The sequence below is a fragment of the Telmatherina bonti genome, assembly GCF_933228915.1.
Source record: "Telmatherina bonti genome assembly, chromosome: 19".
NCBI lineage: Eukaryota > Metazoa > Chordata > Actinopteri > Atheriniformes > Telmatherinidae > Telmatherina > Telmatherina bonti.
Window position 1 is genome coordinate 15,427,837 of NC_136617.1, and position 64,595 is coordinate 15,492,431.

The following is a 64,595-nucleotide window of genomic DNA, read 5'->3' on the forward strand; positions in this document are numbered from 1 at the left end:
TGTTTTATTTTTCGTAAGCACATGGGGCAAATTAATGTGAAGAAATCTTCTAAACGCTGTGTTGGGCATGGAGTCCACAGCTGCTGCTTCTATTCTGTCTGACACACACAGCAGTCAGAGAGGCAGCTGGGCAGATCTATGAGCAGTATAAATTCATGTTTTTCAAAATATTCATCACTGGCCAATTTCTAGAATGTCGTTTTAAAAAGACAGAACTTCCAAAAAATCCTTGTCAATATTACTGCTGTTTTATTATGGTTGCTTTGCAACCAGGTTGGACCTTTATTCTTGACAACACAGATTGAAGAAGGTGTTGGGAACTTTCTTGATATATTGCTCCATACTGATATGACAGCATTACTGTATGACTAGTTCATAATCTCAAAAGAGTAAACTGACTAGAATCTTTTTCAGCTCCACACAATGAAATAAAATGATTTAGATAAATATCTTCAAGCAGACGTAGATGTTCTATCCACAGATCTGCACTGAAAAAGCGAAAAAATAACATAAAAACTCTGTAGATATTCACATTAAGTCTATTAATAATGCGATTAGACAAAAACTGACCGCCGTAATGTGATGCTTATTAATGCAACGTTGCAACTTTAACTGGGAACTAATTTAATACTTGAATAAATGAGTGATGCATAATTCCAGCTTTTCCGGTATTTTCCCCAAACTAGAGAATTTGAATCATTTATTTACGTGACTGCACTTCATTTCTGCTTTGAGTTCTGTATTGCTGATGGTTTGATGTGAAAACAGAAATCATGTCATTAAATGCAGCACCTTCCAATGCAGACAGAGCTTGTGTCATTGTCATGTTTCTAAATGACATGTAGCCGACCTGATTCGTTCTTCACTGACAAAAGGCTTTGATGAGCCCACTGGCACAAGATTTTCATGCTTTACAAAATTTGGAGTGGAGCTGGTTTTCGATTCCCAGTCCTATCCAGCACATCGCATAGGTGCTCTGTTAGACTCAGATCTGCTGACTGTGGAGGCCTGTAGACTAGAATGAATTCGTTGTTTTGTTCAAGATATCAGTAAGAGAGGATTTGAGCTTTACGACATGATGCATTATCCTACTAGAAGTAGCCACTGAGAAGATGGAACACTCTAGTCATAAAGACACGGACAGTCAGATGTACTAAGAAAATATTCTTCACACTATGATACCATCAGCAGATGGATCCATGCTTTCGTGTCATTTACACCAAATTCTGACTCAACCAGCTGAATGTTGCAGTTGAAATAAAGAATAGTCAGTTTTTCCCTCCTGCTACTGTTCAGGTTTCATGGCCCTGTAAGAGTTGTGGCTTTAGTTTGCCTTCCTCATGTGACAGAAGTACCACCTGGTGGGATGTTCTGCTGCTGTAACTCAGCTGTTTCAAGGATCAATGTCTTGTGCATTCAGAAATGTGCATTTGGTGACTAAGTTACCAATGTCTATCATCTCCAACCAGGACTGTCCACTCTACTCCGACAACAGGGTGCTTTAGTCCAGACAACCGCTGCTGACTGGATACATTTGTTTCAGACCATGTAAACCCTTTAGATCAGGGGTGTCCAAAGTCGGTCCTCGAGGGCCGCTGTCCTGCAGGTTTCCCATGTATTCCTGTTCCAACACATCTAGCTTCCACTAAATGGATCAAACAGCCAATGACGTGCACAACTGATTAAGCTCTATTACTAATTAATTTGAATCAGGTGTGTCTGAGCAGGGATACATAGAAAACCTGCGGGATTCTGGCCCTCGAGGACCGGAGCTGGACACCTCTGCTTTAGATGGTTGTGGGTGAAAATCCCAGTAGATCAGCACTTACTGAAATAATCATACCAGTCTGGCACCAACAACCAAGTGGTCCAAGCAGCCTCCGTGTGCATAAAAAAAAAAAAAAAAAAAAAAAAAGAATAGTCCCATCACTAATATTTGGCTTATTTTTGACTCTCAGCTAAATAATGATGGCAAAATAAAATTCCTAATTCAGAAAACATTTTACTTATAGATTCAGTAAGTTTATTCATGGCAGTTATTCTGCTTTTATCCTTTTACTACATGTTATTTTCCAACACCCGCCTTCCTGCTTTTCAGGCCCGACTTTTGGAGCTAAAAATCAAAGGCAGTGACGTTAATGCCGGCCTCTCATGGTGTCATCTTTGCTCCACATTTTTCTTCACAACCTGTGACCTTCAAAGCATTTTTAAGCACATGCACTCTAGTTTTTCAGATCAAGGGGCATATTTCCGACAGTAAAATGATTCCGGCTCTGATGATTGCAACCCTCCATTAAAAATGCTCCCAAAGCTTCATGATTGCAGTAAATGAAGAAGATCATTAGACCTTGATGTAATTTCACTCGGGGTGAAAGTGGTGCAGACTTCAACATTTCTTTAAGTGGCCGCTAGTCTCATTGATCCGTTTGTGTGACTGTGACGTCATCTGAGCCGTGTGCCCCAGAACTTGAACAGAAGCATAACTAATCCACCAGCTGGATTCGGCAGCAGAAAGATGTCTTTGCAACAAAAAGCCAAAGTTTCCTACCCGCAGTTTGCACTCTTGGCAAGCAGAGCAACGTGCACTGTGTAAAAGTGTTTGTAAATTAAAGCTGTGTGTATAAGTGTTAAAATGTGTTGGATGCGGTTTACTTAAAAATATCCTTATGTACCTTGTTAGATGCTGCATGAAGGCAGTAGGGTACTGAGGTATCTGTGTATCTGAGTTATAATATTTAAAAGAAGTTTACACATGTTTTTACTGTGTGTGTACAGGGAGTAAAGTACACATCAAAACTTTTTATGACTCTGTGAAACTAAATGTGAAACTAAACTAAATGCACTTGTTTTATGGTATAATTTTCACAGTATCTGTGATATGATGCTGATGATGTTCAAAATGTTCCTGCCCACCCCAAATACAAACAAATGAAATGCTGCACCAATCAGAGATTCCTTCTCCTTCCATTAATGCTAAATGCTGCTTCAATTTCACTTTCAGAAAAGTTCCAGCAATTTCCCAATTACCACAGTCGTACCAGTTTCGTATAATGAGACTCCTTATCTCGACCTTGAAGCATACACTTTCATCCTAAGCCCCAAACTGTCTTTAAAAACTCTTCATATCAGTCTCAGTTTGGTATTTGTCACTGTTCTTGCTTTCTTTTGTTGTCTATTTTCTATATCTGAACAGTTTTTCTTACTTTTTTTTGTCATCTCTCAAATTGTGATCTGACATTTCAAAGCAAGATTAGGTTGTAGACACTGTAAAGCTCTTTAAGCTGCCACATCAGTGGGGAAGTCACATGAAGCTTAACCCATTTTTCTCCTGTTGGAGGGTTGAGGCCATTTAGATTTGGAAAAAAAAATCTCAAGTCTGCAGAATTTGAACTTTCAATATGTTGGAGAAAAACATGAAATATGATGAGACTGAGTCATCTTTGTCCTTGCATTTAATTTTTAACTGTTCTTTTTCATGTATCTCTTACTTACTCATTTTATTGTTATTTTATCTTATTTTCTTAAGCTGTTTTTTTCCACTTGCTGTTTGTGTACAGCACTTTGGTCAGTTGTATGCTGTTTTTAAAGTGCTTTATAAATAAATATGGTATGGTATGAATTCATACTGATTTTTTTATTTTCAAAGCATCTATTGATGTAATGTTTGCATATTTGAGGCTATTTTGAAGGATATATTTAAAATATCTCAAGCCAACTCGACTCTGATCAGTCAGAAAGCAACCTTGCAAAATATTAAGTCAGTTTTAAGTCACAAATACTTGTCAGTTGCATCAACCTTTTTCCAGCTTTACCATTTTACTCACCGTTTCACTGTTTGTTTACACAAAAATGTAAATCAGCCAATCACATGAGAGCAACTGTAAACCCCCATCTCTAGGGTTTACAGAGAATGGTGAAAAACTGATCAAATATCAAGTAAGCTGTTATTTGGACAACAATGTCTTTTTGATGTAAGAGAATAACGGTCAGATTGATTTCAGACGATAAAAAGGGAACAGGAACTTATATCACCACTGATTACAACAAATGTATACGGAACACAATCTCTTAATGCACAAAACATCAAACCTTGAAGCAATGAACAACAGCAAGAGATGACCACATTGAGCACCATTCATGTCAGCTAGGAAGAGGGAACTGAGGCTGCTTTGGTCCCTTTGAACCAACTGAACTTCATTTAAACACCACGGCCTGGCTGAGTATTGCTGCTGTCCATGTTCATCCCCTTATGATCACAGTATAGTATCGTCTAATGGATACTTCAGGCAGGATAATGCACCATGTCCCAATGCTCAAATCACCTCAAACTGGTCTCTTGAACATGGCAGTGTGTTTACTGGCGTCCAATAGCCTCCTCAGTCTCCAGATCTCAATCCAATACAGCACCTTTGGGATGAAGTGGATTGGGAGATTCACTACAGATGTGCAGCAAGTCTGTGATGTCATCATGTTTATATGAGGCAAAATCTCAGAGGAATAGTTCAAACACATTGTTGAATCTATGACACCAAGAATTAAAGCAGTTTTGAAGGACCTAGCAATTTCACCTTGTGCATGCTCAGGACAAGGGATTGGATCGAGGTCAAGATTCCATGCACTCTTTATCTGGGCTATTTATTATGAATTGGCTCAAATTGATGCGTCTGTGAAGAGCCCTGAGATGACATTGGTGTGAAGTGGCGCTATACGCATAAAGCTGAATTGAGTTAAATTATTGTGGCTCGTAAGTTGTTTCATGTTAGGAGCGGTTTTGTAAAAAATGATCAAACTATAGAATATCCCAAATCAAAACTGGACAAGATGTTTCTTTAGGGAATAAAAACCAACATCAATGTACAAAAATAACAGAAAGTTAGGAACTAGAGACAAATAATCCATTCATTTTTACAGCTTCAGACAAAAGGTAATTGAGATGTCACAGTACTCAGTTAAAGGGATACTGTGCAACTTTTGGCCACTAGGGGAGCTAAACTTGTAACTGCTGCAAAATTAAACAATAACACACTTACACAAAGCAAAAACTGCCCCAAAAACACTACTATAAATGATAGTTTTGAGTATCAAATGTAGCAGTAACTTTAGCAGAACTCCAGTCAATAAGTTATTGCTATGAAAATATCAGCAGTAGCCCTTATTTTAGAGCAGCCCTTATTAGAGTAGTACTACTTCCTCCTGAACAGTATATGAAATCCATAAAACTAAACCAGACAGGTTGCTAATCATTCTGTTACTTCTTTTGATGGATATGCATTTATTGCAAGCAAACCGGCCCGTCTTACACACAATGCTTTGGGAGTCACATTAGCTTTTGTCGGTAGCTTAGTAGCTTCAATTAGCAGCATTTAGCTTCTACCAAAAAGCAAAATAAAGACACCAACCAAGATATATACACCAACTGCAGTTCATCAGGCACTTACTGCCATTGTTCAGAATAAACGTTGGCTGAAAGATGTGAAACAGTTCATCACATTTTGGTACGTCTGCACAACAGGAAAAGTGCTAACTTAGTCTAATAACACTGAGGCAAACAGAAAGTGGGTTTTGCATCTACACTGTTCTTTGTTTTTAGACTCCAACGAGCGAGATTCTTTGCAAAGGTTGATTCGTGTCTCCTCTAGAGCATTTTCACGTTCTTACTTCACTAAGCCGTGACAAACTTTGTTTGAAGAGGGGGAAAAGTATCACAAAGCAGAGTCCTCTGTGTTTATAGAGGTTGAGTTGTAAAGCAAAGTGCTCCAGGTCACATGATCCCACGAGATGGATTCATTCCTGCAAAGTTACACTGTCTGGTTCCTGAAGAGGGCAGGTCCCACAAAGCACTAACACACATCAATCACTGTATATTGACCAAAAGAATCATCCATTAATACTCACATTAGGCTAATGTTTTGGTCAAAAGTTACAGTATCCCTTTAAGCCCAGTATCTCTCTTTCCAGCTAATCTCAAGAAATTTACACCTAAAACCACTGAGCAAGTTAGTATTTGCTCAGATAAGAGCAACATAGAACTTTCTCTGCTAATTTTCTCTCTGCATTTGTTAAAGAGCGCATGATAACCTGTTTCACCTCCCCATCTTTGAATACATACGGCTTAGTAACAAGAGAAAATGTGCTTGCAAGAACATGACCATCCATATGGAAGCAAGGGAAAGTACTGAAGCTGATGGACACACTCCTAAAGTGACTCAATAACAGCACGGGCCAAGAATTGTTGTATTACTTCTCTCATCAAGCGAAAAACACCTTTATATAAAAGGTGAACAATAGAGCACAACAGAGAGCTTTAAAGGAATTCAGTGGACTGTAAAAACGGCTGGGTTGGGAAATATAGAGAGACCACAGCAGATATGGAGTATGCCTGGCGTGACAATGATTAGAGTGAGGGGGAAAAAAGGAAAAGTAGCACACCCATTTGTCCGGTGTGCTACTTTTCTCAAGGACACTTTTAGTTGTAGGAGCTGGCTCAGGGGGCAAATTATTTTACTTATTAATTCTCAAATCTGTTCAGAGGACTTGGCTTGATCTGAGGGAGGCATCATTACAAAAAAAAAGGCTAAATGAGTGGGCAGAGCTGTCTCTCTGCAGGCGGAAAAGCTGCAAGAGGAGACTATAAGAAGAAGAAAATATTCCTAACTGACATCTTGTTAAAATTGTATGAGTTTGAGCCATATATTTATGAATTTATTATAGTCAAGAGAAATATAATTCCTTTTGTTAGGTAGGAAAATACAAGAAATGTAAACCAACAGTGAATAACAAGGATGTTAGTTTTGTATTAATGGACTACAGCATACATGTACACACAGCAAACCTCAAGTACAAGGTCTGCTATAAGCCATGTTTTTACAGTCACTTGGCAGATGTGCAGAGCAAACATTGGGGCAAATTTGTTTGACTAACTAACTAGACTCTCAACTCTTAAGGGTGCATTCACATCAGGATAGTCTGCTAGACTCTGTCCGATTGGGGACTCAGCTCAGTTGTAGGTGGGGTGTATCCATGCGGATCGAGATTGCGCTCCTGCTGCATTTTGTTCAAACAACCCAACCATTAGAAAAATATATCCCCATTCCCACCAAAGGAGGCACTGTACTAGTATCTAGCCAAAAAAAGGACAAGGCCCCCGTGAAGAAGAAAACTCTGTTGCAATTTAAACCTGGCGCAGGAAACTATTGCTGTATTGCTCTTTTCTTTTTCTTTTTTATATGTCCTATGCAAAGTGTACTTCAGAAATACACTGCAACAATGACCGTGGTATGAACAGACGAGGCAGAAGACAATCACTATGTATTTACCCACAATGCAATGCTACACCAACTGCAGGAGGTAATTTTTATGCAGTCCCCTTCCGGTAAATGGTCCACTTGAAAGGGACAGAGACCGGTGTTTGTTGGCGGACCAGGTCCGCTTCTTTAGTCTGAATCAGAATTTGTATGGTCCTCAAACGAGGCAGACTTTCCGAGGAAACAAACTTGGATTCGAATCAAAAAGGCTGATGTGAATGTGCTGTAACACAGTTAGAAAATGTGTGCTGTTCTGCCCTTATTAATATTCCTGTCACCTTTATCTAAGATGGTTTACTTCTCATCGTTCTCTTTAATCCAGCTCAGAACAGCAGCAGGTCTAATTGCAGATGTGTTGAAGAAAAAAGAATTCCGTCAAGAACTGGATGTAATGGAAGTAGAGAAGACAAGTGGGAAAAAAAAACCCCCAAAAAAAATCCCGGAGGGCTTTTGCACACTAAATAAACTGCATGATCAAGATGGATCAAAAGTACCTTTTGATTTGTTATGGCTGGTACAGCAGGAATCTGTCATACAGGATTAAAATTGATCTGATCATTTTTTATTCTTGCTCTAGAATTTAAAAGACTGTTTACAGAAAAAATCTCTTAAGGCTGGAACAAACAGTTTATCTAATGGCTGCAAGTGCACTGAAGCCTGCTGTGTGTTGCCCCGGAGCCAGATATGAGTCATGCGAGGCTCAAAGCACCCCAATACTTTTTATAGCAGCAGGTCAGCGTAATGCAAGCTCTTGCTACGTATACATGGACAAGCTTTCCATCTATCTGATTGAAATCAATCGGATCAGAGATTCCAGTCGACATTTTTACATGGATGCTGGATAAAGTGATACCAATCAGTTGTATTTGCTGCAGTCCAGTTCTATTTAGCTGCCACCATTTGTCCAACTTCCCAGAACCTAACTCCAACATGTAACATCCACGTGGTTCAAGCACATACAAAAAAAACCACCACAGATATAATCAGAATGAGTTTATACATGTTTTTTTTTTCCCCCTGCTGATCTGATCATTAAAATGGTTTAAACCAACGTTCTCAGTCGGATTAAAAGTTATTTCTGATCAATGCTGATCAGATAAGCAGAAGTGTTTACGTGACATCTTTATTCTCACTGAACCTTCAATCGGACTAAAATTGTTCCATGTAAATGCAGCTAATGCCCACGCTTACCATGAGGAGAAACCTGCGCTCAGAGAGCACTGAAATTTAGTGAGAATCCTGTTTGCAGTCTAACAATTACTGAAAATGTAGTGTTTTATTAAAAAGCGGCTCTGCCCAAGTCTCCAAAGACAAAATTTATTTATTTATTTTTTTTTTTAAACTTGGGTTAGGTGGCATTGACCATAATCTTTTCTGTATTTTTATACCAAATGCCAACAAAATACACATCCTAGTATTTCCCTAAAGTAAGAAGTATTTAAACTCATATTATTGCTTGTGCTTCAAGTATAGACATGGCCTTTAATGGCTTTTCTTCCTCAGCTCAATGTAATCTTATTTCAATGCAGCAGGTTCCCAATAAAACACATTAGTTTACATATTTTCATTACTTTGTGACTAGAATTAGCACGGTTACATTCCAGGTTGGACAAAATGACAACCATAGCTCAACTTGGCCATTTAATTGGCCACCATCTTTGTCCCAGTATACATGGAAATTTTAAGATATTCTGCCTCCTTTATCTTATTCTGTCAGAGATAAATTGTTTAGTGCAGCTTAAAACTCTGGTTTTGGTCTAACAGAAATTACTTTTGTACTAGTAAATATGTTTGATTGTTTGAAATTAAGTGGAAAATGTTCTGCATAGCTGAACTCACTATAGCTTTTTTCATGTACACATAAGTGCATCTTTTTCAGGCCATGAAATTCGTTTTGCAAAATGCAACCCAACCCCCGTTACTTGTTTCAAATAAAGCGGATTTTTAAACATTGGGAAAAATGCAACATGTGACCTCAGCTGCAGATCTTAAGCTGGACTCTTCTTCAATCACATTTTGATGCCTTCTTTGAACTTCACAAAATGATGCAATTTATCACTTTAAGACCTCTTGTGCACAAAAATGACACAAAAAACGCAGCATAGACGAGAGGCACCAATGCTGGCGACTGTCTGATCGAGCTCAGTGCTGCCGAAACTTTTCATTCATTTTCCTAACCGCTTGGCTGGTCGTGGGGAAGCTGGAGCCTATCCCAGCAGTCTTTGGGCGAAAGGCGGGGTACACCCTGGACAGCTCACCAGTCCATCGCAGGGCCACACAGAGACAAACAACCACTCACACTCGTTGCCCTAGGGGCAATTTAGAGAAACCAATTTGCCTAACATGCATGTTTTTGGATGGTGGAAGGAAGCCGGAGTACCCGGAGAGAACCAACACAAACACCACACAGAAACTCCACCCCAGCCAAGGACAGAACCAGCCACCTTCTTGCTGTGAGGCCACAGTGCTAATGGCTATGGCACCATGCAGCCCTGCTGAAACATTATCATGTATTTTGTTTTTTCAGTAATGTCATACAGAGCTGGTCTCACTTTAGTGATGTTCAGAAATTTAATTTTTTTCACTAAACATGGCCACGTTGCTGAGAAAGTGAAGCTTATTGTGCTGTGTACAGTTTCATGTACTCCTTCATCTCTTCAACTATTCGCCGTCATCTGCTACCCTCATCATGACCTCTGTTCAGTTCTCATCTCATCTCTCTGATCCTGTTTATGAAAATGACTCATTCACATTCATTAAAATTACATTAAACATTGCATTTTTTGGTGTGATGATTAGATCACAAGTTGATTATGTTTATCTTTCATGTACACAGCCTTGTAATTAGTTTGATGACTTCCTCTCTGTTACTTTGCAGTAATTCCAATAAATGTGACTCTGCTCTGTTTCACTGAACCGTGTTTAGTTTATTGAATTATTTTATGTTTACATTTCTATCCATCAATCTGACAGCTGAAAAAAAAATTATTTTAAAAACCTAGATTTATTGCTGTGTCAACAGACTTGAAGAAGCACAAATTGCTGTAACTAGCTAAGAAACTTGTTCTTCACCAACCTAAACAACATCTTTCATGTCTCATCTGCAGAGACCAATCAGAAAGATTGTCCTGCAACCTTTTCACCCAAATACCATTGTATTCACTACTCAGCTGAGCAACCACTCCCACCACCACCGACCATGGACAGTGCAGTAAGAAGTGTGCCAAAAGATGACCAAAAAAAAAAAAAAAAACCCAACTAATCCTGTTTGCTATGAGGCAGCAGTTCTGAAAGCCCAGGCCTGGTGATGCTTTCAAGTCCACCTACAGTAGGTCAAACTGGTCTAAACATTGTCAAGACAGTCAGCAACAGCTCACAGCCTGGTATAGTAACCATAAGCTGCTCTGCAAGTCAGACGGGCTGATTTAGAGCATTTCTGTTCATTTTTCAACCCTGCTGCCTGCTTCAGCCAACATAACACCATGAACTTCATTGTTCATTTCTGCTACATGTGTGTATCAGTATCTCCAACATTATAAACTCTGTATTTATAGAATTGTAGGAGTTTGTCATTTTTCCATCCTGCACCAAATTTCAAGCCTTGTTTTTGTTTACCCATGTAACGCCCAACAGAAACCTAAACGCAGCAACGCTATAGGTCTATCTTTGCATGGCTTAAATGACCTCACATTTCTGTGTTTTATACATACAATAAAAAGCATGAAATGCATCAATACATTAAAGCAACTTGAGGTGCTTTTTCATTTGGATCACTCGTACAGGTAATCGACTTTAATAATCACACTCCTCCTATTTTGTCTGCAGCACACACATACATTTACCATGCAGGCCTGCAGAACTTCACTGTTTTATTCAAGAAGTAAAAGATCTCTACAGAAAAAGTAAGTCTGCATATTAACATCATCCAGAAATTGGAATGGAGAGCTCAGCGAGCTTAAAACATAGTTAACGCACAGCTGATTGAAATTAAATAACTTTGAACATACTCAGATTTCTTCATCTCCCTCTGAACGACAGACTTTTTGGGGTTAATTCCTCCGAGCTGCTACAAGCTTTAAAGTCAAACGCGAGACCAAAAGTAGGAGCGAAGCCTGAGGGGAAGCTACAATTTGTATTCAACTGCGACTCCAACATAGCATAATCTACAGCTCTCCGGTGGGGTCTTAACATGGGGCCAATTTCACATCTTGTTTAATGGCCGGTGTGGAGTGTTCAGACTACCTGCCAGCTGGTCAGCTGGATAACCCCGATGATATGACAACTGCCTGACAGGCTCGTTTTCAGCAACCAGTCATGGACTGACAACCTCTTCCGGCTGTCACCCCATCCTGTCTGCCCTCCATCTGTCATTTCTCATCCTGCCCTCAAGTCCACATTCCCCTCCACTCATGCCTTTATCTACTCCTCCACTGGCCTGTGCCCTGCAACCGTGTAAAGAAACTGTGGGCTGTTTCTGTCCTTGCCAGGCTGTCAGCCGTTCTCGTGACCGGAAACAAAGCTGCGGCCTCAGATCATCATGATCTGTAATGTCACACCAGGTGAGCTTGCCAGTGGCAGCGCTGGGGCTGTAAAGTTGTCCTCTCTCAGTGGGCTCTTACAACGAGCACAAACAGCTGAATGTGGGGCTTATCTGCACCACAAAAACAAGCAATAGGATTGAGCCACAATAGAAAGATGCTCACCAGTGAATACACAAAAAGTAGGTTATTTTGCTGTGAACCAACTGCATCACTGCAGAAACATCTTTTATCATTTATTTGAATCTCAGAAATCTATTTTTTTTAAAAAAAGGATGATAATCATGATTATTACTTGCCGTTGCAGACACTTTTCAGACCACATCTCTGTCAGTATTAATGTAAACCAACAGCAATGAAAAGTTCCTCTTAGGGTGAGAAAACTGAATGACACGGTGGCCTTAAAAATCTGGCAACAATCCTTTTAAGCAGGACTGCAGCTTACGAGAGGCATTCACTATCAACTCACAGGAAATTACTCTTACACCTCTAAGCCATAGTCAGATTATTCCCGTTAAACTATTCCAGCTCTGGGCCAGAGACCGGGGTCATGCAAGTCAACAAAATAAAAGCAGACAAGCAGCCAATCGACATGACAAAACACACAGTTAAGCAAGAAAAACTGCATGCAAAAGCAACTCAAGCTGATCATTTGCCAAAAAGTCACTAAAGTCTAGCCACAACTGCTCAAAGACAAGTTTTACTGGAAGCTTTCTTCAGTCGTGTTAGGACAGTTATCTACCTGGCCTCACCGCTAATGCCGAACGAGGAATTTCAAAAGGAGTTTCTGCAAAATATTAAAGAGGATCAAACTAAAAAGGAGAGAAATTACTCAAGAAGAAGCTGAGTAGAGTCATTTCAACTCCTCAGTAATTCTTTAGAGATGCTTTAAGAAGCTGATCTTATTAAATGGGCTCTGCTGTAAGTAGTCTATCAGCTTCAGAAGACATTCAATTTAACCTGAGGCAGAGGCTGACAAAATAATAAATCAACCCTTTCCTCTTTGCATAAAACCATAAAGCAGGGATATTACACATCAACATTCACGCACAAACTAACTGATGAAGCAGTTTTTGGAACAATGAAATCTATTTGGCCTCGCCACCAAAAGTCTCCTTTAGTTTAAATGCCTGTGGGCATTAATTTCTTTTCTCCTCTCTCTGCCTCCTGCCGTCCCATCCCTCTTTCTCTCACTGCTCCTTTCTTTCTTCTCCTCTCTGTATGCAGGTGCACTCTCCCACAGAGCTGCACGCTGACTTCTGTCAGTTAAAAAGGACAGATGCATAAGCACAGATTCTCCCTACTACAGGAAAGCAGCAAGACAGAGCCAATTCTTGCAGATTGTCTGATCAACAGTAGCAGAAAAGTTGAGATGAGCCCAAGTTTAACATCATCTTTACCTGTTGCTCTCTTAACTATTTAGTCTTTCACAAGGACTCAAAACACCAAAACCCCAATTTTCCAAACTGTGAACACACTAATAAACTGTGCAGACGAGCGTCCACCACTCGTCTGTGGCAAAACAAGAAAGTGTGTTCTCTCTCACAGGCATCAAAAATGAGAGCCTTCAATTACAGCTTCGCATTTGATGAGCGTGCACGTTGCTGCTGGGGTGATTCTCCCCCTCCCAGGGTGCACTGGCTCCGCAGGCTGGATGGTCACAGAACAACAGTCATGTCAAAATGCCCGTGACAACACGGAGAGAACAGCTTGACAAAAGCTGCATCAACCACACATTTATTTTTCCTTCTCTGCCTGACGACACACCGATGTCAAATGTTTCCCGTAGCATTTCCTCTAGCTGGGAGCACAGGGGATAAATTTAGTTCTGCTATCTAGGTTTATTTCTGGGCCAAGATCTGCTCCAGTGGTGGATACAGTACGAGACACACAGACAAGTAGCCCTGAGAGAAACTGTAAGAACTGGAGTGGATTTATTAACAATAGCACAGTTCCATAAAGTAAAGAAAAAAAACGGAAGAAACAATAATATTAAAACAAAATGTATATTTAGAAATGACCTGAAATCTGTTGACACACAAGCACATTAAACAATGAGGGCCTGAGCATTGGCAGGAGCAGCTGTCAGAACATCAGAGAGGAGGTGGTTCACAGCTAAAATCCAGCTGTTTGTAGAGAGCTGTCTAACCAGGAAGGAAAAGGGTTCAGAGGCGTCTTTTCGAGCAGGGAAGACATAGAATAAAACCGCTCAATCTGTCTCACAGCAGGAAGGAAGACACCAGTGAGCCACGCAGAAAGGACTGGAATGACCCTTCTAGCGTGACACAAAGCCAAATACAGGCAGAGGAGTTGTACTCCGATCAGCAGCTGTAAACCCGGCTTTGCATTGGTTTGAAACCGCAACCCGCACACATTGGACATCCAATCCGACAAACAACACAGACGAGATTTCCAGAAACTGGAGTCAATCATAATGCTTGCTTTGCATTTCCTGAACTGACATGACTCGAGGTTTGACAGAAGTTTGTAAGAAACACCTCAGATATCAAAACAAAAAGGGAAAAAGTTCAATTTCATTTCTGCCCAACGCTTCGTTTCTGGTAAAGTCAGACTGCGAATTTACGGGCTGTCAAACGTTGCTAAAAACCTACAGCAGCTTCCATCAACCCTACCCTGCTCATTCGCTGCTGCTGCTGCAGGAGGTTCTTAAGGGGATCCAAGGAAAAAATGGCCGTCAAAAGTCATACAGAAGAGAATACAGCGTATTCTGACATGAACAAACAATAAAACTTAAGATATTTATGGCTGTTTGAGCAGCCACAGATATGACATACGATACCAAAGAGGAGCTGCCTTTAATTAAATCCTAGTTTTTCCATTCATCCGTTTTTCTGTACAGCTTATTCCAGTTCGGGTCATGAGGAAGCTGAAATTAGCAAGCAGGAGGCAGAGACACCCTGGACTGGTCCACCAGTCCTACAGCAGGGCCAACACAGAAAGACAAATAAGCTCTCTCACGCTTAAACTCACTGCTAAAGCAAATTTACACCAACCAATTAACCCAACATGTGTGCTTCTGTACTGTGTGAGAAAGACAGAGTACCCTGGGAGAGAACACACACACACAGAGAACATGCAAACTGTGCAGCGTTCCAAATCCATCTGCAGCCGAGGATCGAACCTGTGACCTTCTTGCTATGAGGCAGCAGTGCTAATCACCACGCCGCAGTGTGTAAATCCAAGTTCTACAGGATAATTCTCATGAAGCAGATTAAATATGAACTCCCCCCCCCCAGTTTAACATGTTGAGTTTCATTCAGCTCAGTGAAGTTTGGACTTTTCAGCTGTTTTATCAAACTAATACTTTTTTCCTACACTAGTCAAGCTTGAAATAAAGAAATGTTTCCCTAAACCATATTCTGGTCCACAATCATTTAAACAACAATCAACACATAGGTAATGATTAAAGTTAAATGCACTGAAATGTGGTGCCAAGAAAACGCTGTGAAAAGTGAGGTGCACCCAAATGGAAACATTTGGTGCATCAGTGCTGAAACCAATGCAAGGAGTTAAAATGTTAGTCACAGAGAGACGTTCTGGTTGTTGTTACATTAAAATACTCCCCCCTTCATTACTGCTGCACCTATGAAGCATCACTGGATAAGAAAATTTAATGAACTCATGTGTTACTCTCAAAATTTTGTGCCTACTAATTTTTTTCTTGACAATTCTAAACAGCAACATCTCCTGGTGGTAGAGCTGATGGTAGCACATCTATTCAGCCCTATTCTGGCCAACGTTGGCAAATGACCCACACACTTGTTACATCAGCCTTTCTCTGTACCCAAAGATGCACCAGATCGATACATAATCGTGTGTGGAAGCAAGCTCTGAGGAGTTATGCTGTTGCCACCTGACCAATTTTGTTGCAACACAAGTATTTGCAGAATATTTAATGCGTTTGCTCAGAAAAACAAATAAATACATGAATAGATAAATAATAGACCACCTTAAAGTGGCCCCTTGTCTCTACAGGCAGAAAGAAGAGCATGCTCGGCTGTGGGCGCACTCCAAATACGTGGGCTGCCAGTTTTACTGAGCAGAAGTTGCAACGAACTTAACTGACTGAAGAGTCTTTAATGAGCACAGCAGCCTGGAAGCTGACAGGAAATAAGAGGCCAATCTGTTGCTTTTCCCCAAACTGAATGTCTGAATTATTCCCTTAAATATCGGGCCATTAACACTGATTAATACGAAAAAAATACAGTTTTTCCCCCCACATCTGTACCTTAATGTTTCTGATAAGCCTCCCCTGCTAGGCGACTGCCTTGGCTCTACTTTGGTCCCATGAGTCAGTACCGGAGCTAAAAACCAGGACATCCGCCTCCTTGGTTCACCTTGCACCTCTGAGACAACAATGTCGAAGACGTAAGAAATACTCTACGCATTCAGCACATCATTTCAACACAAAAGTAATCTCTCCATCTCCAGAAATCTCACTTTAACACCTTCCAAAGATTCAAATCGAGACATACATGCACACCGCACCTCATCTGATCCTGGTAAAGCAGCAAAATACAAATAGGGATGCAAACACGGGTCTCTTTCAAAGCAGGCAAGAAGGTGGAATCAAACATCGAAATCTGTTATTTGTATGCCTTTCATTGCACCAGCCGATGGCTTCCCCGGGCCTCATGCTTCTTCGCTCCACATGCTCCAGGGACCCTGGATCAGATCTTTAGCCCTCCACTTCACACATGCAGCTCACCTCAGATTGACTAACCTCTGCCAGGCCTGACACTGGTCTGCGAGGAAGGTCTGCCTGGGAAACGGTTAACCACGAGAGGCTTGACATGAAATCTTTGGACAGAAGAGAAAGCTGCAAGTAGTTTTGCGAGGGATAGTGACAAACGGGCAAGTGTTTATTTTCTTGTGCTGTGGTGTGACCCCAAGCGAGAGGGTCGAGTGTGCAAGGTTGGAAGTCGAACTACTCTGCATGTACTGATTGATGATCTGTACACACTACAGTCGTTTGTACCGCAGTTAACTGGACGCCACATCAAGGCAGAATATTTAAAAGCTGTTACCCACCCAGCGGTTTAAGCAGGGATCACAGCTCCAGCCAAGAGTCTGGTAGGAAGATCAATCACAGCTTGTTCTCCGTTTTTCCACCCAACAGGGCCGAAAGAACCTAATCTGCTTTAAGATAAAAGCAGTGATGATATTTTGTGTGAGAGAAACATAGAAGAGGGAAAAAACTGCAGGGGTGTGTATGTATGAGACAGAAAGCACACACAGGAGCTGCTACCCACACTAATTGTGCTGGCTTCTGAATAAAGGCTGAGGTGCTACTTCTCCTTTGGAGAGGTTTTTTTTTTTTTCCTTTTCATAGCACTTAGCAACTTTCAGCAGCAAAGACGATTTCATTAAAACGGTAACACCACATCTTCCATAAGATATTAACGGATATCACAGTGTATGAAAGTGTGTAGGATTGTATGTGTGAAACTGCTGATTTTTGAGTGTTAAATTGCAATTCTTAACACTCAAAAGCAGGCGAATATCAATGATTTTCTTTTTGTTTCTTGAAAAGCAGGTCACTGCTTGTGAATAAAACAAAAATTGCAGTTGCCAGTTTGGAGGTTTCCAACTGGGATGATATGCTTTTCTCATGGTTCAATTTTTAATGATTTTGTTTTTGGTGCTGATTTGATTTACATTGCGATTCCTCAGTATTGCCAATTTTGCATTTTAAACATCAGACCATGTGAGAAAGTTGCATGATGGCCAAGTTTACAGACTATATCACGAACCAAATTTCCCGAATTAAAAAAAAAAAAAAAGAATCAACTGTGTGTCAATTTTTAAGATTTATTCAGCAGCAATATTACTGAACAAGCCGTTTTAGCTTATACTCTTGTTTCAAAAGCTTGGACTGCATATAAAAGAGCTGCTTTCAGTGCCTGTTGTCTTGCTGCTGCCGTACGTTTGGCTGTTAGCTTTGCATTCACCTCAGTATGGTGTCTCGCTAGCTGGGCAGTAACGTTAGCCGTGTTACGTGCATTACAGAGTTTACAAATAGCTTTCGACTTGTCCGGCTCTGCTTTTCCCTTAATGTGTCCACACCTTTGGACTTAAAACATGATGGTGGAGAGTTTGTCTCAGCATATTTTTGCAGGTTGTCCGCAATTCTCCGTGTTTTCCAAAACAAACATAACGTAACAATACTAGACAGTCGAAGTGAAACATTTCGCCCTCTGCTGGAAAAAAACGGTAACTTCTCTGCATCTGCCATCTAAACATATAAACATCTAAAATTGGGGGAAAAAATGAATTTTTGTCAACAAAAAATTATTTATTTAGAAATTGTAAAACCAAAAAATGCTGATTCTTATGTGAAACAATTTTTTTCTCCCACCCCTACTAGACTGCGTTCTAAAATGCAGCGGATTTAAAATTACTTATGACTTATTAGAAAGAAAATGAATAATAATACTCTAAAAACTGGAAAACAAAGAGAAGAGGTTGCAGAGAAGCAGGATGAGCTGAAACAAAGAGGCTAAATAATACAATATGTTTGAAAACCTTGTTCGGCACTTTTCCAATAGCTCTTCGGCTTAAAGGGCTTTTCATAACGCTGCTGTATAGCGAGGTCGGTCCAGATGGTAAATACTACAGCAGCAGATGGTGCAAGAAGCACAGTTCCACTTGCCTTTACTTTGACCTTCATATTGTGACCTTTCCGACTGCAGAGACTACCCCCACATTTCTAACTTGGCAGCCTTACACAAAACAAGTCCTGCATTACAAATATATCATAAACTTTAACCCTCCTGACCAGCATCAGTGACTAGAACTCCAGTCTGGACTATCTCTGGCCACCTTCGGGCAAAACTCTGAAAATCTGTGAGAGCTGCAGCCCACAAATCTGAAAGCCATTCAACACCAGAGATGACATGCGGATCGCAAGCCGACTGATTGGACAACAAGGAGGGGATGTTTGTAAACTGTTTGTATTGGCTGCAAGGCCTCTACAAGTCATGTGTGGACATGTGTCCCTGCTTTGCATGGAGATCGCATACATTAATTCAACAAGACAGGGCTGTGAGTCCAGCAATTTCCGGCTCGTTCATTCCAGATTTTAAAGCAGGCTTCATGTGTAGCATCCAGGCACAAACGCTGCAGAGAAAAGCGCCACATGGCTAATTAATCTTTCATTAAATAGGCACTTTAGTAAAGGTGCAGTTAAAAACCCACACAAATATGCTCCTGATAAATGTGTTTTCACTCAGCTTGGCTAACGCATCCGTCTGCCTCTCTGACCGTGGCCGTAATGTAACCTTCCTCTTTAGACGCGACCCTGCCACTGCACAATATTTCTGAGAACAAGTCGCATGAAGCTGCTTGTGTAATTCTCAACACTTTAGCTTAAAAACTGCAGATTATTTTCTCCTTCCTTTAGTTGCTTCCTTCAGGTTTTTTTTTTTACCTTTGTATTCTTCAGTTCATTTCCAGTTTCGGTTTTTAAATATGATGATGACGCCACATTCTTATATCTGCAGTTCTGCCAAAAGCTGTTCTACAATGAAGTCAAAGATTGTTCATTTTAAAAGCGTTCTACAAGGTGATGGAGATTCTAACAATCGCCGTTCCAGCTTTAAGCCATCATCATTAGATCCACTCTTAAAAATACGGTCAATCTCCTGCTCAGGTGCTTTTGACAGCTCGCTGGCATTGTTGTAAATGGAAAGCTGGTCCACAGTCACATGGCACCGCTCCACTGTCATCAGCTTTTTTTTTACCACACGCATCACAGTTCTGTTGTGTTCTGAGCCATATTTTCATTTGGAGGAAAAAGTCAAATTATTAACCTCATTCCAAACAGATAGTCATCAGTCTGCAATGTTTACATGACGGGATGCTCCGATCATATTGCTGTTGACACATCACACCGCAAAGCCTGAAGATCGCACTGCAGCGTCGGTATCATCCAGAGGATCGCCTCATGAAGTAGAAACCAAAACTCAAGTTTCTTCTTCCCTTTAGAAGTGCCTCACATTGTAAAGGCAAGAATATGTCAAAAGACAGTATTCAAATTCGAAGCGAATCATCACACGGGTGAACTGGCACAAGTTTTAAGCTAGATGCCCTTCCTGACGCAACACTCTGCATTTATCTGGGCTTGAGGGCCCTCAGAGAACAATCACGGTGCTGCAGTGTAGGGGAGCAGGACTCGGACCGCAGACCGTCAGATCACAAGACAAGCGCCTCCACCACCTGAGCCACTGCCCTGCTAATAAATCAGTGGTATGATGTCACAATTATAATTAAAGTGCACCAAGTCTAATATTTAAACATTTACTTTTTTTGCTTCAAATTCTACTTTATTTGGGTCAAAGTAAATCATAAAATGTCAATGTTTTACTCAAAGTGAGGTCTTTATGAGGTTAATATGAGAACACACACCATGGTTAAGCCGAGAAACTGCACAATACTCTGACAGAAAAGGTCTACTGAATAACTGCTTGAGACAAATGCGAATTATTCTGCCCTCAGTAGAATTCGCTTGTAAGTCAGGACACAGCTGAGAACTTTAGAAATGAACCTTTGCCAAAAAGAAAAGAAAAAAAATGAAGGCAGGAAGCTAAAGGGGAAAAAACTAACAAAAATAATAATTAAAAAAAAAAAAAAACTACTAAAAATCAGCACAGCCAGAAAATAGACGGAACATATCAGGTGCTTTTCCACTAAATCTGCACAGCTTGTGGTGTTTGCATATTGCAGAACACGTCTGACATTTCAGTGCTTGTAAATCCAATCATGATCCTACAAATTGCCTGCTTGTTTAATATAATGGTTAGCTACAAATAATTTGAAGCTCAGTGCAGAGAGAAGCAGCATCCGAGCTGCTCACAACAACAGCACCAATCAAGTGTATCTGAGAACGATGGCACCTTCCAATCAGCAAAAGGGTGCGTGCATTTGCAGAAAACACTTTTTCTCCCTTCCCCGTCGAGAATGGGAGGAAACTATCCACCAGTCTTAACTGCTCTTCAAATATTAAGTGGTGATATTTAAAAAATGATAAGGACGCATGAGGTGAAGAGATGACACTAAGCGGGTTGTTATTTGTGTCAGATGCAGACACGTGTCCACAGCAAATCTCGTTTTTCTCTTAAAAAAAAAAAAAAACTGTTTTGCTTGTTTTAGTTAAAAACCGACGATTCCATTGAAGTTAGCTTTGTTTTGGGGTTTCAAGAGAAAAAAGAACACATGCAGGCTTCTCATTACTGCAAGGGTTTTTGAGTATCAAAGGCCTCTTTTAGTCTCTTCTTTTCTGTGACATATTGCCAAAGAGCAACACACTTCTTGGCTCAGTAACTGAAAACTGGAGCAACTTCCCAGCCTTAAAGAAGCAAGACGGCTCCAAAAAATGACTGTAAAGTTCAGAAATATGTCCCACATAACATTTATTGATTAGTAAAAGGGTGCTTCTAATGACGAAATACAACCTCTGACCACCCCATCAATAGTGCAAAGGTCAGTACTGCAAATTCAGTGTCCAAAACGGATCAACCTCACATGAACCCTGCAGGACCTCTCACAGTCTTAAGTCATGACCCTCAGCTATAAAATGCAATTAAATTATCAGCATAATTGAGGAGGTACGTGTCACCCTGAACTAGATGAAGCACCTGTCCTTGAACATTAATAAATGAATGGATCAGTCATGTTGCCTGCCTGGCTGAATGCCACATAGTAAAGAGAAGAGTGAGGCAATGGCAGTGAAAGCAGGCGGCCACTTGACAGCCCATGTGACTTTTACAAAGCGGAATAATCCTGCATTGTGATAGCAAGACTCACCAAACCGGATCAGCTGGCTACTATGTTTACAGCAGTGTGTGTGTGTGTGTGTGTGTGTGTGTGTGTGTGTGTGTGTGTGTGCGGATCAGCACCGGCTGGAACTTGCAACAAAAGCTCTGGTGGTCCAGCAGGCCTTTGTTTCATCAGGAAATTATAAGCAAGTTGGGCTAAACTCAGAACAAGATCATCTATTCCTGCAAAGAAGCCAACTCCATCAATCATATCGACCACCTACCCTCATACATTTCAGTTAGTTAGAATTATACAGCTGAGCCAGTCTTGTGTTTCTCATCAGTCTAAACAAAGTTGAACATGCAGCTCAAGACTTCACATAACTCACTGCAGATATTGACTTCTTTGAGCTGAAGTCTGGGAACAAACCAGACCAGTAAAGTCTCTGACATCAGGTCCCACACCCGGTCTGCACATCATCCTGCTGAGTCCATATTCAAAGTGTTTCCTAAGAAAACCTTTCCATTCATCACTGACAAGACAACCGTCCATGCACAGTGTGCAGAAAAGGGAAGTGCTTGGTAACATTAACTAACATCACAGTAAAGTTTATTTAACTGTTAATAGGCTGACTTTTAAAGATTAAATCACATGCAACATTTTTTATACACCTTTAACTCCCACCTTTAAACGTTTGTGTGCCGTTTGGATGGCATTACCAGCATGTTTTCGTTGCGGATCATGCTGACCTAGCTAGCTTACCATGGATCAAACTCGTGGATGATGCTCTCGAACCGGATCACTGCGAAAAGTCTGGAGCTGAATCCCGCCAGGCAGGCCAGAAAAAGAATGCTAAACGAGAGCAAAGACTGCCATCCAGCTGGTTGTGTCAGTCCGCCAGACAGGCCTCCTTTGCCCCCTCCTCCACCTGCGGCGCCGGGTCGGCTGTTCCCGTGTACCGACCCCCCGGAATTGGTGGACGCTTTGTGCTTGCCGTCGCTGGCTGCATGGTGCTCCGCCATTTCTGCGTGCGGTGTCGGTTGGATTTGTTAGAGCGTCCCTCCTGCCACGCTCCCCCGTGTCTCCCTCCGTTCCCCTACTGTCGTAAACTCCTTTTTGGTTGTTCCCGCGTAGGTTTCTTATCTCAGGAGCCTCCCGGATGTGTGTTTTTTATGGATTTTAAGTCAGTGCCGCTGCTGTTACATCCCTCATTTGCCACATAGCAAGACTGCAACAGTCAATCCGCTTCACGATTGAACGCCGGTGGAAAGGGGCGGGGACTATGAAATGGGCAGGGCGTTTAAGAACTCTCGCAGCCTCTCACAATTCGACAGGTACGAGAAAGCGGGGCTTTACTTGTCCGAACCAATCAGAGAGCAGTCTGTCTTAGATTGACAAACAAGCCCACAAATAGAGACACACTAAGTTTTTTTGTTGCAACTGATTGAAAATACGAACATGGACACTAATCATTTTCTTACTACATATGTAACTCAGTATAAATAAGACCCTTCGATCAAAGTTAGTTTTGTATGTTTAAATAAATAATTTTGTACGGTGCATAAAAAACTCATAAGTCTTGCTGGAGACACGGTCAAAAGCTATAGGCAGATGTGTGAAGATAAATGTTCTCTCAATGTAATATGCTGTTGCCCTTGGATGGTCTGGACTGAGTGTTGGAAACGTAATAAAGACTGATGTGTCTCATCATTACCATGTCCCCCAGCAAAGACAAGAATCCACCATTCATAAGTCTTTGTAAGCCTTTGTAAGCTTTTCAAATAAGTGCCCATTTTTTTTTCTATTGATTTTAAAAATTAATTTTTTACTAGCACAGTTTCACCCAGCCATGAGATAGAAGTATTATTGATTTGTCCGAAGTGGGATTCAGTTTCAAAGGGGAAAGGAGCAATAAGTTTGACATTCCTCTTCAGTGTAACGTGTTAGTAACAGCTTTGTTCTAAAGTCAATGTGGGCCTGTAAAAAATATTTCACTCACCTTCTGCAATATATGTTGCAAATATAACCTTCTTTCCAACACAGTTTTTATACATTGTCCAAAGTGTCCCTCTTTTGTGGGAAATGTGGAAGTAATGCTACTTTACAACATTTTAATGTTGCCTAGAATACTTGGCTTCATCTTATTTGCATGAGAATAAAGGCTTCTAAACAAACACCACTGTGATTTAAACACAGTTTCCAAAACATTATGAGAAATTCATAGTCAGTTCAACATTTGTGCATTGCACTTGACTTTAGCTCCTTATTTGGTTAATTTATGGTAATAAGTATATAAGCATTTGCTTGAATTTGGAGCTTTACGCTTTTTTTCTTTTGGTTTACAGAATAACAAGCTGTTTATTTAAAACTGTCTCTGCCACATTTATTTTATGCTAATCCTAATTAAACATCTTTACGCTGCTTTGTCATCCGCAAGATCATGATTTTAAAAAGTCCACATGAGATTTTCCCCATGCTGATGGTAGTTTGAGCCAGTTTACCAAGCCTGTGAATAAGACTGTCTTCTGGAGGAGAGAGGAGTAAGATGAAAATATAGATTTGGAAAGATGGGGAGATGGAAATCCGATAATAAATGGGAGAATAAAGATGATTATGAAAACTGATGGGGTCATCGTGGACAGTTGATGGTGCTCCAGAGGTAGATGTGCTTTTTAAGTTCATGGAGAGATCGCTGAGACGGAAGCTTCGTAAAGCCTCTCATCCAAATGCTGCAGCTGTAAATCCAAGAAAGTCAGCCAAGTGTGATGGATTGTGTTGTACAAATACATGCCCCACACACATTAACACATGCACATTAATGAATCCATCTCCATTGGGGGACGCAACAATATGCTCATGCACAGTGACCCAGCATCTAAATCATACATTAGTGGCTCAATGAGCACTGTACCGCTTCACCTTTTCTATTCTGCCTCCAAATTCAGCATAAATGATCTTTGAAGCGAATAGAAATGCAGGCTGTGAAGATTGCTTCAGTGGTATCTATTGTCCAAAGGCCAGAGCCAGATGAAAGCTGGCCAAAAAGTGTGCTGTTGCCAGGCAGGGAAGCTTTGCTTTCCTCGCTCTCTAGAGGCATACTTGAATGTTTGTGTTTGCTCTGACTTATCTGTTTTAACTAAGAACATAAGAGTCTTGCAGGGCATTTGCTTTGCTTGGCATCTTTAAACATCTCCACTTTTTCTTTTTAATCTAGCCGAAAGGCATTTGTGCGAAAAAGCTTAAAATGCCTTGCCTGCACCTTTCTCCCCCATCACTCTGCTGGCTTTGACTGCATGTGTAAGTTACAAAGCAGCTGAGGGAGTTGTCAAAGCAGATTAAAACGATTAAAATCATTACGCCCATTCTAGGTAAGTTTATTTTATGCCTATGCTCATGTAATGGGGAAAAAGGGTACAACTGGCAAATCCTAAAAACCAGAGCCACGTGTGTTTTCTCACCTTGGAGCGGCGTTTAAATCTGTTATTTCAAACCCCTCAATCAATTTTGAATGCTTTTTACGTAACCACGTGGGGAAAAAGAGAAGCATCCTGCCACTGATAAGAGTATAGAAGCTTCAAGCTTTTTTCAGGAAGCTTTCACTCTCATGCATGCACTACACAGGAAGTGGAGGTGAAAAGGAAAACCGCCGCTGCATTTTTGTTTCAAGTTGCAGCCTTAAGGGTGAGAGAGCTTTAGAAGTCACGGTCCTTTTCAACACTTGTCCACATTGCAAGTAAAGCTAAATAAATAAATAAATTAAAACAAACCAAACAAAAGAGAACAATACCTCCATATTTTACTATTGTATACACACCTCTTTCTATTGAGAGTCATTGTAGGAAGCTGGAGCCATTCCCAGCATGCAACTGGCAGGAGGCAGGAAAGCTACTTGATTGATTTCCAATCCATCGCACTGGGCCAAACACATTCATACAGCTATGTACTTTTTCCAGTTCACCAGCAGCTTTCCTTCCGAAGAAGAAAAACATTAAAACCGGGATATGTTGTCCTTTCATTCACTTGGCACTTCACCCCACTTATCCCCAAGAGGAAACCTATTATGTTTCCTTAAAAAGCTAAATAGGACAAGATATTTGGCTATTGTAAGTAATGGGAGTTTTAAAAAATGGCACTCTTTCCATTTGACTGTAATCCCGTGTAAAAGGATGATTAGCGTTGGGATTTCCACTGCTCTCCCTGATCTGCAGAACAATCATAAATAGAAATGAGAGCTCTTAAAGTAAACCACTAAGCATCCCAAAGCATTCAACTGTTATGAACTTTTTACCTGCAGTCATCAGAGGCAATCTTTTTTTAATACTCTCTAAAAGCATCCTCAGCTTCATTAAAACGGGCTCTTGGTTAAGTTTTGTGCATCGCTGAAATATTTCTTTGGTTAAACTCTCATTTGCGTTGCCTTTAATGACTTTTTGAGTATTTAAGACGAATTGGAGAACATAACAAGAAGCATGATGACCTGAGTTCACTTCTATTTGATGATGTAAGGTCTTTGACTAAGTACACAAGGTTACCTGGGCGACCTCATCAGTACCACACAATTTCACAGTGAGCATGCCTCATTTCTCCTCACGGTAAATGGCCCACAGAGAGATAGCTAAATGTAAAAGAAGTGGATTAAGTCCCCAACACATTTGCCTGTTACTCCATAACACTGCACATCGTGTTCATCTTGACTTTGACGGAGAGTGTGCCAGAACGGGATCAGACACTTTGGTTCCCACTGTGTGACCAAACTGTTCATCTCAATCCAGTGTGATTATCTGCAGCACTACATTACCCAGCTATTCATAGGCACCACATGCCGTCAAAACTGTGACAACCTCTTTAAAGCTATTTTTTTTATGTCATGAGAAAATATGAAACATGATAATAAATTTCCATATTTTGCTAGAGAATGAGGTGTGATCAGTCATCCCATTCCAGCCATTCAGATATGGTCAATTTGTGAAGCACATCTCACTCAGGATGCTACTGAGTTCATTGGAGTCTTGTGTCATTTTTCAAAAAGCATGAAGGAAATTATTTCTCCTTAAGAGGATGTGACCCGCGGAGGCAGAGATGCCCTCTGATCAATATAATCTTTCCATTTTTAATTTGATTATAAGAATACCTTAATCTACCGCACACCAAGAGATGCAAGAGAGGGAACAGAAAAACCTTGTCAATGAAATTTTCCATTTTTTACATTTGGTGAAACAAAAGTGAGAAAAATATACAATTACAAAAGCAATTAATTCCTTTTCTAATCAGGGATTGAATCACATAATTATCCCCAGGGATTTACTCAGTAATTGCACAGTGATGGACTTAGAAATCAGTTCTCTCCAGACAGCCGCTCAAACATATCAGCATATAAAACTGGGCTGAAAACGTTCACAGTCCACCACATTCATCAAGATTGATTCTGACCTGTCGACACAGCTGAAAGCTCCTGCAGTGATGCTTCAAATTCTGTCGGCATTCTGCGCAAAGCGTTACAGTTTCAATCGACAGAGCAGGAGGAAGAAATGGAGACAGACAAGGAGGTAAAAGAAAAAAAGAAAAAAAAAGAGGAGAAAGACCTGAACTGTCCGCACAGGCAGAATATCAGACTTTGAGAAGCCGGTTTGTGCATCTGCAGCTTCAGAACTGCAGCTGCTTTGTCGATATTTCCTTGACTTTAGTAGTAAGCAGCATGCGCGTGGGGTCCTGTGAGGATGTCCTGTGTCCTGTCATTCAGACATGAGAAATGTGAGGTGTTGAAAACTGTTAAACTTGCTCAGACATTATTCCTGGTGGAAAGAAAAAGTATTACGCCTTGAAAACTGAAGTATGCCTTCCAATTTCCCAGATGTCTCTGCTTGAGAAATGACCTTTCTGTCTCTTTCCTGAGTGGCCACCACAAGCTTTCTCAATTCAGAAGGCAACAGATTTATGTGATGTTGCTATGATGACAGCACTAAAACCTCTGTGGTGAAATGAGAGCTGCAGCACTCAGAATAAGCGGAGCGTACACGTGAGGTGCATCACTGGCAGTGTTCTGCTGCGATTACCGAGCATGTCTGCCTTGTTTTTCTAAAGTTCACTCAGTGTGATTGTGCCTGAACAATCCTGCTTTAAAAATGGCTTTCCTGCTGTGTCGTAGATAATAAAAGGATGCAATCCAACTTCACACAGTGCAAGCTTTTCATATCAAAGTGGAAAAAAGAAGATGGCTCTGGAATGAAAATGATCAATGTGATGGACACTGAATACCACAGAGTTTGCATTTCGGCACTCATCCACTGCTTTGCAGCCCATTGCATTAGTTTTGAAAGTGAAATCTGTTGCAGGTGGGCATAGATTAAAATCCCATCAACATGTGCTTGACAAGGCTGACCCGTTTAAGAGGTCAGAGGCACGCGTCATGAAAAATCCAACAGCAAAATACGGTATAACAGTAAAGTACAGCAACCAGTGATTGAACCATTTTACACAGTTTAACTGGTTTTAATGCAGCACCACTGAACTTCAGCAGATTTTCTCAGCCCTCTAATGAAGGATAATTTGGCATCCATCTCTGTACTCAGTGAACAAAAGTCAGTCTGATGATGGTTTTTGTCCCCTTTTCTCTCCCTCTCACAACGTGCTCTTGCCTGTCAATGATGAATGCTCTATGATGCCAATACAGAATGGCCAGTGTGATGATAATCAGCTGCTGGTGTGTGAAACAGTGTGTAAGACATAAGTCAGCTGTAATGTGATGCTCCAGGCTGGAACACTAAGTTGTCAAGCGCAAGTTTCTCAGCTTCTGAACGCTGCTTGGTGACAATGCTTCCAGGAATGTACACAGTAAATGCCATCGGGCCGTCAAAACCAGTCTGAAACACATGTTTAAAGTCAGAAAGTGATATTGTGGTGCTTTAAAGTGTGATGGCTCGGGCTGGAAACAGGCGCTGTCCATACGATTCTCTGCGTCTTTTGGGTAAGAAAGAACAAAAAGAGTTCCAACATTTTTCAGCCCGGTTTTGAAGATGCTCCTATCAGTTGGGACGCTTGTTTCCCATCTTAACTCCGGACTCTGGAAACATTCAAATGATAAATATCACCATCACACAAGGCCTAATGTTGGTTCTCTGTATAGAAGAAAAAGCTGATAAGAAGAAACCAATACAAAAAGATTCTTATATATCAGTGACAACCAGTAGGGGCACTTCCTGGGGGTGTGGGGTGTGCATCTCTGTGCTGAGTCTGTGCCCAGTCGATTCTATTCCTGGTTGCCCTTAATCGGTCATCCAGCAAAGCACAATTCACGCCTTTCACATAAAGTTAAACATGGCTGGCCTCTCCGGTTACTGTAGGAGAGAAGCAATGAGGTGGGAAGAGGGGTGGCAGTTGAAGGAAGGGCAAAGGGAGACTGAAGCAGAGCGAGAAGAGATAGCAAGGTCTCAGTTGGATTTCCACTGCCTGTTTGTTGTGTTCCATGTGAAGACATCAATATGAGACCAGAGGCAGAAGATGCTTAGCTTAGCATTCAGGAGGAAACAGCAATCCTAGCACTCTCCGAAGTGCTAGGATATCTGCTTACTCGCGGCTCTAAACTTTACCAACTAACATGCTATATCTATGTTTATAACCCATGCATGGACAGAAATGCAAAAAGCTGGATTGTGAGAGCGTGTTAGTGGATTATTCCAACTAGTTACTGCACATAAAACCACCTGATTTAAGTACAGAAAAGGAAAACCTTCTGCAAATGAACCATTTATAGACTATGTGAAATAGGCGCCATGAGATACACACAGGGCACAAAAAAAGGGAAATCCAGTGGGCTGGCATCATCTCAGTTGGCTGCAACGACCAGAGGAAATTGAAACAGATCTGTCAAGTATTGTTGTCACAAGTAGGAAAGAAAAAAAAACCAAAAAAGAAAAAAAAAACCCACAACAATAAATCCTCCCAGAGGAAATACTTCCATATCAAACACAGTCCTTTGTAACGCTGCTGTGTTTGTCCTTTATACGCTCTTCTTTTCTATTAAGCACTTTAAGAGGCTTATAGCAGAGTACATAATGACCCGATAGCTCATTCAGGCGTGAGAAAATTAAAGTAATATCAAAACTATAAAGTCCATTGCCATTAAACAAAACTATCAGAGAGGACAGCAGGGGTAATGGCTCCTCATACTCCAGTGGTCTCATCTCTCCATCTCTCAGCCTGGGCCGTCTGCTGCTCTTATCTTGGCAGGCGCATCATCCCCTGGACAATTTCAGCATACAATTGCAGCTCAAAGCCTAAAATTTTCCTCAACAATGTGACTCCTGCTGCTGTCACCATTGCTGCCAATTCCACAGCTGCTTTCGCAATGCAGCACGTGAATTTCCACATTATACGGGTATTTGGAGACAGAGAAAGGGGTGTTTATGAAAGACTGGGAACGGTGTCTGATGTTAACTGGGCTTTCAGAACGGAGTGAAAGGAAAGGTGACATCAGAGTGTGAGAAGCAATTTGTCTTTCTTGTCATCTCCTTGCTGGAGCTCAAAATATTGTTTCTAGCTTTCACCAACCAACGCTCTCCCCCAGCAGCTTTGATTGATGCACGAGGCGTCACCATGGCAACCGGCATATGGGTATGATAAGTGACTTTTGGCAGGAGAGCATCTCCTTCTGGATTATAAGGACCACCTGAGGGTCTGTGTGAGCGTTCGCCTCTTTGTGCATCCACGGACACAGTGACGACTTGTTCTTGGCCTGCCGCTCGCCGCCCACTCCAAAGGGTTAATCAGGTTAAGAAGGTTTCATGATGGAGCATCTGACAAGGACCCATGCTGTGTCGCAGGTGTGGATTTTAACTAGCATTAATGGAGGGCTGCAGAGCGCTGGTGGCTGGAGCTTACACTTATTGACACATTTTTACAGGTGAGTGATGGAAAACGCTGCGAGGAACGACAAAAGGCCAAGCAGAGTCCATGAATCAGACGGGGAAATATTTCAGGTAATGTTTGCCAACAGCAGCCGTTGAAAAGCAATTAGGCCTCACCAGGATACAAAAATGTCTCCAAGTGTTTGCTGACTGGTTAGTTCCACTGTAATAGAAAGACCTGTCACAACTTGAGATCAACCCTGTGATTTTCACAGTGCAGCTCCTCCACTTTTCACCCTGAAAGCATAAACGTTAGTTCCTCAAATCTTTCACTTCACTGCTTTAAAGGCAAAAATGGTGTCTTTGTACGCAGCATCCAGTGGAACCACCGCTCCCTCTACTGGTTACCAGACTGAATGCAGGTTTCAGGCACATTATGGCTCCTGTGAGATGTGGCTTTAAAATGAGACAAACATCGGGACGATGTCACAGGGAAGGATTTGTAATCAATGGAAATGATTGCTGCTGCTGAAGTGAAATAATTTGCAGCATATGCACGCTGCTGTTTTTTTGAAACAAGAAGGTAAATAAAGACTTCCACTTTCTTTACAGTGGTTTATCTCCCTTCCGACAACTTCTTCATTGCAGGAAAATTGACATTGCCTTATTTGATGGAGAAAAAATAAAGACAAATTCCATGTTTATGAATCATCAATCATCAGGTTTTGTATCCCATGGCGGCATCCGTTGTATCTGTGGTGAAACCCGCTCTGTAATCGCCTGTGGCATTGTTTATGTAAATAGAGCATTTTAACAGTGGAAAGGGGAATGAAAACCTCCCTGGGAGACAACTCAGCCTACTAAAGCTGAAAGAAATCACTTTGCAGTTGCTCCCGAGAGCATTTTAAGCATAGATCATACATTTTCATTTGTTCTGGTTTCAGCCTTGGTAAAGGTTTTTGGAATCAAACAAAGAGCTCTCAGACCGCTTGAATAAAGCAAACATAAGATACAGATGCTGATCTGATAGAAGTCACATAAATTTAAGGCTCAGAGAGTTATAGTTCGGTCGTGTCAGTTTATGTCAGGCATTATACGCAATGCAGGTTTTGGCATCAGGTAAGTGAAGTAAAGGTACTGTAGATAGATACAAACAGACGGGCATCAGTGGCATAGACATGTAGGCAGGAAGCCACAAAGAAATGGTCTGAGTCAGCTGTAAGCTGAGGATGAAAAGCCTCTCAAACACTGCAGACACATATCAAACCAAACCACGAGTGCACCTGCTGAACCCCTTTTCTCAAGCTCATTCAGTATGAACACACACTGTCAGTGTGGAAGCTTAAAGCCCCACCAGTCAATCAGCAGAACTGCCACTTTTAAAATGTGTGACACTTGTGACACTGTAGGTTCAGACTAAAAGCTACAGTATCTCTGGGTCCCTGTGTGAGTGTTTGTGTTTCCTGTGACTGCGGATAGCTGACATCCTGGCAAACCTGACACGCACTGCTAGATCATTGTTTACCATCAGCTGAGGAAGACTCAGTCAGATGGAATAGAATCTGTTCATAGTTTAACTTTCTACGGCATGTGTCAGGTTTTCTGCTGACACCTTCGAATATCTTCAAAAATCTCCCTGTGGATCTCCCTTCTGCATCATTCGTTACATGCAACAAACTGTCAACAAATCTGTTTACTTCGGAGTCCAGTATGTTGAGTTTAAAAAAAAAAAAAAAAAAAAAAAAAAAATTAATTAAAAAATATGTCCATTTGTACATATGGACATGCATGCATGGTTGGAACTTACACAATCTGAGATTTTACACAGTTTTTCCTGCTTCAAAGCAAATAAATAGCTAAATAAATCAAATATTGTTGAGTTTTATATGAGCAGCTGGATGGCAGGACAATCACAATGATGGCTAAAGTTGTGTGATGTTACATACCTTTGGTTGTTAGATTGGTGTCCTTTCTAGTCACCTCTAATTTGATGTACCATTTGTAAGAATGAATTTGTCATTTTTGTACAAACTATGTCTCAAAAAAAGTTGAAAAGTTTCCTAAAATGCAGAAAAAAAAAATCTGTCGTGCTAAAAGTTTCACATCAGAAGTTATTTTCAGTTACTATGTGGATCACTTTTGTGTATTTAGGAAATGTAAATTTATGAACGTGCTACATTCAGAAAAGTAGTAAAATAAGCAAAGAATCAGTGAATCCATCATAAATAACATTCCTGATTAACCAACAACCAGCAGATGGATTGGTGACAGGTTAGGGTGTCAGGTCTGGGTATAAAAGAAAACTCCATCAAATTCTTAGTCTTTCCATGCAAGGACCATGCAACATTTTTTTCAAGTCATGATTTTACAGAAATTTGCTTGATCAAAGTCTATAGTGTGATTTTTTTTAACCTGTCCTGTCCAGCACCATGACAGCAGAATGATGGTCTGACCGCCATATTGTGCTGAACAAATTTACCTTGCCAAGAAGAGCTTGAATGAATGAAGCTCCACTTAATTATAAAATTTTATTCTTTATTTTATTATTTATATAATAAATGTTTAACTTTTATGTTTTTATTGACATTTCTGACAATAACTATATTATGAAATCTAACAAAAAGAGGGAGAGCTCATTGTACAAAAGTTGGAATACGAACCATTGTTTACTGTGATTGGCCTTTGAAACCTCAGGCAGGATTGCCTGGGAAACCTTTTTGTTATTTTTTGTAGTACTCTAGAAAACCATCATGACTCAATGTTCACCTCTGTATTTCAAGCATAGACTGTTTATAAAGAGATGGACGGAGTCTCCGTGACGTCACCCATAGGTTTCTGAAGAGCTGAATTGAAGCTCGGTGGGCGGTTTCTACCATCGCCATGTTGGCAGCGTCATGCGTGTCGTCTCGCCCGGAAAATACAAATATGGGCAACTGAGAGGGCAGCCGTGAGCGTTTATGGCGGATTATTGACATCGAACGAACTCCGAGCTTTCTGTTGCTAAAAGCTAACCGAGCTAACCCTGAGATAACGAGAGTTACCCAGCTAACGGAGGTAAGCAGGCTAAAGCTAAGTCACGTTGTTAACCGGCTAAAAACCACGGTTGTTCTACGTTCTTCTGACTTAAAGCCAGAGATTGGTACCTGTCAATCAAAAGGACACACCCCTAAATTTGCCGAACTTCGAGATTGAATTACTTTAAAACTGGTAAGTTAGAAAAAAAATTCACTGCCCCCACAGTTGTCATGAAGGTAAACCTGACCTATAAACTGAAAATGGATTTTTGAATCAGGCTGTAAACATGTTTATTTCTGCCGTGAAGTTGGCCTTTTTAACGCGGGGGTCTATGGGAATTTGCTCTGTTTTGCAGCCAGCCCCTAGTGGATAAAAGAGGAACTGCAGTTTTATGCACTTCCGCATAGACTTCACTATTAACCGCCGGAGGTTGCCGCTTGATTTCAAGCTAAAATCAGATACTTTTTCCATCTCCAGAAGGGAAAGGTGTAAAAAAAAGAATTCCTACATAACGCTGAAAAGTAAAGCCACTGGCTTCTCTCTGCACAAGCTCAACTCAGGTGGACAGAAAGACAGCAGACATGAGCTCTGTGGACAAAACAAAGTCCATGTTTATGCAGCTTATGTGATGATACAACCCTAATCCCAAGAAGGTTTGGGCGTTGTAGTGATTGGGTATAAAAGAAGCATCCTGAAATGGTCCAGTCGTTAACAAGCAGGAATTGGGCGAGGTCCACCACTATGTGAATGACTATCTGAGCAAATATTCCAACAAGTTAAAAGCAACATTTCACAAAGTACAATTATCAAGGAATTTAGGATTTTCATAATCAACTATTCATATTGTCAAAAGATTCAGGGAATCTGGAGAAATCTCGTAAGCAGCAATGCTGAAAACCATTTTTGAATATCCATAACCTTAACAAGCATTAAAAGCTAACATCATTGTGTAAAAGACATAACCATGTGGGCACAGAAACGTTTAAGAAAACCATTGTCAGTTAACACAGTCGCTACAAGTGCAAGATAAAACCACCATGCAAAGTGAGAGGCACACAACACTCAGAAACACTTCTCTGGGTCTGAGCTCGTTCTGATAGTCTGATGCACAGTGGAAAAGTGTGCTGTGGTCTGACAAGTCCACATTTTAAATTGTTTCTGGAAATCATTCAAATCATGTTCTCCGGGCCAATAAGGAAAAAGACTCTCCCGACTGTTATCAGCGAGTTCAAAAGTCAGCATCGGTGATGTTGTGGGGGTGCATTAGGGCCCATGGTGTGGGTAAATAGCAGATCCACAAAGTGATCAATAATGCTAAAAGATACGTAGAGGTTTTGGAGCAACATGTGCTGCCGTTCAAACAACGTCTGTTTATTTGAGCAAGACAATGCCAAGGCAACAGCGTGGCTTCATAGAAAGAGATCGCGGGTACTTGACCAGGGGTGTCAAATTCCAGTCCTGGAGGGCCGGTATCCGGCAGGCTTTTGTTGCTCCTCTCTACCAACACGGCTGATTCAAATCAAACGGATCCAGCAGATTCTCGTCAACCTATTTATAAACTTTGGTCAGGTGTGTTGGAGCATGGAGACAACAAAAACCAGCAGGATACCGGCCCTCCAGGACTGGAGTTTGACACCTGTTTACTAGGTTTACTCCCCGTCTACTCCCAATGAAAATGGGTTGCGCCTTACCAAGCACAAAATATAACAAGAGAGCCAAAAGGAAAGTGCAAATTGTTCGGTGAAGAGACTGAAAATGATGTATTTATGCTGGTGTCTGTTTAAGAAAACTGCAAACAAGAAATTTAAGTTTCTGCTTCACTTTCTTAACATTGCTGGGGTGTTAGTGACTTTTTGTGCCAAAACATCGATCGAAAACTGAAAGCTGGAGCTGAAAAAAAGAGCAGTAGATTTCATGGTGGAACAGAATTAAATCAGCTGTCTTGTGAAGAATTCAAAGCGATGCCAAAAACTATCGAGCTGTGTCAGAGCATTAAAAACACCAAATCAAATCAGGGTACAGTAATTATTTTTTAATAACTATTTTACACTTTTATACAAAAATCTATTCCATATCAAATGAGCTTTTTTTGTAAAAACAATAAAAGATCAACTTTCATTACATACAGAATTGTCTGTATCATCCAGTTTAGTGTCCTTAATATTCATCTTTGTTTAACTTTGATCCTGTGATGAATATGCAGACATGAGCACTTGTATACTTTCTATACAAGTTTTTATATATATATATATATATATATATATATATATATATATATATATATATATATATATATAAAAATAAAAACTCCTCTCTCATCCACCCCTCCCATCTCCCCAGGGTAGGGCGGGTGGCTGTTCATCTCTCAAGCTCGGGTTTTCTACCAGAGTCCTGGGAGCTTGAGCGTCCTCCGCAGTATCTTAGCTGTTCCTAGGACTGCGCTCTTCTGGACGGAGATGTCTGATGTTTCACCAGGTATCTGTTGGAGCCACTGGTTCTGTGTGGGGGACACGGCCCCCAATGCTCCGATCACTATGGATGCTACTGTTGCTTTCACCCTCCAGGCCTTCTCCAGTTCTTCCTTGAGGCCTTTGTACTTCTCCAGTTTCTCATGCTCCTTTTTCCTGATAATTCCATAATTGGGGATGGACACATCGATCACTACGGCTTTCCTCTGCTGCTTATCCATGATCACTATGTCTGGTTGGTTGGCCACCACCATTTGATCTGTCTGGATCTGAAAGTCACAGAGGATCTTAGTCTTCTCATTCTCCACCACCTTGGGGGTGGAGAATGAGATGAGAACACTGGGACTTAGGGGTCTCCAGTCCATATTCTGCACAGATTTTCCTGTATACTATGCCAGCTACTTGGTAAAGGCGCTCCATGTAGTCTTTGCCTGCCAGTATCTTGCACCCTGCTATAAAGTGCTGGACTGTTTCAGGGACTCCTTTGCATAGTCTGCACCTGGGATCCTGCATGGTGTGGTAGATCTGGGCTTCGATTGCTCTGGTGCTCAGGGCCTGCTCCATGATTAGTGCCTCTGTGCTGTCCTTCAGTCCAGCCATCGATAGGACTTGTTTATATCAGCCACTTTGGTGATCTGCTGGTGGTACATCCCATACAGAGGCTTTTCCTCCCATGATGGTTCCTCCATCTCATGTTCCTCCAGATTCCATTGTCTGAGACATTCACTAAGTGCTTCATCCCTCAGTTCCCTCTTCCTGATGTATTCATGGAGTTTGGATGTTTCATCTTGGATATATATATCTACTTAAAGGTTAATACATCTTGAGATATGTTATCAGGTTTCCCTGCAGAGGTTTGTGCTTTCTTTGCTTCCTTTGGTCTCTGCATCCTTGCTGCCACTGCAGTGGCTGTGCAGGAGTCTTCGGATGGAGAATAGACTTAACTTGGCTTCTTTGGCTGTACCCACGAAAATGCACTTTTAAAGCATGACTGGTGTCGCCTACAGGAGAGACTGAATGCTCCTGTGCACCTATTTACTCTTTCTTTAATCTGCAGCTAATTCCAAACGTGTGCATTTAGTTCCAACTTTATGTTGCAACATAAGAGCTGGGTTATAAAGTCTTTACAGTTCTATGCCCAAAAAATTATTATTGATACCTTCCTCTTCTTTCTCATCCCTTCCCTTGTTTTTCACCCCAGACCAACTCAGAGGACAAAGTGGCTGCTTGCACGTTCAACAAGAGGGGTATTAGTGTTATTAAGTATGTTAATATCATACATTTCTCCCTTTTTTCCTTTTTAAAACATTGGATTCTATTTCTTCCTATACCTGAAATCAATTGTTTAAACAGAAGACAGAATATATATACTTTGGTGCATATGTATTTATAAAGTGCAAATAGTTTTTGGTTAAAAAAAAGCTTTATAATAGAATCTTTCTCATTTGTTCATGGTTTGATTCTGATGCTTCATGCAAGTCCATTGCTTACAACGGGTTACTGTCATCTCCAAATTTTCCAGTTCACCCCTCTGTCAAACCTCTGAAAAATCCAACAAGCCAGCTGCTGGAATTCCTTCCTTTCCAAGCTGCTTGGTTGTAGTCCCCCAACCCCCCTGGTGGGGGCAGTGTTTCTGTTAAGTGTCTACTTCTCATCCACCACAATGATTTCTTCCGGGATCTTCTCCTCTGAGTCGGAGCAGTCTGACAGCTTGTCCAGGTATTCCACCTCGCTGAAGCGCTCAGCAATGCACTGTGCTGTGAGACGGGCCTCGGGGTCGTGGTCCCAGCAATCCTCTATGGAAGCACACACCATCTGGATGCCCTGCAAGGAGACCACAGCCATGGTGAGAAGGTCTACTTCATCTTCTGATGCTCTAGACATGAAGTGATTTGGATATTTCCATCTGTGCTTCTTTGTTGATGAGTAATCTGATCTGTTTATACATATAGTCAACAATGTATAAAGAACCTTCGCATAGAAAATATTGTATACAAAAAATCTAAAAAGCTTCTGTGTTTAAAAGGATCTTTCTTGTTCTTTGTTTCTCAATATTGACAGCTAATAATAAATGATACGGAGGAAGACTGTTTCATCAAAGTATTTTAAATCAGTGAATTAAAAGAAGTTAAAAAGGAAAACAGGATTTCACATTTCTGTCAGGCAAAATTTATGATTTATTTAATTTTTAAATAGTTATTTCTGTTTAATCTTCACATGAACATAAACATTACAAACGTCCTCCAGAAGGAGGGCTGACAATGTGTGCCGTTACTTTCCTACAACGGATGTCTCTCTCCTTTTCTTTTTTTGTCTTTTGCTTCTGTGATGAAGCAACGTTGTTTTCTTTGAGCAGAGCCCAAAATCTTAAGTTAACATACAAAATGAAACCGCATATGTGGCGACTCTTACTGTGTGGTTGGTCCAGCTGTTGGGGATCTCAGGTCTTCCTTTGTCTCGTAGAACACTGTCCTTCATGCTCTCTACACATGGGTGTTCCCTCAGGTTACCAAACGGTGGCTCGTACTCTTTCACCTCTGGGTGGGGTGGGGGGGGGGGGGGGGGGGGGTGGGGGGGGGGGGCACACAAACAAGAGGTGGAGACATGAATTAGCTTTGTGACCTTATCAAACAGCAGAGTTCTGTTTTTTTGTTCTTATACAGGCAATAAATTTGGAATCACATCAGATCAGTCGACAGACGCAGCCCTGTCTCAGATGGCGATGCCCCACAGCGAACACATCAACAACACCTCTCAAAGGAGCTTCTGTGTGCTCCATATTGAACCTGCTGCTTGCAAGCCTCAAGTAGCTCTGGAGCAGCACAAACAGCTGAAGAATCCTGTGCTGCTTATGGAGCGTCCAAAGGGAAGATTGGTTGAGGAGAAATAATATTAGAATAATTTTATTCTCAGCATCTGTGGATTTAATGTGTCTCATGAACAGAGCTCCGGCTTTATGCCGGCTTTCTCAGACACGCCGAGATCCAGAGCGCTTTCAGAAAGAAAGTTTATTCAGGCCAAGATTTCAAAACACTGCTTTGGAGAAGAAGACAAACAACTAATAAATTCCACTTTCATTTGAAGCACTCTGTAAATTGAACAGAGTGCAGTCTAGTGATACAAGGACAGAAACAAAAGGTTCTCTGAAGATGAGGTATAGAAGGTTTGAACAGGGGCCTTTCTGTGTGGAATTTAATGCTCTCCTCATGCATGCGTGGGTTCTCTCCTGGTATGGGGGCTTCCTCCAGCTTCCTCCCACTGTCCAATACAAGCATGTTAGGTTAACCTGTTACTCTAAATCCTCCTGAGGAGAATTCCTCCGTGTTAAACTTTCAGCTTTTCTGTGTTCCAGCTTGCAAACTCTAGTAGTGGCAGCACGAACCGGGGGCTCCTGCAGAACCGCGACCCCAAGAATCAACTTTACAGCAACACAATAATGTGTGTTACATTATACAACAAGCTAAAGGCATCACCAGAAAATTACTTTAGCTCTCTGTGGTCAACAAACTGTTGAGCTGTGAAACTGTGCATGTGCAGCTATACATGAGAATCTGCTGTCATGCTGGGGAGACAGACACCTTCAGAGGAAACCAAACATCATAACTTTATCATATTTGGCCATAAACATAAAGGGAAAAAGAAATAGTTCTGGTTTGACTGTAATACAAAGTGGTGTGTTGTTTTAAAACATAGACAAGATATTATATATATATATATATATATATATATATATATATATATATATATATATATATATATACATATACATATATAAAATCACTATACAACTTATTGCAAAGACAGTAAAACACCTTACAAACCTCAAAGACTTGCATGAAATTTGTACAAACTGATCAAAGTAACACGAGAGCTTATTTAGTCGAGTGTGAAATGGGACTGAGGCGGCTAACTGAGGCTTTACCTGAGGAGCAGAGATGGTAACATCAAGGTTATATCTCATGTTTCCATTTCTGATATCGAATATTGCATGGATGCTCACGGTGCTGCTGTGTATTTCAGTAGAACAGAGCACCAAAGTAAATATCTGGAGCGTATAAATATATTTCATTGCTCTCATTGTACGACTCAACCATCGCTGCACTGATTTACAGCTTACATAGAGCAGAAGGAGAAATGAGCATGCTCGAAACTTTAGCTAAGCTAGGCTGAGGAACCACATGCAACGGAACAAGTGAGCCAATCACTGACAACAATGTTAAATCTCCATCAGCCATCCTGTTTTTTCTCTGATCACCCTCCTGCAGTTAAATCCAAGCTGATTGTGTATTCTCATAAAGTTGCTGTTGTGTGAAGAAAGCGGTGTTGTGCAGGAAGCTCCAGGATAATCTCACACGTGGAACGTTGCATAAATAATTGAAAATGCGTCTGAAGCACATGGTTTCAAAGTTTACAAACTCCTCTTCGATGTTAATTAAATGTTAGTTATCCAAAACACAAACAGACCTCCGTTTATTTAAGAATAAACTTTATTTTTTTTGTGTTCATCTTTAAAGACCTAAATATAGCACAGCACTGCCCAAAACTACCAATCTGAGCAAAACACACATGATTTAAAGTCCAACACCCTCAATTAGAGGTTTGTTTCAGCTCATTCCGAAGCAGCTGCCAGGATGTTCGCTAATGTTTGAGTTTCTGACGACGTTATGTAAATTAAGACGTTTTAAAAATAGAATTAGAGGCACAGTTATTAATACAATCATGAGGGTGTTGCTGTTGTGGAAAATGAGAAGCCAGTGTTGCCTGCAGTCCTCCGGAACGGACCGAGGGCTCAAAGCCACGCTCCAATCAGCATGAACATTACTACACCTGCTCACAGGCTCAGCCAAGCTGTCAATCAGGCTGGCTGCAGTTTAACGTCAGCAGCTTCCTGAGAGCTCCTCGTCTGTCAGACCAGGCTGCTACAGCTACCAGCACGGCTTTTTATGTGTTGTGCATTTTTCCCTAAATAAACAGAAAATAAATGAGATTTGCAGACTTTGCTTATCTGATTCAAATAGGCCCGTTTAGATTGGACTTTTACATTTCATGACCGACTGCTGGGGTTTGTTTGACGCACTGGAGTGACGAAAAGCAAGTACAAAGAATGTGGAGCTCGATGCTTATCTGAGAAAGAGGAGTGGAGATAAACACAAGTCAGGAAGGACTCCTGAACACATTTCCAAACAAGGTGTCAGCTCTAACAACTGCACTTAAGTCCAAATTCTTGGACGTAAAAAGGCTCTTTGGATGTTATTAATTCAGAAGGACCCAGGAACATGAGAAGCACCAAGACACGGGTCATATTAAAGAGATTTAAAAATCAATATAATACAACACAGTGTGAAAGTTTAATGTAAATATAGGTGAATGTGCTTTTACTGCACAGCCACGCCCAACTTTCCTCCTGGTATTGAGCAATAAAGGGAGTTTTACTTGCTGTTAGAAAAAACCTAACATGTTAAAATCTTATAACAGAAAACAGCAAGAAGTTTGAAGCTTTATCCAGTGAGAACTAAAAGTTTTACACTGAATATAAACCGACCTTGCACTAAAACGTGCCAACTGGAACAATAAGTCAAAATGAGGACATTTATGGTGATTTTAGGTACGCTGTTAACTTCTGACTTTTAAAGCAATTTGAATGTCAAAGTCCGATAGACTTGGTGATGCATTCAAGGACAACAGCAAAGTTTAGACATTTCAGTTCTATTCTACAGTCATTTGGGAGAAGCTTCTGCCCAACTTATATGTGATAAGTGACGAATGAACCTAACACACGTCTTGTGGGGGGAGGAGTACCTTAGAGAGAACCCACACATAAACATGGAGAACGTGTTTCACACAGATCGAGTGGTTCAAACCTCCCCACTGCCGAGGCTCAAACCAGCAACCTTCTTAGCGTAAGGCCACATTGGTCACCACTATACCACCAGATCACCCAGGTACACAAAGAAATAGATCATATTCATCTGTAATTTTCTTTATTAAGTTGAAACATATTTAAACTATTGTTCCTTCACTGATAGACATCATAAATCTAAGGTGTGTTTAAACTGATTTTTCCCATAATTCTTGCCACAAAGAAAGTTAATTACACAAAAATATTGCAACATATGTCTGACATATCCTCCAGTCCAGCTGGAAGCCCGGTCTCTAGGAAGGAGCCCCTTCTTCAACATGGACACATGGTGTAAATAAAATGAAGGAGGACTGCCGCAGAATTCTTCCTCATAAGCTCATCCAGACATCTGAACTCTGAGTTGAACTTTAAAGGCTCATATTTCTCTCATCTCTCTCCTTTAACACTTAAATCCCACTAACTTTTTTTTTTTTCAAAGCTCCTTGCTGAAAACCGATAATGTGGCCACAACAGAACTGGAACATTTCATCATCTTAAAAGAAACAAAAGTTATCAGAACCTTTTCTAAATCAGTCTCGCATGAGAATATGTGCACACAAATCTGTTCCTTTTTTTTTAAAAAAAAACAAAACAAAACAAAACAAAACAGACACACTGCATGATTAACCACTACCTGCTAACCCCCCAAACAAACATACTTCCAGGCAATACACTTGAAAAGACATACCGGTACCTAAAGCAAATAAAGATTTGTTCCACTACTATAGGAGTCATTTGCATGTTCTTGGTGTCTGGGGACATTTAAAGATTCCAGATATGTATTATTAGATCACAGTCAAAATAATGTGTATCTGTTACTAAATTATTGGCAATAAAACAGGAAAAATAACAACTTTCTGTCCTCCTTAATATAATCCACTATGAGCCAAAACAGAAAAATCAAACATATACAGTAATCTACATTTTGATGTTCAGCAGTAAATCATATTTCTCTTAGTGTGCAGTTTGTACAGAAGGATGAATCCAGTAGAGTCTAATTTATTTTAAAATGTGATCCAGAAGTTATGAAGCCCACAGACAGGAACTGGAGCAACAAAGGACTCTTTGTAGAGCGTGAAAGTCTTATCTTTTCAGCAGACAAAGTTTGTCTGGTTTGAAATTCAAGTGTAAATATATCATCAGCAGCAAACCAGCAAAACTCTGATGTTGTTTTGAAACGTCCAGAAAAGATTTCCTGGACTGTAAATCTGTCTTTGTAAGCTGTTAGAAAACATGCTTATGGGTTCATTTCCAAACAAGAGTAGCAATATGAGTCATAACCACTGAGGAGTGGAAAAACGGTTCCAGTCCTGGATAAAATGACCAATCTTCTCTCAAAGACAGGGTTGCTTTTACAGAACTTAGATCAGATCCTGGACTCTAAAAAAAAAAAAAAAAAAAAAAAAAAGGTGACTGGAAAAAACACAGAGCAGGTGACAAATTCTGGGGTTCACACAAGTCAGATGCTGCATATTTACAAGTTTTCTGTAAAAGTCACACACCTTCCAGTACAACGAGAGAGGAATTGACAGAGTGTCCTACAGCAGCTGACGCGGTAATGTGAATTCTGCAATGCCGGCGCATAATTCATCCTTAAGGTCTTTTTTCACGCCACTCGACAGGCAAGACTGTACAAACAGTCTGAAAAACCTGCAGCCAAGAGAATTCTAGTTTAATATATCTGGAGGGAAACTCTTCTGGCTCAGTCCTCCATTTGCTGCCCACATATAACCAGACACGGCCCTCAGGAATCCCAAATTCATCCAGCAAAACCAACAGCATCTGCACATGGTGCTATATGTTTACACATCAACAGCCTTCGACACTGTGGAAGTATCTCTTCTTCAGCTTCTCTTTAACTTAACATGTTTATTGAATTATGTAAAGTTTAAATGAGGACCAAAAAAAAAAAAACAACAACCTAAAAACGCACATTTACAGCCGGAGCAAAGAAAGGAACAGTTTCGACATGTACTTGGAGATAAATAAAGCAACATGAGCGCAATAACTGTCTGTTTTTCCTGTAATCTAAGTCTGGACTCCTGACTAATCTGCTCCCAGCTGCTTCTCATTGGGGCTGCGGTGGCTGTGACACTTGTTATGTGTTGTGAGGGTCATGCATTACAGATGTATGTATGTTCCTTACACGTTAACAGAGCTTACGGTTGGAAAACTGATGTCTCTACCATTAACTAGAGGTAATACAGGCCGTTACCACCAGCTAACCCCATTAAAGAAGACGGCGCAGCTTCAATCAAACCAAACTGTCTGTAATCATTTAGTCTTCATTTCATCTCTAGTCAAGTGGTTGCAACTGAAATTTGCTCCCAATTGAGCAATATTGCAGCCCCCCCCCCCCCCATGCTCACAGACACATACATGCTACACCATTAAGGTCTGACATCTGGAGCACAGCTGCCCCAACATCTCCTCCTCTGCTGTATGGCCCAACCCCTCCCTCTAGGGAACGAAAGCATTTCTTCGTCTGCAGCTCCACATTCATCACCACTCCATTATTATCCGCTAGTTCGCCCCACCCGCCTGAGGAACGGCATGGCAGCCTTTCCAAGCCCTAAATCTAGGCTAGCTAAATTATACAGGAGAGACGTTTTAAGAAACAGACGCAGAAGTGAGCCTTGATTTTGGCTTTTCCTTCTACTGGGGGGTGTGTTGATCTTTCCCGTCTTTAAAGTCTTGAAAGATGAAAAAGAAAGCAAAGAGATGGCTCGCTGCCAGCCGACTGACTCTCTCTCTCTCTCTCTCTCTCTCTCTCTCTCTCTCTCTCTCTCACTCTCTCTCTCTCTCTCTCTCTCTCTCTCTCTCTCTCTCTCTCTCTCTCTCTCTCTCTCTCTCTCTCTCTCTCTCTCTCTCTCTCTCTCTCTCTCTCTCTCTCTCTCTCTCTCTCTCTCTCTCTCTCTCTCTCTCTCTCTCTCTCAGGTGAGGTGAGTTCTCAGGGAGTCATGAGTGACTCACAGACCACTGGGGACAGTTTGGCACCAACGAGACAGCAGCTGCAGGACACTTGAGTCCTCCATATAAACAGAATGGCTTTAGTTTTGTGCATCCCAGAGTCAAGAGAAATATGCCAGTGTACTAGGGGTGGGAAAATCAAATCTGGATATTTTTGCTTCACAATTTTAAAATAGATTTTTAGTTAATTTTTTTTCCCCCAACTAAATTCAAATTATTTATATCAAATTTTTGTCAATTTTATTGTTTTTATTGATCTTTTAACTTGTCTTCTTGGGCATTATAGCAGCAGAATGATGGTCTGGCTAGTGTGTTGTTTTTTTCTCATTGCAATCAAGTAAAATGATGAGAAAAAAAAAGTTTGATATATTTATTTTGTTTTTAATCTACAAAAATCAGCAATATCGAAGAATTGCAATTTAAATCAAATCGGCACCCAAAAAAATTGGAATCAAATCGGGACAAAAGGACATTGTCACAGCCCTACAGCGTACTCTGCAAGAATGGTGGGATACATTGTGTATTCGCTGTTATTTAACCTTTTAGCACGAGCATGTTTTTCTTGGGTTGGAAGCCTTAAAGGAGGAGTATGTAAAATTTTCAATAAAAAAAAAAAAATTAACTAAAAAATAACTACAATCATAATTAGATAGTTTTTAAAACATGTAGGTTCCAGTCTGTCCATATTTGATGTGTTATTAAATTACACGTTTAATTAATGACAAAGACCCTTCTTAAATGTTTGCCTACCAGTAAAAAAAAAAGAGTGCTTTTTGTCATTTGTCATTAATTAAACTTGTAATCTAATAATGCATCAAATATGAACAGACTGGAACCTACATGTCCAAAAAACTATCTAATTATGATTGTATTTATTTTATTAGTTAATTTTTTTTCAATATTGAAAAACTTACATACTCCACGACAGCAGATTTAACCCTTCTGCTTGCCTCTCTCAAACAGCTGCCTCCTTTGGAAAACGAGGACAGCGGCACTACGGAGATATTCACCAAGCAGGAAAAACTCAAACTGTTCTGGTGGCTGCTATCTTTAGTCCATAGGTGGGACGGGAACCGTTTCTGAACCGTTTCCCTTCTCAGGGAAAATCTAGTCCAGCCTGTCCATCCTGTCTGTCCGCGCCTGCATGAGAGAAGCTAGATGGCTGTCGGCAGCCTCGCGATGCACTGGGAGAGTAATTAACTGCTGTCTCATTTTACCTCCAGGCATGAAGAAGAAGACAGACGGAGAGTTGTGGAAAAAGATGAAAGTAATAAACTGAGAGTGCCATGCTTAGAGAGGCAGCGAACAGCAGAGTGGACACTGCGACCAGTGTGCAGTTCGGTCTGTAGGCTGGGTTTTGGGTGGTTGAGATTTAAATGGAAATGAAGGAAGCGTGAGCATTAACTTAGAAATGAATGAAAAGGTTGGCAGAAGATGTGGAATGACATGGACAAAGATGGAGCCACGGTGATTCTGGCCCACTCTCAAGAGACATCAGCCACAGAATTTTCCAATATAAAAGGAGTCATCTGTACTTGCAGTCTGCTTATAACTTCACACTAAAAACAGATTGTCTGGGGACGGCGTGCTTTGCAAAACAGGAAATAGTTCATTTCTTTTCAAACATGTACCACAGGCCACACATATTCTTATGGCTGCAAAGGAATAGGAACAGGGAACATGGGCCACTTAGCCCTGTTTTTTTTCCCTTCAGAAGACTCGAGGGCAGAGTGGCACTGCAATGCACCACAAGGAGACCCCCTTGAGGGGTTCAGGGCACAAAACAGGAAAACACCAAAGTAGAAGTGTTCATTGCCCCTCTCCCTGGTATTCAATCGTTACTTTGGCACAATGGAGGCAGGAGCAGTCACAGAAACAGAAACAGGACCCCAGAGACACTAAAGGGAAGTGAAACAAATGAGTGACTGTTGACATGAATTACTGCGCTGCACTTTGCCTTCAGATAATCAACCGTTTCTATTATTTGTACATATCCTGACCTTGTTTTTGCTACGGAATGATACACAAGAAAGTAACAGCACATTTAGTCCGGCAAAGGCTAATCCCTGAGACGTCTGCAAGATTGATTGCACCTTTGACGTTTTTAGATTTTTGTTCACATCATGACTAATGGGCCGTTGATGAAGTTCTGTCACTCGGTGTCGCACATCGTGTAAATGAACTCAAGGTAGAGCTGCACGCCGTGCTCCTAATGGTAAAGTCAATGCACTTTATTCTTTAGAGGTCAAGTGAGCTTAGCTTTCTTTTCTCTCTTCTTTTAGTCTTCCTTTCTTTCCCAGAATTTCCAAAGACATTTGCAAAAGCTTCAAAGAGCATTTCATTAATCACAGTCGCTATGGATTTCCTATACTATCAGAGATCATGACTAAGCTCTTATTTACCAAGGATATCAGGGTTATCGCTTTTACTAAAAAAAAAGGTCACAGTAAATGTGTAAAGACTGCAGGCTGTTACCAACCAAACACACAGGATCTGAGTTTGAGGTTGGCATGCACAGCGTATAACTCAGCATGGTCAAAACAGAGAATAACAAAGAGGGAAATTTGGTGGGAAATGCAGAAGTTTGCAAAAACTAAATAGCAGATCAAATAAAACTAGGTTTATTTCAATTAATTTAGCTAATAACAGTAATCCACTGAATCGTGGAGATGAGCTGTTAAATTCTTTTTCATATGTTTTGTACTAAAGCAGAGGGATTAAGTGCAGAGCGCGAGCAAATGCTGGCTCCACCCTTTGAATAGCATCTAGCAAGCTAACTGTTTTCCCTTCAACATGCACATCAGAATTAGCAGAAACTTACACTGCAGAGGAACAGCGACAAAAAGAAAAGGTGAACTATTTAAATTAATTATTTAAAAAGCAATTCTTGATGGTAATTTAGTTTTTTAAAAAATTTTAACTGGAGACACTATGAATCAACAGAAACATGATACACTGCTGGCTAAAGTCTCTCCCTCCGCTGGTGTGCACACACGCCAGTAATATGTCTGGCTGGTTAAGTCCTTACAGTACACACCCACCATGACAATATAAGTTATAACATTTAACAACATTGATGATTTAGTCCACAGCTGGAAAGTGACTGTTTCACATCTGTGGTGCGTCTGTAATTCCCCATCTAACCAGTTTAAGTGTGGCGATAAAACACGTTTCTGTGTTGTGATAAACTACCATGAGTTTGGTTCTTATTTGCGTTTCTTATTGGCAGTCAGACTTAATTACCTTTGTGCAGACCTTGCTGTTATTTCTACTGTCATGAAAGAAGTTTTCACTTTCTCATAGAGCTGCAGTGAGGAACGTTACGACTCCCTTAAAGCTGCATTAACTCAAAGATGTTAAAGCTGTTTGTTAACTGTGGTTTAAAACTGATGGACAGGTGACTTTGTTTAAATCGTGCCTCCTACCCAGTGTCAGCCGAGATATCACTAGCATCAAGTGTATCTCTGCAGGATAAAGACAGTTTAATGGATGGATATTTTATTAGCTTTCTGATACATTTTGATACATAGAGGACTTGACTACAAGACTTTAAACTGGTACTCCACCATAAGGATGCCACAACTGGAGAAGATAGATATTCTCTCTGGGATAAGCAGCCTTACAAAACCTGCATTGAAGGGAGACATTTCTAAAGGATAAAATGGAAAAATAAAATCCCTCTTCTTGTTGCACAGTGCAGCAGAATGCAGCTGAGACAGGTGTTTATGTCATTCAGAGAACCTACATTTGACCTGAAACATTCCTAAGAAAATGATGCCGAAGCCTTTTTTCATAAGTTGATTTACTCTTTTTTTTGGTTGTTAAGCTTTGAGGAGCAGTAAGAAACATAAAAAAAATCCAACATCTAAAAGCAACAGCTCTAAAGACGACAAAAATTTTAGGCCAGTTACTTTAAAGTTTAAACTTTTTTTTATTTTTTTAAACCTCCAAAGAGCAAATTTCCTGTTTGATTTCTGACTTCGGCAAGCCTGTCCTCTCTCCTGCATGTGAAGTATTCCTCCCTAAGCACAGCTAAGCACATGAACATTTTATTCACATTACCATTCACTGGTGATCTACAACAATTAATAATTCATCTGAAGCCTAAATTATCAGCTCACTTAAATTTACTCAATTTAAAACTACAAATATTTTGTCAAAGTCCAGGGAGATCTGAATAAGTTGTTGGTGGGATTGCGTTTTTAAACTTATATGGCATTAGCCTTCAGTCAATATATTCACGTTCCCCACTGAGACACCGCAGAAGCTTTAATATCATCTAAAATTCTGTGACCTGTTTACAACATTTCAAAAACAGTAAACATCAGATAAGGACAAGTTTTAATAGCTTCATAGACATGGACATGATATATCCCATTTCTGGCACAAGCTGAGTTATATCAGCAAAATGGGAGTGTGATAAAGGTAATCTTGGCTTTATTTTAATGATGCAAAGCCATGAGATATTGAATTGGATTTGCTGAATGCCAAGCTAGCTCTGTATCTTACGGTTATTATCGTGCACAAAGCATGGACAGATCTGTGACAGCCAAATGGATTTTAATCTGAATCTCTTGTATGTTGAACATGGACCTATTATTGCAAAAACACCATTTAAATAGTCTAGTGATAACATGCCAAGTCCAATTGTGATGACATCTTGCCTGCACTTTTCTCACACCATTTGCTGTGATATTTTAACCAAACAGGAAGAACCATCAAAAGGTTTAAACACAAACTAAAACAATATGCAAACACAGGGCAGGTTTTTCTTTCTGAATAACACATGAAATATTTCATTCTCGTAGCTTTGTGGTCAAGCCGTAAAGGTCCTGAGAATTCAGTCATCTCACCTCCGATCGCGCTGCACCTTGAAATGATCTCCCACAGAACGAGAGCCATCGAATAAACGTCTGCTTGCTTGAAAGACTCGATGTTCTCCAGGTTGATTCTGGACTCCAGCACCTCAGGGGCCATGTATCTGGCCGTGCCCACCTGAAAATAAACGTTCATATCCCTGAAGTTAATGATAAGTTCCTTTTTAAGATACAATGACCGCACCCAGCTGTTATTTACATGTACTGGTGAAGTGACAGGTGGTTATTTGATGCCACACGCTTTAAAACACCATGATAATAGTTTAGAGAGGAATCAGAAAAACAAAGGCAGCTCTGAGCTCTGTAAAATGATGCTGCTCTTCACGTGGTACCAACTGGGGAAACGCATGAGGTGTGCTGCACGGCGCAGGGTGAGGCATTTTCAAAATGAGTCATTCTTACAACAGTGTGACTTGTTACATCAGCACACCGACTCCATTAAAACTCACTCCAGCATGTTTGTCTTGTGACTGTAATGAAACAACAAAGTGAACGCTCGCAGAACTGTTACATCAGAATTTTTCATCGGGAGCCAAGGAGTGTTAAATATTTAGAGATGAAGATCAGAGCGTTAAGTGTGATTGATAACGCGGCTCTGCATATTTTCAAAGTCTTTTATATGGCAGTGTTTGAAGTGGCTTAAACTAACTAATAGATTTAGGATTAGACACCCTTACCTGCCCACTGTTGGCCAGCTCATCCACAGACAGAGAGTTATCCAGCCGGAGCGCCAGACCAAAGTCACAAAGGCAGCAGGTCAAGTCCTTTTTCACCAGTATGTTGGAGCTCTTAATGTCTCTGTGTGCAATCGGCACCTTATAGCGACCGCAGGGGGTGCGGTCACTGTGGAGATGTGCCACCCCACGGGTCAGTGAACTACCCAGCAGCCACAGGTCATGCCAGGTGATGATATGATGGGAGAGGTACTCTTGGAGGTTCCCCAGTGGATGGTAAGCTGTGATCAACCAGTACTGTCTCTGGCCTTTCCTCTCCTCTGCAGTCAGGAAGTGAAGCACATTCTCATGTCTCAGATCTGCGTCTGAGAAAATATCCTTTTCATTCTTCCAGGAGGCGTACTCCTCATCTGGGAAGATTTTAACTGCAACGGTCTCGAAGGCCTGCTCCTCACTGACTGACGACCCTTGCTTCAGCTTGGCTTTGTGAACTTCAGCAAAGCGTCCTTTTCCAACCATGACGTCCAGTTCAATGGGCAGCAGCTCGTTGTTGTGGTTGAGGTTGTTGGCGTGCGTGGAGCTGCTTTCTGAAACCTCTTCGTTTATCATGATGGCGCGGCCTTCGCTGTAGTCCAACAGAGGACCTTTCTTGCACTTGGACTGGGCTTGGCGCTGGCGGTAGACCCGATAACAGTAGAAGGAAGTGATGATGACAACGGTCAAAACCAGAAGAGGAACCAGACTGACTAAGATGACAGCCACCACCTGCGAATAGATATCTGAGACAACAAAAGGCAAAAGATGGAGATGATGAATGAGAATGGCAACATAAAATCATCATACAAAAACAAAATTTCTATCACAGAAATCACTTAAAGACATGGGAAGAACCTTTCATTTCCCTCTGCAACGTTCCGTCATGTGGTTGCCATAGTGATGTGGAGGTGTGGGGTCACGCGGATGTGGTCGGTGTAAGTTTGAAGAGTTAAACTGTTGTCACTGAGGTGTTGCTGGAGGGCAGTGAAGGTCATCTATGTTTACCAATAAACAATGAAATATTTGCAACCTCTGTGTATTATTTAGAAAACTGACAGCGTGTCAGAAATAGACTGAACCGAGCCATGCTGCCTCTGCAGCTACTGTGGACGTTGCTACATGTCTTTTTAATTTGGGGACCTTTTCTTCTGATTTAGTCATATCAGAGTACAGTGGCTGCATCCAGCTGGTATTTACTAACATCAAGTGTTACTACCTCTCACCTCAAGTGTATTTATATTAAGATATCACACCGTATTTATCTAAATCCAAATAAGGACAATAAGATTAAGCAGTATTTTTTTTAAATGTATGGCAGGAAACACCTGCTGTGTGTGTATTATTAATGACAAACTGGAAATAGCTTCAGTGATGAGTGTGTGAAGCCGATATGCTAATCAGCCATGTGCTGAAAAAACATATTTGATCTGTAATTGAGGCAATGAGACAAAAAACTGATTAAATAAAAAAAAAAAAACACACCACGATTGGGACCCAGGTGTAATACTTTAGAATATCTCTACCATAGTACAAACACCATGAACTGGCTGACATTATGACAATATGTACTCCTCTTGTCACCAAAGCAATAACCAGTTTGTCTCCCGCAATGCAAAGATGACTTTTTTTTTGCAGACTGTATCAACATTTAGAGTAGAATAATATTATCATGGCAGTAGACGAACTGGCCCTTCCCAAGAGGAATGTTTGTAAGAGTCAGAAATCTTAAGATAGCATCTGGACCACAAAGACAACGACGACTCCCAGTCCTGACCCAGTCAACCACATACTCTGCCTCTTTATAGATTACGTCTGATTCTTGTAATTTAGGAGATGGTGTGTCTGACAGCTGCAACACAGCTTAGTTTAAGAAAACAGCGAAAGTTCATGACTGTAATGTGTTTAGAGCTCAGCTTTAAAGACACACTCATAAATAAGGACCTATAAAAGCTATAGAACCAGTTCAGACACATAAAACAGCTCATCTTCAGCTTGACGAGCACCACATTTAAATACTTTCTATGCCTTTTTAGAATAATTTTCAAATCTAGTTTAGCTAATTGCAACATGTCTGAAGGACTTACGTATTTCATTTTCAATAATTTACAAGGAAGTCGTGTAGGAGGTCAGTGTAGATGCAGGAAGCAGAGGCAGGTGGAAGCAAGTGGAAGCCGATGTGTGTAAAGTTATCCACTTGACTAGCCAGTCGAGCCCTGTGCTTCTCTATAATTTTTTTAAACAGGAAACCACATGTCTGAAATCCTCTACAGGGCCCCAGCCAGACAGTTTGTTTTGAGTTTTGGAGAGTGCGAAGCCATTTCTTGCAACAAACCTGTTACTGTGCCTCCCAGTCTCCCAGTCACATGCAATATGAAAAGTGAAATCCTGCAATGCATTGATATGTTGGATAATGATGCTGTTTAGAACCCTTTCATTTAGGATTTTCCATAAACTTAAAGGTTTTTTTTATCTAAAATACTGTACACTTACTATAATAATTATTTATATAGAAAATGCTTGTCAGATAAGTTTATTAGATAAGGAGATGAGATGAGAACATTGATATCGCTCTCAGAGCTCAGAAGTTCAGAGTTTTCACAACAGGCAATATTTCTTTATGATCTTACAGTTTGGACAACTTTTACTTTACACATTTAACAGTAAAAACTTTGCTGTAACAGACGTAAATCATTTGTTTTAGAAGCGTTGGAATTAGACAACTTTATTAGCTTAGATTATTCAAGATTAACTAGTTGTTGCTAAAGATCATAATAAAAACAAACCTAATGAAGGTATTCATAGTAACTTTGCAGTACAAGTCAACAGTGCAGTCATTTCCTGTCCCTGACTAACTGGTATTTATGTGACTAATTGTGCAGTCTAATACACTCTCACTGAGACTTCCACTAGGTGTTTTTTTTAAAGGAAAATCTGCTTGCAAGAAAATTCTTTAGATGTACATATTTATGTTCTGTGTAGTTTTTGGAAATTAATTTGATGACACATGATCAAATTTAGCATTTTAGGGAAATAAAGTGAGATGTGATGGACTGGTGTACCTGCCTCCTGCCTGGTGATGATTGCTGGGATAGGTTCCAGTATCCCTGCAACCCTTAACTGGAATAAGTGGTACAGAAAATGAATGAATAAATGAATGAATAAAGAAATATATATCAATCAATTTTGGGACTTTTTGATCAAAACTGAAAGGATGTTAAAGAGTCGACCTCAATTCACTCTTTAACTCCTCTGGATCAACAATCATCTTTATTTCTTGGCAAGAAATGATCAACTTGGACGTCTGAAGATTTTCCATGTCTCTTTTTTAGCAACTGGCCTTGAATCTCCATTTTTGGAGCCGAGCTCTGGGAAAAAATCTGGGATGAACACCGCTGTCTGCCTTCTAGTGTGCCTTCTACCCCCTCCTTTCCATCTAACCTTTACTGGATTAAAGGATGCCATGTGATTGTGGACTCTGCACCTGCTAATTTTCTTAATGAACTTTCCACAGAGGTTTAACCTGAGAATAGCTTAAGCAGCTGATAGTTGGTTAAAGAGCAGTGAAATGATTTCAAACAGCACATTCCTCTGATACTGTGCATGTTAGAGTTTGTTAATTCTATTTGCTACAAGAAACTCCAAGCTAGCAAACACCAATATATGTAAAAAAAAAAAAAAAACGTGTTTACAACATCTAATGTCCTACAGGGATATGTTGTGCTACATTTAGCCACTGTTTCCATAAGATCGAGTCTCTCAAGGCTAGCTTTAAGTTTTTTCTGGCAAGTTAAAGACCAAAAAACCCCACTATTTTTAATCTCAGTTATAATAAACATTTCATTTGTTATTTATCTTATTTTCAACATGTTATTACTTTGTAAAGTTTTTCTGTACCTACATGAATTTAGATGTTCAATAAAATTGTTATTTATTTGTTCTGCATTATGTGGTTTGTTCTTACTTAAATTGATCCTATCTTTTACAATCGTTGTTGAAAATGTGTTTATAATAACTTGATTAAAAGATTTTAACAGTGAAACTACTCTGGCTGTTCTGCCTGCATGTGACAGACGTCTTCCCTCAAGTATAACTGTCTCTAAGCTGTTTTACAGCAGGGTCGGGGAACCCTGGTCCTGGTCCTCAAAGGCCAGAATCTTGCAGGTTTTCCATGCATCCCGGGTCCAACACACCTGATTCAAATCAAATGGATAAAACAGCTTATCAAGATCTGTACAGTGATTCTCTCATTTGAATCTGGTTTGTTGGAACGGGGAGACATGGAAAAACTGTCAGGACGATGGCCAAGGATCCCCACCCTTGTTTCACAGTGTCCTACGTCTATCCTTCTATCATGAGAACAGCATTCTAAACAAAAGCAAAGTCATAAAGTGCCTTAAAGCTCTGTGGAAACAGAGATTCACCTAAATCTACTGGTTTTGTTGTTTTATTTTGATTTCATCAAGAGTGCCTTTAATAAAACACTGCCCTACTTTAGCCTGAGACGTTACAGGCACCGCACAGACATTCTCAAGAGTGTGCGAATGCATTTCCATGACGTGGTTTGCACTGAACAGATGCTTTCAATTTTGCTCCCTGTTCAGAGCCAGGTCTCGGAAATGTACTTCTTTGTTATTATTGCTGGGATGCTGTAGTGAAAATATATCGGATATCAGAGCCAATATTGTAACTGGAGTCTACAAGTCAATGTCTCCTAAACCTGTTTGCAATCACATATCTGGAGAGTATCACAGCGCACACAAGTTAAGAGTCTGTGGAACATACTTCACATGACAAGCCGGTAAGAAATGGCATTAATGCATCAGTTTAACCTGTGACCATGATGGGAATCTTTTATTCTGTACAGATACAGTATAAGTTACATAAAGTTCCATATCTTTATTTTGATCTAAAGCAGAAGTGCTCCACTATAAAAAGAACCAGAACAAGATAAGCAAAGTCCTCAGGGTCTTTGGAAACTTAGGTCTATATAAAGTAAGAATGCATCAACTGACTATGTGTGATGTGTAAGGAATATTCCCAGTGATGAACTCACTGAAAATCCTCACCAGCCTCTGCAGCTTTACTTGACTTGTTTCAGCTAATTGATTTGGTTTCTTGCCTGCACTTTTACTGTATTTTTATTTTAATTTAATATCAACTCTGATTAAAACTTTTTCTTTCCAGAGCAGGAAGCTATTTTCAATAAGCTCTGATAAGCCACTGTGCTGACCCGAGCGGGAGGCAGGAAGACAATATTTAGACAAGTTGGGGATCATAGTAGGCTATCGAAGAGCCAGGCTGTGTCTGAAGGTCCACACTATTCCCTGCATAGTGCCCGATATAGCGGTCACACCACTTTCTAGGGGTGTCCAAATGTCCAGAGAGAAAAAAGCAGTGCATTTAAAATTACCCACAAAAAAAAAAAAAAAAAAAAAATTACCCACAATGCATCTTGAAAAGTAGTGAGCATCAATGGTCACTAGACGGGTCAATATGGACCAGAATGCATCGGTGGCAGGTGCTCAAAGAAGTAGAAGTGACATGAAAAAACAATAGATCATTCATTTTATATCCTTAGTTGTTGAATAAATATGCAACAAAGAAAGCATAAAATACAATAATAGAAAATAAAATCTTTTCAGACAAGTATGAATTGGATTTGGAACGACAACTGGTGGTTGCCATAGTGACAGTTGGTAGTCACTTGATCTGTGATGAGGAGATAAAAGCCAGCTTCATGTCCGAATCGCCAACAGACTGAGTTCTCTATATAGTGCTGCCCTATGTAGAAAATGAGGGGCCAGGTACTAGTGTGGACGTTCGGACACAGCCTCAGATGTCATGCTTATACATAGACGGGAATGGTGGACGCATCAGATAAAACCTACAAGAAAACCCCTGTCAAGTCAGAGAAGGTGTAATTAACCTTCATCACACTGCATAAAAAATGATGTTTTTTCCTTATAAAACTGCATTCTTTTTCACAAACAGAAAAAAAAAAAATCATGCCTACCTGTCTCAAAAATCTTCCTTGTTTATTGTTGTAATAAAGAATGGAAAAATATATTCATAGTCTCTTTTTGATTGTCTTTTGCATATATTTCTTATAATAAAAAAAAAACATGCACAAACAAAAACTTATCTACAGTTTTTCTTTGGAACTTTTTCCTGGTGAAGATCAGAGGTGCACTCTATTTTGAAATTCAAAGTGAGCAACTCGACTCGATCGTCCTGCTCTGTCCCCCTTTGCATCTTTTTACTTTGTCCGCATACCGCTTAGTCTCACGGACGAACAGAGCAATGATCTCTCCGTTGAAGAATAGCTCAAACAGTTCCCCCTTCACACACATCATTGTCTTCTAAATGTGCCCCTGCAAGTTCACAGTGAACTGTTTTCCTGTATTTCGGCGCATGAATGAGTCGGCAGCTGTCGAGTGCTTGCAAAAATCGGGTGCATGTGTGTTGAAGGTTACATTTAATGTAACTTTACATACACTTGGAGGGATGTGACCAGGATCCCAACAAAGCTTTACAAAAAGAAAAGAGGCAGCAACATACCTTGGCTGAAAATAACATTCTCATTGCACTCATCGTCGTCACAGGAACAGATGAAAAAGCGCGAACCCATGCCCTTTTTCTCTTTCATCTCACACTTGCTGTTGTTGTAGTCCTCCAGGAAGAGGCCGTACAGTTGTTCAGCTGGGTTGTGACACACAGTATCAAATGTGATATTGTCGTCTTTCTGCCTCCTTCAAAAAGAGAAAAAGAGAAATCAGCTACTCACTGATTAAGTCTGAGTTGTGGTCTTGACCAAACATTTACAAGAAAACTGCTAATCATTCGCAAACAAGGCATTTTTCCAGCAATTTAGTGACTGAACTGATGTCACATTTGTCTTTTTTAAATGACAGCAACACCGAGGTCAAAGTCCCAAACGTTAAAGCCGTTATAAAAGATGGGGGAAAAAAAGATGAAAAAACTCTGAACCCGCACAAATCTGCATATTCATGTTTTGAGTTCCTGCTGAGCAGCGCTGGCTTTGTGGTTGTGAAAGACATTTTAAAGAGGTGCTGCTGTCCGTGTGCCATTAGCGTTCTGCTAACCTCAGCTCATAACATGCCTGCTACATTGTGAATATAATGAGAAACAGCAGCACAGCCTTAAGCTTTTAACACCAACACAAATCTGCTTCCTGCTGCTTGTCCCATTCAGAGTCAGGCGAGATGCTGACGAACAGCTAGACGCTCGTGTGCTTTCGTATTAAGACCGTCCCCCAGCAGAAAGCAGATTAGAGAAGTCTTCAAAGTTAAAAGGTTACTCGGATGTTTCAGCTCTGCAGATTTGGTTAAGAAAACAAATCTAATGTTCCCTCACTTCCTCGCTTCTTTGTGTCTGAATGGAAGATAATGAACTATTACAAATACTGTGCCGGAATATGGCTTTTAAACTTCCACTTACCAAATCGTGACACACACTTCGTTGTGATCGGGGCAGATGGCGGTTCTATCACACTCCACCTTGCAGCTCCCTTTACCGATGCAGCTGGTGGCCTTCACATCACAAAACTTGCACAGCCTTTTTATATCCATCATAGATGCCTCTGGAATGAGAAGGAAGAGCAAAAGAAGAAAGTTCATGAATTGAAAATACACCAAAAAGGTCAACAAGAACATAAAAAGATACCATCTCGTAAGCAGTCAAATGGCACTTTAAATGACTGAAAACATGCAACCTTCAATAAAAGTGACGTAGGTGATTTTTTTTTTTATCAAAAAGGTAAATACTTAATTAAAGGATTAAATCTCCTGGAATTTGCCTGTAAGGAGAAGCAGATATTCAACAAAACCACAGGAAAATCCCAAGTATTTCATCTGAGCGGGGTGGGCACATTTTTTTTTCTGTGAAGTCCTACTTTGCTCTTGTTCAGACTTGACTTTGCCAGCAGGCAAGCCCATACCAGTGAGACAGACTGGATTGTGTGATGAGTGCCTGTGGGTTTGATAATCACCTAATGAGACAACTGCCAGACAGGCAAGAACAACAAACAAAGGAAAACGGGGATGCACCTTCCTGCACGCAGAAGGCTCTCTGAATTTGTCAGTCATGAGTCGGGCTACCTACACAGATAGGTGCCAACGGTGATGACAAATAGAAAAACAATGCAATTCATCAGAGTTTATACATGGTTGGGGAGCGAATAAAATGTGTGCTTACAGCTGTTTGCAGGCCTTTAATGATACAAAATTAGCACATTAGGTTGCATGGCCCATTCGGTATGGAAAAAAAGAGATGGAGCCACACAGATGGGGAATAATCTCTACTTTTGTTTTCCTTTTCCAACAAACCTGTAGTACCCACAACATGGAACTATGAGATGAAATCATCTAAAGAAACAAATAATGAAAAGGGAGATCCAAAGTTCCCAGGAGGAATTTAGCATGGATGTCTGAAGGAGAAAAAAAAAGAGAGATTTTATAGATAATCTTCTCAAATCAGTACAAGATGAGCTTGTAAAAGTCTCCATATCTTTCACCCATGTTTAAGGTCACTTGTTATGAGTTAAAAACAAACAAACAAAAAAAAACATAATGAAAGAGAGATAATGATCCACAAAGAGACTGCTCAAAACTGTACTTCCTCTCTATGCTGGGAAATGATGTATTCTGAAACAACACAGACATTTGAATATAAGAAAGAAGAAATTAAGCAAGAGGTGAAAAAAAAACAAGACAGTAAAACCACAAAACCTCCCTCCAGCTGAATGCTGCAGTAAGTAACAACCTGTTTCTTGCATCACAACATACAACTCATGATCAAACTGAGAGAAAGTTGCTTAATTTCTATAAACATACTGGAATTCATTAAAGACACATATTAGCTTGATGCAATTTCAGTGGTGGATGTTGATGAGATAATAATCAGCGTCATAATCATAAAGTAAGACGTTTTTCACTGGGAAGCAGAAGCGAAAGTACGCTAAATGTCTTCATACCGACTTGCGTAAAAGGGTTTTGGATGTTTGCGCCCGTAACCTTGCACAAGAAAGCCCCCTGTGTGTTCACCCCAGCCTGTGGGGAGGGGATTTGACCTGAGCACAAGGTACAGTAAAAAAACCCCACAGCAAATTCAGAGCAAAACAAGTCAATGGCACGTTCCTGCGGCCTCCCAGTCAGCAGCAGAGTGAGACATGTTACTGTACTTTCACATGAAACTCTCAGGAAATTGTGGCAGATATTGCTTTCTGGGCCTGTCTCATCTGACAGACCCCCCCCACCAACCTCTCACAAATAAACACGTTAAAATATTACACTTGAACTCCAGACTAAACTAAATGACAGAGCAATTTAAAGCTCTACCCAGAGGGTCTGAGAGGCGTTTTGAAGTAAATCAACACTGAAGGAGTGGGATAGTCCATGCCTGAGTGCTGGTAGGAGGGAAGGTGGCTGAACTGGAGTAATTATATCATTAGAGTAGCAGCTCTGAGAGAGCATGTCATTTAAACCCATGGGGCGGGCTATGGAGGGGATGAATGGTAGTAATTGTCACTCAGGGCTACATATAATTGTAGAGAGGGGGGGGAAAGGGGATTAGAAGCAGCCAAAACCACTTGGTGCCGCGGGGACTGAGTCTGAGACAGAAGAAGGTAAAGAGCTGTCCTTCTCAGACTTGTCAGCAACCCGACTGAACATTAAAAGATGAACAAAAAAGACAGACTTTAAACAGGTGATGGTTGAGGAGGAGGCAGTGATGCATTCACGGTCCACGTAGCCGAACAGCCACACTGGAGATAATGCGCTTGCGCACGTTTTTGCCTTTTTTTATTTATAGGTTATACAAGTCGCGTTCTTTCATTTTTAGGAGTTTAAAGACATGTTGTTAACAAGTTAAACGCACTTACTTCACACACCTGCCTTAAAACAACCGAGCTGTACCGTTAATGGGATAGTTTCATATCAAAAGGAAAGGATGTGTCACTTCGTTGGGCTTAAAAGAGTTTAAAAAGACGCTGAAGTCGGGATAAAAGTCCGCCGCGTGCAGCTTTGACAACTCAACAAGTGTGAACTTCAACTCACCCGCCTCCTCGAGCAGAATACTACCAAAGAGTATCGTTCCACACCAAAAAGCGGAAAACCGAAGTAGTTCCATTTAGAGCCGGACTGCACGCGCCCCTCTTTCTCATTAATTTACCGAAAAGCCTTGACTGGTTAATATCCAGAGACTCAGCAGACTTTCTCTGGTCCGCTTGTTGCTCCTCTAAACGCCTTCACAGCTCCGAGAAGTAGAGAAAGAAGCAGCAGAGTAAACACAGCAGGCAGGACTTGCCCCATATGACTCAGAACGTGCGCTTTTCATGAGACAGGAAATCTTCATAGGGGTTGGTTGAACAGTTTTTTTTCTTTCTTCCTCTCCTTTGAGTCGGTCTTGCCTGTTTGGCTCGCTGAGTCTTCAAACATATCATTAAGAGACTGAACAGGGCAAGATATGAAGTGACATGCTCTGAAGCTGCTTAAAAGTATGTAAGATTTTCAATATTTTCAAAATAAATGAATTAAAAAAAAAAAAAACTACAATCATAATTAGATAGTTTTTTTTTTTTTTAAAAAAAACATGTAGGTTCCAGTCTGTCTGTCTGTATTAAATTACAAGTTTAATTAATGACAAAGACCCTTCTTAAATGTTTGCCTACCAGTAAAAAAAAAAAAAAAAAGAGTGCTTTTTGTCATTTGTCATTAATTAAACTTGTAATTTAATAACACATCAAATATGGACAGACTGAACCTACATGTTTAAAAAGCTATTTAGTTACGATTGTAGTTATTTTATTAGTTAATTTATTTAGAAAATATTGAAAATCTTACATACTCCACCTTTAAACACAGGCTTACCCTACAGTATAGGCTACATATGCAGACACACAAGTCAGACATTAGACTTCTTGTTTAGAGATGTCAGGTCTTAATAAGATAAAATAAAATAAAGCTTGAAATTTGATCCTATTTAACCCCAGAATAACCCTTTTCATATACTATAAAGTGTCCACTTCATGTTTATTTTACATTCCTCATGTCTCTGCAGACTTTCCAGAATCACAGTTTGGTAAGAATGACTTGAGAAGCAGTGAGAATCTTCTCTCATCACCCTGTTTTTTTTTTTTTTTTTTTTTTTTTTTTTTTTTTTTTTTTTTTAAAGGTACATATTTGATCCAGAACATACAGAGGTTAAGTCCACTGTAACACCCATAAATTTCCCGTCTATTGCAGGGGCTTTGCAGACACGTGTTTGTGCTCTGCATGCTCCAGCCATGATGTCAGACTTCACTTCTGACCCTGTGACCCCGGCGTTCATAACTCTTACAGGACTTCGCCTTCCTGTGGCTCACTGAGCTTCCTTGACAGATCTTTTGATTTCTTTTTATTGGGGCTTTTTTTTTTTTTTTTTTAGTATAGCTGACAGAAAAAAGACTTGGCATATTCTGACAAGGAACTGAAAATAACTGGTTCGACATACTTGTGGGTCCTTTCATGTGCCAAATTGTTCAAATTTATGTGTTTTATCTGAGAGGAGCTTCACTTTGAAATCTTTAGGGCTGCATGTTAAGTGGTAATTTTAAGGATTCACCGTCTTCTTTCCTTTTCTGCTTTTGGCTCTGACTCAGTGGGTGTGGACGGTTGTGTGTTTATGTACGTTGTGCAGACGTTCAGCACTGCAAGGTAGAAACCAAGCCACAAGGTGGAGATCCGACAGCACTGTGAGCCCAAAACGGCCATTCCCCACTGACCTCAGCTCATGTGAGGGTCAAAACATCCTGCTCACTGACCACAATATTCAAACAAAAACTCCTTTATAAATATATATATATATATATATATATATATATATATATATATATATATTTATATATATATATATATATATATATAAAATTACAGCTGTATCTGCCTCAGTTCAACAGGAAACACACACACAGCACTTCAGTGTGCCGGAGAGACTTATTTAGACATGAGCTTATTTAGAATGCCCTTTTCTGTTACTTTTAGCTTCCTGTCTTGCAGAAGTTTGTCAGTGTTCCTTCGCTTTTGATCATTTCTTTTCCAACTTATTGCACAAACACTGACAAACACGCTCCAGGCAAACTTCCTGAGTGGTATTAAGCTCAAAAGCAGGTGCTTGGCGTTGCTATTAACGGCTTTGGCCAAGTCAAGAAGCAAACATAGCAACCTGATAACAAATCTCTGGACGCATGCCTCCAGATGATACTGATGGCAAACACACAGCACATACAAAGTACAAAGGTGTTTTTAGTCTCTTTGAACCTTTCTGTACGCCTCTGTATGTAAATAATGCTACCATAAGTGTGGTGTTTCTCCTACACACGGTTTATGCTATTTGCATGGAGTGACAGCACATTTCTTGTAGATCTCTCCCACACACTGGTTAGCAACTGGAGAGATAAAGCTCTAATAATGAAGGGAAGGCAGGAATATTAAATCATAATCTGACATTTTAATTAAAATTCTCACACAAAGTTAACCAGGCTTGATTTTTAACCTTTTGAAATGATTTTATAAAACGCTTTATGTGTAATATTTCAGCATATTTAAGGCCTGTTTTGACAGTCTAACACACACAAGCTCCAAGTTATGGAGGGAAAATGTCTTTAGTTTTATATTAAATAAAATATTAAATTAAAAACATTCATATCCAGTAATGATTTCAAGATGATCCTGAGGAATGCAGTGAAGGAGGAATGGCAATGCTTTTCTTAAAAAGTGGTCTTTGGCTTTATTGTATTTAATTCTGTGTTTGTTTTTTGTTTGCTTCATACAGTTTTAACTCCGTACGGCTGCTACCTTGGCCAGGTCTCCCTTGTAAAAGAAATTTCTGATCTCAATGGGACTGCCTGGTTAAATAAAGGTAAATAAATGAAAAAATAAATATGAGATTCATTATAAGGTTTCAAATTTCAAGTTTGGACACTACAACCTGCTGTATTTATGTGTAAAATTAGATGTGATCAAATATTTGTCTGGTTTTAATGAAGTAATATGCAATTTGCCTCATCATAAACACCTTGAATATTTTAAATTGTACATGATTCTTTCCATTTAAGGTTTCTCTCAGCAAGGAAGCAAGGAACAATAGAACTTTATACTTTAAACTTTAGCTTAGTTGATTTTTCACAACTTTACTTAACCATTTGAGCCCTGTGCCTAATTTTAGGCCTCTAATTTAGAACTGGATACCCATAATAAAGATCAGTATATCTCAGGTCTTTTTGAATCTTTTGGAGTGATAGCAAAAGGAACACTTGTGATATTTGTTAGGGTGTGTAAATATGTGCTACTGATGCGGAATAAGTGAAAATGACACATTGCACAACTGTAGAGTTCAGGCTGGCTTTAAAAGTAACACATAACAAACGCTTGATGTGTTGATGAATATTAGTCCATGGTACGACATGTTAAAATGATCTGTGCAAAGGCCAGCTCTGATACAGAACTAAATTTGAGATTTCTTTGGATGGAGAGTTCAGCGGGGGTCTCTGAAATGCACCCATCTGATACCCCTGTTTAAGGAAGCTCAAAAATGAAAAGGTTTAATGTTTGGATGTTCTCATCTGCCTCATTTTTGTTTTCCTCGTAATCAAATTTGTTCTTCACCCCGTTCAACCATGACCAGTTTAAATTATTTCACTCGGGTCTTCAACCTTTTGGGTCTAACATAGTGGTGCAACATGGCTGAGCATGAGGAGGCAACATTTTTTATTTTCACCCATCTCTACACTTATGAAAACATAGCTTTATGTTTCACATTATTTGTCTTCTGCTCTGAAAGTTACACACTGGAGCTTTAGAGGTATTTTGGTTGCTGGAAGTCGCAGGAGGAACACATCTCAACAAAACAGCAAGTTTATACATAAAAGACAGTTGATGACATGCCGTGAAATCATCTAGGAAATCCGGACATTTGTCAGTCCAGTAGTGGAGATCTAATTTATCTGCCTTGTTACAGGAAAATATGTGCACATGCAGCTAATGCAACAGCAGTTCTGCAGTTGCTTGTATGCATTTTCACAACACAGAGAACTGGAGCACAAGCTTGTCTGCTCTGCCTGTGCAACAGGAGTATGAACTTTTTCTTCTGCTCACTCGCAGTGCCTCTCTTGGATGTCAGTCTGCAAGGTGAATGTGCC

General features: G+C 40.4%; 2 protein-coding genes across 2 annotated transcripts in view; both read right to left on the reverse strand.

Moving 5' to 3' along the window:
* The window catches only part of LOC306769731 (dolichyl-diphosphooligosaccharide--protein glycosyltransferase subunit STT3B), a 100,728-nt gene extending 78,028 nt beyond the window's left edge, over positions 1 to 22,700 (reverse strand). The window contains exon 1 of the mRNA XM_079258426.1: positions 22,382 to 22,700. Within this exon, the coding sequence (XP_079114552.1) occupies positions 22,382 to 22,641 (260 nt within the window). The 5' untranslated portion in view covers positions 22,642 to 22,700. The remainder of the gene's footprint in view (positions 1 to 22,381) is intronic.
* A 13,090-nt stretch (positions 22,701 to 35,790) lies between these two features.
* Positions 35,791 to 60,655, reverse strand: LOC306769840 (TGF-beta receptor type-2-like). Its single transcript, XM_079258575.1, has 7 exons — positions 60,475 to 60,655; positions 57,860 to 58,001; positions 56,960 to 57,150; positions 50,369 to 51,144; positions 49,668 to 49,809; positions 38,358 to 38,482; positions 35,791 to 37,769 (listed from the first exon to the last, which is right to left on the reverse strand). The coding sequence occupies exons 1-7, from the start codon at positions 60,545 to 60,547 to the stop codon at positions 37,590 to 37,592; spliced, it is 1,629 nt and encodes a 542-aa protein (XP_079114701.1). The 5' UTR covers positions 60,548 to 60,655; the 3' UTR covers positions 35,791 to 37,589.
* Between the last annotated feature and the right edge of the window lie 3,940 nt (positions 60,656 to 64,595).

Bases quoted from the DNA above. Each gene is read 5' to 3' on its own strand.
- LOC306769840 (XM_079258575.1), bottom strand. From the start codon at position 60,547: ATGGAACTACTTCGGTTTTCCGCTTTTTGGTGTGGAACGATACTCTTT. The intron at 58,002-60,474 runs GTGAGTTGAAGT...TTCTCATTCCAG, and splicing joins TATTCTGCTCGAGGAGGCGG to AGGCATCTATGATGGATATA. The intron at 37,770-38,357 runs GTAAGAGTCGCC...GTCTCCTTGCAG, and splicing joins ACAGCTGGACCAACCACACA to GGCATCCAGATGGTGTGTGC.